This window comes from Coenobita brevimanus, chromosome 97 (assembly GCF_032717465.1).
Source record: "Coenobita brevimanus isolate Jiangsu-jjx chromosome 97, ASM3271746v2, whole genome shotgun sequence".
NCBI classification, from domain to species: domain Eukaryota; kingdom Metazoa; phylum Arthropoda; class Malacostraca; order Decapoda; family Coenobitidae; genus Coenobita; species Coenobita brevimanus.
In genome coordinates, this window is record NC_137050.1 from 8,695,947 (window position 1) to 8,768,035 (window position 72,089).

Consider the following 72,089-nt stretch of genomic DNA (forward strand, 5'->3'; position numbering starts at 1 on the left):
CACTGACTCACAATGCATGTTTGCACTGCCACCTAGAAGTGCATCGCACTAATACAACCCGTTTAGCCATTGCAATCCCAGTCCAGAAAATTTTGGATAGCACCTCATAGGCATACTCAGAATAATTTTGCCACAACTGGAGCATAACATAAATGTGTCTCCTCATCACTCTTTCAAGTGCTGCTGGAGAGGAAAGCCTTCATGTCATGGCACTGACATAACCACTCCACTTCTCCGTTACACATGCTCATTTACTCTCTCCCTGTCTCTCAAAAAAGGATGATGGACTGCTGGAAAAGACGACTCCATCCTGGATTTTCATCCAGATGATGTTGGAGCCACAGAAAAAAACTCATTCAAAGTGCTTCATTTGACTGACCCCTTCATTTTGAGACATCTCCTCGATGTCAAATTTAATAATCTGAAACAGTGGAGTACAGTAGCAAAAAGTAAATAAGAAATCATGGTGTGGACAGGGCTAATGGAAATGGACTCTCACCCATTCATTACAAGAGGTCTTCCCTATGATTAATAAAATGGGCCACTAGTGGAGGGGAAAAAACTGTACTGAAGGGGTTACTGGTAAGTCACTCACACAATACCTGAGAAGTAACATCCATATATGTGGGAAATTCATAGAAAATACACTTCTAATATTCATCTTCAATAAAATGTGACTATTTATTATACACTATGTACAATAATCCTTAAATTAAATGTCACATTTTACATATAAATTAGTGAACTAGGAGTCAGCCTTAATAAATGTATAAATGAAATGAATACTCTAACCATAAATCACTTGGGTGAAATAAAAAAGCTGGCTACTAATTTTCCCACTGATGTAAATTTTCAACAACTAAATTGTGCTGGCATATATGATGTATATCACAGAGAAACCTACTGGACAACTATAACCAAAAATTGCAACAGACACTGTAAAGTATATACAATTCTGTACTTCTCTCCCTATCATCCATGATCCAATCCTTTTTTGTTCCAACAGGATTGTACGGCCCAAAGCTTAGCTGCTAACTCTTGACATTTAAAGTGAATATCACCAGCCTTGTTTGCCTCCGAATGCCATTATGCAAGCAACAAACCCCAACCATCCCTTACATGCCCTATCCATTGGAGTGTATTAATCCATCAGACCACCAGAAATCAACATTTATGTACATTTGGCAAAAAATATATACCTTCAATACTCCCTCTGACAGTACACCTCTATTCAATAAATACTGTATGGTCATGGCATGCCTCTGAAATCAATAAACCTTCAGTATATGTGGATTAAACATTAAGATCTTACTTTATTATACAACATCTCTTTCACAAATTTCTGACTGGAAATGTACAAAAACTACCTCTAAGGGTTCAGAGTATACATGTCTTTATCTTTACCTGATCACTACATTTGCACATGAAGTGCCTGGCGGTGCTTATGCAGTGGTGAGCAGTGTTCTGTTCAGTGACTGATGCTTTGTGCAACAACTAATGGTGTACTGTATGGAATTTGGTGGTGTAATGTGCAGCTACTGATGGTTCTTATGCAGAGATGGGTGATGTCCTGTTCAGTGATGGATGGTGTACTGTGGAGTGATGGGTGATGTGCTATGCACTGCTGGGTGGTGTGTTGTGAGGTGCCCAGTCATACTTTGAGTCAAATGCAGTGACTAACATATTCTGAGACATATGTTATTTTTCCTACATACCTCCCCCTTGAGGCACAAGTACCCTAAAAACCCACATATTTTGCTTTTGCTAGTAATGGTAACACCCAGCAGTCACTTTCTGATTACCAGACCTTTTATATCACATTCTCCTCCCAGAACACATCCGAGTCTGTTCAGTAGACCCTCCACACGCATGAGCTCTGCATGCTTGGACCACAAAAAAAAGCAATACCAAAAATGTCGTATGGCAGAAAAAGTATTCTGACTGCGCAACATGCCATTCATACACTGTCTTTGATAGCTAAACCTGCTCATGCAGTTACTTTTATCCCACTTTTTTAATCCTTTAAACTTCTTTAATGTCCCTGTCCTATGCCTCTATACAGCTGGCTCTGCCCTTAGAAAGAATATCTAGAGTTTAGTTTGAATAACAGATGATTTTCAGTAGCAAATTGGGGTCATCATTTTCTTCTTTTTACTTTTTACTCCTTTTAAATCTCTTTAATGCCACTGTCTAATGTCTGCTTTATCTACACAGTATACAATAGATTGATGGCAGGTGGGGGTGCCGATCATTCACTCACATGATATAGTGCTGCCTATTTCTTCCTTCATGTCTATTATTCTTTTTTGGTGTCAGTCCTCCTCTCTTTCTATTCCCCCCATCCTTGCTGTCACTGCTTATTATTCTTCTTTCCTCTTCAGGTGTCTCTAAACTAAGTAACAAGCCAAATGATTTCTCGTAACTCAGGAAACCATTTACAACCCAGGGTGGCAACCATACAACCAAATAACGGGGCGACATTGAGCCTACTATGGTGTGTTAATTGAGTGGAGAGAACAAGTGAGACCAATTCATGGCATGGTATGGCCCTGCAGAGGCATTTGTTTGCCTTCGACTGATGTGTCTGCTCAATCAGACAGAGAACAACAACAACAACAATGGTAAACTAAAGCCTATGGAAGCACACCTGTGCTCTAGTTGGGATCAAAGGACTTTACAAGGTAAGTTTGGGTCAGACCTGAGGGTTGGTCAACATATTAGATTTTTATAATGGAATATAGATCTCTAAGTGTGTGGATTCCAGGTTAACACTTTACTTGGGAGTATGGAAGGTTGACTGTACTTTTATCACTTGAGCTTTATATGTTACATATAGGCATATACATCCTTTATCCTTACGATACAAATATTAGTTTACAGCCGCACTAATGGTTAATCTTCCATACTGTAATTCATATATTGAGCAACCAATGTCATGACATTTTCTGAAAAATAAAGTTATATAATAAGCATCATGTACAACAACAATTCCAACATGACGGTCAATGTAATTCCACCACCTTGATGGATTCACTTGTGGAAATTAAGTTCACTGCTTCAGTAACATATCACCCTTTAATTCTTTATTAATCCTGCAAATCCAGACAAGCCCATTCGATTTGGAGAGATCGTCCACAGTGAATGAGGTGTAAAAGTGTGTAACTGATTCTTTCACTATCAGAGTCCTCTCATAAACTGAATTATAAAGTCTGGTAGAAGCATGATGAAGCACCAGGGCAAAAAGGCATAGTTACATGGAACAAGTTAAATAATAACCATTTCTCTGCAGTTTATCAACTTACTTAAAGCTAAGAATATTTCAAAGATACCTAATGTTTTACTTTCTCTCTTTTTTTTTTTTTTTTCTTGCACATCCTGCTGAGTTAGTTTGCATACCTTCAGGGAATTTAATAACCCAATTTGGGAACCACTGAGCTTGAGTATTATTGCAACTTAGCTAACCATGTTATTAGTGGTTGGCGGGGGCACTCACCATCCACTCACTCGATGTAGTGCTGCACACGGGTGCCTGCCCTTTCCTCTTCTTTCTCTCCATCCTTCCTCTTCTGTCTTTCTTTCCTTCATTTTTCCCCTTCCTTCTGTCTACAGGCTACTCCACACTGAGTGAATTACCAAACAGTTTCCTGTACACCAGGAAACCATTTACAACACTGGGTGGCAACCATATAACCAAATTATGGTGCCTGGTGGGGGGCAATTAAGGCGCTCCAATCAGATTGAGCCAGTGCAGGTTTATATCCCAGGAGTGGTTGGGGTTTACTGCTCACATAATGCCACTCAGGGATGAGTGAGGCTGGTCATTCTCATAACCCGCCACGTGCCAGTGCCACTTTAACACGGTCTGACATAATTCCGCGGCCAGTGCCAGTGCCGTTTTAAAACGGTTTAAAATAAAAAATTTCACTGTGACCGCATTTTTCAAGATTCGTGGGTAAAAATTGGCAAGCATGTAAGGTAACTGTTCCTCTACCATCCCTCAGGCTGTCAAGGCCATACACTCACTTGCTCCCCCTCTCATGTTCGCTATGCCTCACCCAGTGCTGTACAGAGTGAAGGCATTATGTAAATATTTTTATGTAAATGTGAGTTGTAAATATTTTCTTTTAAGTGTAAGGACTATATAGTGAAGTCAAGTTGTAAATACCTTCTTGTAAGTGCCAGGATCATACGTAATGAAGTCAGGTTGTACTTATCTTTAAGTAAGTGTAAGATAATGCATTCACAGTGAGAAAGACACGCAAATTGTGATAGATGCTGAAGTAATAAGTAATCAGAAAAGTGTACTGAACATTGCTATACCTTCCCAGCATAAATACCTGAGTATACCTTACATAGAAAACAGCTTTCTCTCATGTACGTGGTGAGCGTGAGAGAGCGGCTATACCTGTACACGAGTATGTAGGACTCAATAAACTCATTTCCGAGCCTCGGTGAGCATTTTAATGGTGAAATTTGTTGTTTCCACATCAAAATCTATCATTTTACAAAAAAAAAAAAAAGTCGAAAAATGGCCGGCACTGGGGTGACCCATAGGGCTAAAAATAGCCGGCATGCGGTGGGTTAAATGTCAAGACCAACTTGCCTAACCCCGGGTTCCTACGCTCCTCATGGGGCAACACTGGATTAGATGATGAATAAATGAATGAGCTACCCATGTTACAACTGGCTTTGGTATACAATCATTTACCATCAAATCAGTTTTACAGGAATGCATACAGATCAAATACTAAGGAATTACAACACATAAGAAACCTGGAACTCTATAATATACTATGGTGTAACTCCTGTTTATGAATTCCAATTCTGGGGATGGTCATGGTATGGCCCATGGTGAACCAGGACACAATATACATAAGTACTTTGCTCCCCTGAGAGTCTAATTACAATTCAACATGTTTCAGCTTTCATTTTGCCAACAGCGTAATCAGAAAACACACATTAGCGTGGTAACTGGCAGAGAAACGGTCTTATAACAATGAGGCTGGCATAAGCTAATCTCTCTTGCAAAGTCAGGAAGGTGAAATATAGTCTTCCTTCCCTGGTGGAAGAGGTACAAAATTAAACTGAACCTGTCATGAACCAACCAGGGTGATGAGCACCATTTTATTAAGAATAATGCTGTGCTTGGACTGCATGCCTCAGCACAATTAAACACATCAAAGTAGTTATCTACCGTATCAATTTTTACTTAACTGCAAGCAGTTCCCATCATTTATTGATCACTGAGGTGGCAGATGGTGGTGACCATCATCCATTTATTTGATGTAGGACTGCCTACTTCTTCTTTCCCCTTTTTCATTCTGTCTCTGTGTTTGCCCTCCTTTCTCCCTACTTCTCCCTTTCCTTCCTGACCCTTTTTCTTAAACTCTTTTCACTTCAGGTAAATTCCCAAAGGAAGAACTGGCGCTTTTGAGAAACAAGGCCAGATTATTATTATTATTTATTATCACACTGAGTGACATGCCTAATGGTTTCCTATGACCTAGGAAACCATTTTCAATGCTGGGTGGCAACCATACAACCACATGGGGTAAAGTGGAACCTACTATGGTGCCCCAGTTAACTGGACGAGAGACACAAATGCAGCATCCATCCAAGAATGAAACCCCCACACTTTTCCCCATGTCTTGCTGTAGCGAGACATTCTCAACCACAAGGGGACATCGGTTCACTGCATGGGACACCTCTGCATGGGCAGTTGCTTGCCTGCCATTGATGGGTCTGCTCAGCCAAACTGGGGTTGAACAACATCAACAACTGATCACTAACATTACTGAAAAACATAATGGTATCTGCTATTTCTACAAATCATTTTACCCAATGACAGGTGGCCTGTCCTCTTTTCTTGAGCACAATATCTGTTAAGTCAGCATCATCAAAATGTCAACACTCTCATCTCCCACATACACTTGCAGTGGGAAAAGACAAAGTACTATGATAATTCTATCAACATCTTGTCTTCTGCATTATCATCATCATCATCATCCGGACCTCCTTTCTCACCCTAGGGCAGGGTGAGGAGTAGCAATTTCCAGACAGCCCAAATTTGCCCAATCCAATGGGCCATGCTTCCATTCACTCATCATTCAAGGCCCTGGAAAGCTGGCTCTATCAGATACGCCAAAAACATTCACCACATTCCGTAGCTTCACATAAACGTATTGAATAGTTAATCAGGACACTGTCACATTACAAAGGGGTGCCAAATCTTTGATCATGCATTTCTCCTCACAATATTCATCCACCCAGCTAGATCTTGTCAGTTCCCTAACCTCACCGACTTCCAAACCTCTCTTCCTCACACACTCATCAACCACATCTCTCCACCTCCTTGACCTACCTTGCCTCCTCCCTCCTTCAAATTTGCTCAGATATACCTTTTCCATCACTCTATTGTTATCCAATCTCTCCACATGACCATACCATCTCAGTACACTCTCTTCGATTCTAGTGTCCAAAGACTTCCTCATTCCACATTTTTCATGAATCACATTACAGTAGAACCTCTCTCATTCGGACTATATGGGGGGAAGGGTTGTCCGAATTAGCAGATTGTCCGGACTATCAGGGTAATCTCCAGTTCATACCAAACTCTATCTACATATGGTATGTTTGTTAATTATTAACATATGTGGCATATGTCAACCCTACGTAACTGCAAAAGATGAAAGGATACTGGTACTAAAATAACAAAACTAATCATGTAAGATAGTTTTGTATTGCATAATTTACAGGTATGGCCATGACAAGAAACTAGCCTACATTTTTAATTGTAGTAAGTGACTAAGGCCCGTGTAGGCAAAAAAATAAATTAATTAATTAACTGTAATATTTGGAATAAAAATAAAACTTATGTAGGCAAAAAATACATTGTCATCTTTGGCATATTGATAACACCCATATGGGCAAGAAGCTAATATTTGATGTACAAGTAAAGCACATTTAAGTACAAAAAATAACCTACAGTAATCACTAAACACTGCAGAATATTCTGACCCATTTTTGTGTAAGCAAACTCCTCCTTTTAATACCTTTATTCATTACAGAAGCTACACTTGCATTAAGGGGCATGGTAAGGAGGATTAACTTTTGAAATACAGTTAAAAAATATAAATGGTTGGTGAACTAGTTGATGGAATGAATGCTAGAATGTGTTTAAACAGGCGCCCATGTAGCGACCTAGCGTGCTCCGAGACTAAATGAATGACGATCGCTTTCCACGCCGATACTGAAAATGACTTTAGAATTACTTTCAACATATTTTTGGAGCTTATTATTTTTAAATTTTGTCTGGATTAACAGAAGTCCGGATTAAAGGGGTCCGGACCAAAGAGGTTCTACTGTACTTTGTATCCTATCCACTCTCTGAATTCCACATACATTCCTCAGCAGCCCCATCTCCACTGCTTTCACTCTTGACTTTTCATTTTCATGCCAGACCACAGTCTCATATCCATATGTTAAGGCTGGCACTAACACTCCTTCATGTAAGCCTCATGCAGCTGCAATACTCAAGCCTCTGTTTCTTATCAAGGCCTTCATTGCACCAGCTACTTTCCTTTCTTGTGTCACTCTACTTTCCACTTCTTTTGCACATTTTCCTCTCTTTTCTATCACTGTACCCAGGTATTTGAACTCTCTCACCAATTCCAGCCTCTGTTCATGCACTGTAACATCGCACTGGGAGTCCCAATCTTCAGCATCAAAGAATATAAAAAGTTACCCAAGCCGCAAATGATAAATGTTGGAATCAGTGCATCCCTACTCTCTCTCTAAAAGTAATCTATCTATCTATTGCTAGACACCATAATTCCATAAGGGGTGGCCGTTTGTTTTTTATGGGCAGGGGCACTAACCTTCCACCAACCTACTTGATGACACATAGGGAACACATATGGGTTGTTATATGGTTACCAGCCAGTGTTGTAAATGGTTTCTTGGCTTACAGGATATCATTAGACTTGTCACTCAATGTAACGCCACCAGGAAAAGAGAAATAAAAAGTGACAAGAAAGATGGCAGAAACAGGAAGAGAGGAAGGCTGACAAAGAAAAACAATGATAATGGTGAATGAAGAAGTAGGCAGCACTACACCAAGTGAGTGGATGATGGTTGCCACCACCTACCACCCTCTAAAAGGTACAGTAAAACCTCGATATAACGGACTTCAATAGACCAGAATTCGCTTTTATCAGAATCGAGGAGCTACCTGACTAAATTCTTATATATCGGAAAAAGTCCAATAAAGCTGAAGTAGTTCGGACTGCCAGACCACTTAGGCTAGGTTCACCACAGTAAGGTAAATAAAAGACATGTTTATCAGTGCACAGTACAGTAGTACTATACATATCATTTGATTACTGTAGTGAAAGACAGGACAGTACTGTACTGCAATGGTAGTGAGAACAGTTTAAAAACCATGGGTGCAACCTGGACTAATGTATATTGGAAAAAGTCCGGGTTAGCAGGGGGAAGCCAGGATGTTACTTCTATAGGAATTTCGTTTTTTTTGGAATGGCTTGGGCCCCAGTTAGTCCATTACAGTGAGGTTTTACTGTAATAAAATAAAAATAAATTAATAAAAATAAAAATAAAGCTGACCAACACAAACCTTGCATGTTCTCATTGCAGTATCATCATAATAATAAGGAAGACAACAACTGGGTGCAGTGAGTAAGAAATGTGAATGTCAGGGGTAGAGCTGCAAAAGGCAGACCAAAAACAACACAAGTATTATCTCACGAATAAGGGACTGAATAGGGAGGCTGCCAGAGTTCAGGTAGCATGGAAAGCCGCCATCAGGTGATGTAAGCCAATGCATGCAAGCATGTTGGAACTGAATATGAATGATATGATCCACAGTTATGTAAGAACAGATCTGATTAAGCTTCCTACCCTGAGATGCCCCATACATCTTCCACTAAGGAAAGATTCCTCTACTGTTGCAGACTTGCCTGAAGTTCTTCCCATGTTCCTCCATACCTATAATTACCATAAACTTTTTGGAAAAGCCTGTAGCAGTTTACCACTCCATTAAGTTTTGTGCAAAGGAGGAAAACTCCAGACATCTTGCGATGGAGAGAATATGACTCCTCTGGTGGGGCACACATGCGGTGGGACAACATGACTGGCACCAGGTGTTGGATGCGATGGGTTGTGTTTTGGTCACCAAAGTTGAAGGGGCGATCTTCCTGGAACGCTTCACCAAGGATCATAATAGCATCAATGTGTGCATCTTCCATCACCTGTTCCAGGAATAAAAAAAATGAATCTCTTTACTAATGAACTACACTAACTGTCCATCTATATCTTATACTGTACTTATTCTGTAATACAGTTTACATCATCACCTTCCTAAAATAGTTCCCTGGTTTACATAAGGTGGAGACTGTCTCTCTCTCTCTTGCATTTCACAGAGTCTTTATGACACTTAAAAATCCACTAGCTGGCCCTTAGATATCTTTGTGGCATTGGTCAATGCACATGAGGATAGTAAGCTGAGAGAAATCACCATCCATCCAGCCATCATTCAATCCTATGTTGCCCAAGAGAAGCATAGGAGTCTGGGGCTAGTCAAATTGGTTTTGACATTTAAGATTAGAGTGACAAGCCTCACGCATCCCTGAGTAGCATTCTGTGCGCAATAAACCCCAACCACCCCTTGGATAGACACCTGCAAAGGCTTAATTACCCACTAAACCACCAGGCGCAAAAATTTGGTTATATGGTTACCATCCAACGCAGTAAACGGTTTCCTGGTGCACAGGAAACCATTTGGCTTGTCACTCAGTGCTGAGTCAACCACAAGCAGAAGGAAGAGGAAAGAAGGACAGAAAGACAAAAGAGGGTGTGTAAAGCCACCCATAGGCAGAAGGAAGCAGAAAGAATGAAGGAAATAAAGCCAGAAGAGGAAGGAAGGAACGAAGGAAGAGAGGAAAGGCAACATCTTAAAAAAAAAAATTATCTGGAGATGAAGTCAGGGTGGCTCATGGCAAGGAAATGTGGGACGTTAATCACGTGGCACTGGCTAGTGGCAGGAGAATATAAAATCACTATTTGCCTATAACAATTACCAGATGTGACTTGCATAAAATAGCAAAGATGTGTTTTACACTGTTGTCCATAACTGTGGTGTTGCTTTAACCCTTACACCGCGGGCATGTTTCCCAATGTTTTGCGTCTCCAGCGGGGTTATTCGAGCTCTGACAGACTCTCAAAAAATATTTGCCAAAAATCAGTTATTAGTCCTAGAATATTAAAATTCCATATGTACATGGCACATACCTTCAGCTTTCTCCTGGGATGTTTGTTGAGCCTTCGTCGATTACCGTAGGACTTGTGGAGACCTCTGAAGTAGGGTAACGAAGTCTCCACTTTACACTTCCCGACAACCCGTAATATGATTACGGTACCACAGCCAGATATTAACACTATAAACACTACTCTATGATTATCAAGTAGTTTGGGATCCATACTCCAAATAAAAACCACTGTGAAAGCAATGAAAATTACGAGTGCGTATGACCTTCCCACTTGCGCTAGTTCGCTGTTGGTATTCTGTCATTTATTATTCATAAAACCCCTCACACTTTATATTTCTATTACTATGTAACACTTATATATATCTACAGTCTTTATCCATAAGTTTCCTTCAGTAGTATTAGTTTATTGTCACTGTAGGCATTCAATTTCTTTCAGTAAAATACGTAGCATTCACTTTCTCGTCCTGCATACTGGCATTGAGAGTGAATGTCCCTTTCACTTTCACTGTCATAACTCATAGTATTCAGACATGCTAGAGTGAAACTTTCACTTTCATTACTCCTAGGGTATATACTCGTATTCTTATAATACTACTCATTTACATTTCTATTTATGTTCCCTATTTTATTTACGTTATTTACATTTCTATTTTATTTACACTGTTATGCACTGTCACTTGAAGTAACTTATAAAACTATTTTCCACTGTTCACATATATTTACATTCATTACTTTCACTTGCTGTTTACACATTATTTACGGTTCCACTTGCACTGTTTTACTCAATAGAAAGATCGTAGTCACTCTTTTATCAATTGTCAGCCCTTTACCTCTTTCCACACGAGGTTTAGTAGGGGGTAAAGGTCACAGGGCCCTTTGCATGGGGGTGAAAAGTCCCTGAAGCTAGCAAGAGAAAACAGACGTACCTCCACATTGGAAGATGAGAGTGAACTGATAAGGGTGGGCCAGGGTGGTGGCCTACCTAGGGAAATGCATTACTGCCATCGTTAGCCTCTTGACAGCAGCTAATATATAGCAGGGAAATGATTGGCAGGAAATCTAGACAATACATTATAAATTAGGTAGTTCCAGGTGAATGTAAATATCACTTAGGCTTCTCCCTTCCCTCCTTATATGTATATTTATTACGAAAATAGATTATACGGCATATTTCAAAGGGAAATAAACAGCAAAAATTAGCGAACGAGTGCACGTGAGGTGTTGTCAGGTGATAATTAGCCAATTCCAGGTGTATGGCACTCTCACTTACCTTATTTCTTTCTTGTATATATTATTTGGTATAAGAATAGGGCATAGGGCTTATTTCAATGGATGAAATCAGTGAAAAATTCCAGGGAAGATTTACTTAGCGTAGCACGGCCGGGCAGGCGAGAGGATAGGGTAATGGAGGGGAGGTAGGGAGGGGAGTCAAGAACGGGGAGAAATGGCTAAATTGTCAACAATGGATGGGAGTACAGATGAGATTAGGAGTGCTGACTAGTGTTGGACACTGGCAGTATTGATAGATGATACAAGCCACCACTTGGAAGACCGGGTGAATTCAAAATAACACAGAATCACAAAACCGACACCCCGCGGTATGATCCCTTGCTCCCAAGTGTCACGAAAGTGACGCCCCGCGGTTAAGGGGTTAAGCTGATAATATAGACTCTGTTTTAAATCTTAATTCTACATTTTCTCACATTTTGTAGTTCAAGCTATTCCAATTATCATTTATGAGGATCATGTCCAGTTTGTACTGTACGTACCATACTTATGACAAACTGAAAATATTTGAACACATACCCACCACCGCTAACAACATGGACTGGCTTGGTGACACCATTACTGTGCTACTATTCACTGCACAGCTTATATCTCACAATTTTAATAACTTTATAGCCAAGTATTCAATTATCACTAATTAAGGTAATTCACAGTCCATATTTTCCATAAATTAGGGATAACTGTGGCAAGTTTTGAAGGCACGAGGTCAGAGATGGGGCATGCCCTTTACACTGTTAACACAACACCATTAACCCACCCCATGCCGACTAATTTATTACAAAACCCACCCCCAAAACCCGACAAATTTTCGACATTTATTTATCTGTTTATTTTATTATTATTATTTTTTGGGGGGAGGGGGGGGCGCAAACCTCCGCTTTCTATGAGAAACATTGAAAATTCAGAGAGAAAGCGCTCACCTGAGGTTAAAAATGCCCTAAACAGGTGAAAGACTCCTCACCTGGTACTGCTTTCTGTGAAGCCGCGCTCCATAAAAGACATTTTCTATGGGAGGGAAACTTAACCAAAACCACTCAGAATAGGCAGATATCTATTTATTTATTTGGTACGATTTATATGTAGTACAAGAGCATATTGGTTTTCACACAATAATATAGGCGATATAAGTGTTGTTCACTCACCAAACACATCAACATACTGCACCTACCTTGGCGACGTTACCTCCTCATCACTTCTGCTCATTACTAACTCTGGTGCCATGTAATCTTTGTCCTCCACATTGGGAATCACTTTCCCCTTGAATTTCGTCGTCAGAGAGACCGTGGTGCTACATGTCCTTACTGGCCAGGTCACTGCTACTGGGTAAGTTGTCGCGAAAATGGTGTGCGGGGGGGAGGAGGGGTTACACATGGTCAGGCAGTGTCACCTCCTGGCTGGGGGTAGAGGAAGGTCTCCCACATATGCCTACTAAAACTCTCCCACAAAACTTGAAAAATGTGCAAACGACGGGCCTTTCAAGTGCAAAATGTACGACACACATCACGGGGACTGAGTGTGAAAAAAAGTTGCAACATGCATCATACGTCGTGGGTACGGAGCGGATTAACACAACCATTGAATTAAGAAACATTTTGAGAATCATTGTTAATATGGGCCCTGAAGCCTCACTCCCTGTAGCCTCTGTTGTCCCTTCCTCCTGTGGATCTTCATCTGAGCCAAATCCTTCAAAATCGAAGTCATCTGGAATGCTTGCAATGTCTATGTTGTTATCAACTGGGCCAGGATCATTGAAGAAGGAAGCTTCAGCGGGTGCAATATCTTCATTCTCTCGTCAGCCCAGGTAATGAGTGATGAGCGCTTGTTGTTGTTCATTTATTTTCTTATTGTATTCCATCAAGAAGAAAGATGATATTTCATTCATTCTCTGTACCAGCTGAACACAATCACTCTCACTGGCTACAACAGCCTCTATTTCTTCTTGGAGACGGGAACAGTCACTCAATATGTGAGAGTTTCGTCATTGTCAGTTGCCTGGAAGTCTGCGTGGGTTTATCTTCTTGTTCGTTGTCGAGAAGACGAGACTTGAATTTCGCAATACAAACTAAATTTTGTTGAAATTAATTCAGATTAATAAAAAAATTGTTGAAATTACTTGGCACAAAATTACAGAATACAGTTACAGTATATTTTTATTATAAACAAGTTGCCAAATGTGAGATTTCTGTCACCAAATTAGAGTGTTGTGTGCAATCCCATCCCATCGCCAAAAGTGAATTCGCCAAATAAAAACTTGCCAAATGTGAGAGTTCACCTTACTTCTTACTATATGCAGTAAATCACTGCTTTATTTAGAATACAGAGAGATGTGTGACTGTAAATATTATGACTAAATAAAGAATATAAATAATGAGTGAGGGCAGTTTGTGTTTATTTTGACACTGTGTGTACACTATTTACATAAATATTCCCACACGACCACCATACTTACGCACCACCAGTACCTTACTCTGAACTAGCTGCTTTCAGCCTTCAATTTTTTTTTTTCTCCTTTCCCAGTCACCACTCATTATTAAGAACCGTTAATGGTTTTCCATAGCTTCAAAACAGTGTCAAGGTAAAAAAATTCACAAACAATCAGGCAAAAAGTGAACGGAATCTTCAATGGTCATTTTAATGTTTCTTCCATCCATATTCGATATCTCAATACAGGCAGTCCCCAACTTCCGAAAATAATTGGTTCTTAAAAATCTATCATAAGTCCATCTCTCATTCTTATACTCTCTCTCTCCTCTCCAACCCAACATATCTATCTATTGCCAGACACCTTAATCCCATAAGGGGTGACCACAAACAAATCACCTCCATGTCACCCTGTCCCTTGCCATTTCATTGCCCTACTCCCAGCTCACACCCTCCTCTCTCATATACCAACCCAACCCTAATCCCACAATTACTGAGGTCAAAGTTCTTTCCCTCTACCCCATCACCTTTCTACACCATACCTTCTTCTGTGCTATCCTCTCTCTCTCTCTCTCTCTCTCCTCTCCCACCCAACCCTAATCCCATAATTACCGAGGTCAAAGTTCTTTTCCTCTACCCCATCACCTTTCTACACCATACCTACTTCTGTGCTATCCTCTCTCTCTCTTTCTCTCTCTCTCTCTCCTCTCCAGCCCAACCCTAATCCCATTATCACTGAGGTCAAAGTTCTTTCCCTCTACCCCATTGCCTTTCTACACCATACCTACTTCTGTGCTATTCTCTCTCTCTCTCTCTCTTTCTCTCTCCCCCATCCCAGATTAAAGCCCATTATTGTCTCCACTCCTCCACTTATCCTCTACCCTTCCCTGAACTGCAATTATCACCTCACTTCCTTGACAGTGTCTTCACCTGACTCCATCCTTCCTTGCTATGACTGCCTCCCACCCCACCCCCCCAATTTGTTTCATATCTACGAATTTTTCGTAAGTCGATCCTTCGTAAGTAGGGGTCCGACTGTATCAACAGTAAATATAGGTAGCAATTCAGTATCAGAAAAAATGCAAAAATCAGCAATACATCGGTTTGGCGAATCGTACTGGTAACTGCACTAGAGCTCAGGCATGATACAGATTGCAGTTAACAGATCAGTTTTGATACAATGAGGTCAAGAGAGCAGGTTATGTGTTTTCTGCATACAAGGAGAGCCAGGTTAACATATTACCAGCATAAATGAGGGGATGAATGTAATGAACACTTACTGTGGAAAATTAACTGATTCTTCTCAAGGAAACTCTACCTTTGCCTCATATCCAGTTAAGAAGCCCAGTTCCTGGGAATATTTAAGAACTTTCTCCCGATCCTTCATCGCAGCTCCATGAATTAGGTGGATATACTTGTCTACAAACTCTTTACTGTAATCTCGACATGCACCAAAGTCCAACAATGCAACCTGAAAAACAGAGAAAGAGGATATTAGTAATGAGTGTTGTAGATGACTTTGTTAACAATGATTTTTTTTTTTTTCATTTTTTTTTTTAAATCTAACACTGACCACAGGGCACAAAGTCCATTCTTGAGGTCCAGTAGACAACCTATGACACACCAACAGAGGGCTAATCCCCAACACTCTACACACATCACCTGGCATTTGGGCATTACTATCCAACGTCTCTATTCTGATATACTGTATTACCTTTATGTTTGCATACGTAGACTACTGTTCATGCTAGTACGATTAGGCTTTAAACTGGATGCCAGCTCTCCATGTGACACAATCTTGAGCCACTTCCGTATTTCCTTACACAGTCCCCTATCCTGCAGATCTCTGCGCAGGACTTTGTCCCATGTGTTCCATGGTCTAACTCTGGGCAATCTTCCCTCCATATTCATACCTGTGACTCTCCCCAACCAATCACCCTTCCACTTCCTCTACTATGATACACTCATAATATCACAGGCAGACCTGGTGTTATCAGTGGGGACATCTGAAAGAGCAGTGAACAAGTGGGGCTACATGGAAAAGCAGTGAACATAGCGATATCAAATTCATATCTACAAACTTTCCTGCAACACCTCGGACTGAACCCATGACCTTTCGGTACCTAGCTCACCATTCTGGACACTGATGAAGATTATAACACACTGTAATCAAACTTCCAAAATAAACGTACAATTACTAAATTACACTTTTATTAAAAAATAACTCTGTCTTTCTTTCCTTCACTCTTTCCTCTTCCTTCTGCTTATAGGTGACTTTACACTCCCTCTTCTGTCTTTATTTCCTTTATTCGTTCCTCTTCCTTCTGCCTATGGGTGACTCTACACTAGGTGACAAGCCAAATGGTTTCCTGTACACCAGGAAACCATTTACTACACTGGGTGGTAACCATATAACTAAATCATGGTGCCTGGTGGTTTAGTGGATAGTTAGGCACTCCAATCAGATTGAGCCTCTGTAGGTTTATCTTCAAGGGGTGGTTGGGGTTTGTTGCCCACAATATGCCACTCAGGGATGAGTGAGGCTGGTCACTCTCATCTTAAATGTCAGGACCAACTTGCCTAGCCCCGGGCTCCTGCGCTCCTCAAGGGGCAACATAGGATTGGATGATGAATGGACTAGAATACACTTATTATTACATAAACCATTCCGGTACTTATATCTAATCCTGGGACTTCATACTATGACAAACAGGCTTCATCCCAAAGGATGTGGGGTGAATTAACAGACAAACCAACAGAGAGGCAATCCCACCCACCACTGAAACCACACACACACACACACACACACACACAACACTGCTTGCTGGTGCAGTGGTAACGCTCTCGCTTGCCAACTGGTGGACGGGAGTTCGCGCCTCGCTCAGGTTGCGAAAAGTTTCACTGACGAAGTGGGTGGTTACTGTCCCCCTCGAGCAAGGGGACGGGGGGTGTGCGTGTGTGAAGGTCACAGCCTTGCCCTTAGATCGGACTATATGAGCTCTCAGCTCCCTTCCGGGAGGGTAAAAAGCTGACGATCACGACCATCAAGTGATCCTGACCGACCCGGTGAATTACACACTTCACTGCTAAAGATCCTTCCTCAGCTGAATAAAATCTCTCCTGGTTGTAGCAGGAATCAACTATGATGTACTAAGGCAGAATAGGTCAAACACCATACCACAAGTGAAGCTTGGACCTTGTTGGAAGGACACAAGTCAAGAGTGAGAGCAGTGGAAATGAGTTATTTAAGAGGAGCCTGTGGAGTCACATGGATGGACAGGCTGACAAATTAGGATATAAAGGAGCACTGTGGTGTGGATGTGGATGTGATAGGAAGCATTAGGAGGAATACACTGAGGTGGTTTAGCCATGTGGAGAGGATGGAGGGTGAAAGACTGATGAAGAGGGTGTATGTGAGTGAGGTGGAGGGAGGGAGAGGGAGGGGGAGGCCAAGGATGAGATGGAGGGATGGGGTGGAGAGGTATATGAGAGAGGGGGGTGTGAGTTGGGAGCGGGGCAGTGAAATGGCGAGGGACAGGGCGACATGGAGGCAATTTGTTTGTGGCCACCCCGAATGGGATTGAGGTGTCTGGCAATAGACAGATAGATAGACAATACCACAAAAACTTACCCAGTATTATGTACCACAAAGAGTCGTATTCTCACCAGTTCAGTATATTTTCTCACACCCCTTTAATGATCTGTTATGCATATTACATCTAACTTTTCTGTTGCTTAAATTATACTGAAAATTACCTGGTTGTAATAAACATCATTCAAGAGCATATTAATGTGCCATATTAGGACCTACACTGGGAAGGGTGAGGAGACTGTTTCAAACCTGCTCATTACAAGGGGGGATTTCCTCATCTAAGCAAAATCAACTGACAGAAGCAAGATATTATCAAATGTCATCTTACCGATGTCAATGTATACCAGCATGTATACTGAAGCCAGCAATATGGAAGGAAACTGGATAAGAGTATTTCATTTTTACCATCTCCTGATTATTTTATTAAGATTGAGATTTCATTCCATGTAGTGCTACTTTAGGTGTCTGTCCTCTCCTCTCGTCCTTCCTTCCTCTTCTGTCTTTCTTTCCTTCATTCTTTCCACTTCCTTCTGCCTAAGGGTGACTTTACACTCCCTCTTCTGTCTTTCTTTCCTTCATTCTTTCTTCTTCCTTCTGCCTATGGGTGACTCTACACTGACAAGCCAAACGGTTTCCCGCACACCAAGAAACCGTTTACCATGCTGGGTGGTAACCATGCAACCAAATTATGGCACCTGGTGGCAGGGGCACACCCCAGGGGGGGGGGCACAGGACCCCCCCCTTAGCTCTCTTGGTTCTTTAAAAATTTATATATATTTATTTCAATAACAACAAAACATGAAAAATTGGCAAGTACAAACAAAGAGTAACACATAAGTCAACAGCTCTCCGACTCTAAACCTGCATATGACCTCCCAGTAATTATCGGATTACCTGACCTCACCTCACTACGGGCCCCACCCTTGGAAAATTCCTGGGTGCGCCCCTGCCTGGTGGTTTAGTGGGTATTTATGGCGCTCCAATAAGATTGAGCCTGTGTAGGTTTATATCCAAGGGGTGGTTGGGGTTTATTGTTTACTTATTGCCATTCTGGGATAGAAGAGGCTGGTCACTCTCATCTTAAATGCCAGGACCAACTTTCCTAACCCCAGGCTTCTCCGCTCCTCATAGGGCAACATAGGGTTGGATGATGGTGGTGGTAGTGGTGGTGATTTTTGAACTGGTGTTTGGTAAAAGTTTCATGAACCCTCTGACTACAGGAGACCTCCCCTAAAAGTGAATAAAAAAAAAAAATGGTATAAAAAAAAAAAAAAATCTCTACATCAAAGTGTCTAGTGAGATATGCAAAGGGATCAAGAAGACACAAAGGACAAAGGATACTGTAAATTAACTTAAAACAAGAGACAATGATAGGGTAAACACTCTTGGTCTGTTGGTAAAAACCTGCTCTGTCTCAGAATTGTAGAAGAAGTTGGACCAGTTGGGGTCAGTCTGCATGAAGCCAAACTGGAAAAGCTCCATGAGGCACAAACGAAGGATCTTCTCACACAAATAATTCCTTGAGTCTTGATCCATGTCCACACACTTGTCCACAGGGATACCATCAATCAGCTCCGTTGTGAAAATCTGAGAGAGAAGGGAAAAAAATGGCAATTGATTTCAATTTTTTTACTCCTTCAATCCAGGTACAGTACTATATATGATTTTATTCTTCCTATTTTCAGATAATTTTATTTACCATATGAACGTGCCCTAGTAATGAAGTAGTAACCGTAATGAAGGATACAGCCAACCCTTCTTGTCTGAAACGATGCTCTTAAGCTGAATAATATCATTATCATGATCAAGATCATCATCATCATCATCCCAATCACTTTTTCCCCCTATGGATGCAGTGAGGTAGGGGAAAATAAAATGAAAAGGGAAGAGTTACCAAAAGTTTGTTCAATTCAATGGGTGACATTCTCAATCACTCACCACTCCATCTGCTCAGTCCTGATTCCACCTCATAGGTACAAACATCCTTACTTCACCTTACCTAACAGTTCGTCAATCGGATGGCTACTGCTTCACAAGGAAAAACAAGGGTGCCAAATACTTGAAGGGTTTCGTGTGTCCAATTCTGGGTACAGACTTGATAGCCCACTCCCTGAGGGTCAGCCGTTTTCTTACATGTTACACACTTTCACAAGCCACCATTTCAGTGCTAATATCTTGCATTTTCAAAACATACTTGGGCTATCTTATTCAAGACTGGTGTGATGGTATTAGTGGCGTTTTTATTACATTAATTTGCCCCACCCTGCAATGTAAACTGAGTTCTTTCAGGATGCCAGCTAGTCTGGTGGTTGAGTTCTTGGGTCAGAATGGGCTGCAGCTTAAGCGCTACAGTTTCAGTCCTGGGGTGACCAGTGGTTTTTCTGTCACATAAAACACTGCCAGAGGCTAAAGTCAGCCTCCTACCTTTAAGTGTTCTGGGCTATTGTTTCCTTGTTTCAGGTCCCTGTGCTCTGAAGGGGTAAATATAGGACTGACATCTGCTGGTGAATGTTTTACCTTCCACACAGATAACTTTTCTTATCACACGGCCTGCAGCCTACAAAAAACATCAAAACAGGAGGGGGTGGGGGCATGAAATTACCGTTACTGATATTGTTACACGGTGCACTGCTAATATTCAGTCGTCGTCGTCGTCATGACCTGACACGAGGTCCAATGAAATGACTTCAGGATTAACAGACCAAACAAAGACAGCATTAGAGATCATATAGCATGGAAAGTAGCCATTAAGTGAACAAGGCTGACACATGCGAGTATGTAAAAGGCCTTTCAAGACACACTAACAATACATCTTTCTTTACAATTTTAGGTACTGATTGCCTGGTCTAAATTAACAAGGCTGACACATGCAGGCAAGTAAAAAGTCTTTCATGACAAACTAACAATACTGTAGGATTTCGTTAATAACGACTAAATGGTGCCAGAAAAACGCCGTTATTAGCGAAAGCGTGACATTAAAATACATGTATAAAGGGTTCATTGGTGCTGCCACCCCAGGACTTTTACCCATTTATCCCATTTGAAGCCTTCCTATCACTACTTTTTTTAGCTCAAATAATCTATCTATCTATCTATTGCCAGACGCCTCAATCCCGTTTGGGGTGGCCACAAACAAATCGCCTCCAAGTCGCCCTGTCCCCCGCCATTTCACTCCCCTGCTCCCAACTCACACCCCCCTCTCTCATATACCTCTCCACCCCATCTCTCCATCTCATCCTTGGCCTCCCCCTCCCTCTTTCCCCCTCCACCTCACTCACATACACTCTCTTCGTCAGTCTTTGACCCTCCATCCTCTCCACATGGCCAAACCACCTCAGTGTGTTCCTCATAACGCTTCCTATCACATCCACATCAACACCACAACGCTCCTTTATATCCTCATTCGTCAGCCTGTCTCTCCATGTGACTCCACAGGCTCCTCTTAAATAACTCATTTCCACGGCTCTCACTCTTGACTTGTGTCCTTCCAACAACGTCCAAGCTTCACTTCCGTACGTCAGAGTTGGTATCACAATACTGTCATGTAGTAACTTTTTCACTTCCATGCTCACTTCCCTGTTTCTTATCACTGCTTTCAAAGAACCAGCAACCTTTCTTCCCTGCTGTACCCTTTCAAGCACTTCACCCTCCAAACCTCCATCCTTACTCAGCACACTACCCAAGTACTTAAACGTACTCACATTTTCCAATTCCTCACCATCCAACCTCGCTGTACATTCACTGACTTCACCTCTCTCAAAGACCATCACTTTACTCTTCCCTACATTCACCTTTAGATTACGTTTCTTACACACTCTCTCAAACTCATCCACCAAGCCTTGCAGCTCCCCTTCGTCTTCACTCAACAACACGGTATCATCTGCAAACAACAGTACAGGGAGTTTCCAAACACTATCCTCTCTCACCAGGGCCACTCCAACATCCACTACCCTACCTTGTACCTCTTTTATTACCCCATCCATGTACAGATTGAACAACCATGGAGACATGACACATCCCTGTTTCAACCCAACTTTCAAAGAGAAAAATTCACTTAGTTCACCATCCACACGCACTGCAGCCTTCGCACCATCGTACATACTCTTCACAGCATTCAACAACTTCCCATCTATTCCATATATTCTTAACACTTTCCATAATCCTAGTCTATCCACCGTCATATGCTTTCTCCAAATCCATGAAAGCCGCATACAACTTCTTTCCCTTCTCTAGAAACTTTTCCACTAAAGATCTGAGAATGAATATCTGATCTATACAACCTCTTCCCTTCCTAAAGCCTCCCTGTTCTTCTCCAACTAATTTCTCCGTTCTTTCTCTAACTCTGTCAATAAGTATCCTACCATACACTTTTCCTATTATACTAAGAAGACAAATGCCCCTATGATTACCACACACATCTTTTTCCCCTTTTCCTTTGTACAAGGGAATAATTATACCTGACTTCCAATCCTCCGGGACTCTACCTTCCTCCCAGGCCAATCTGCACATCTTCCACATCCATTCTACTACTACCTCTCCCCCATGCTTCAGCATTTCACCACACACTCCATCAATTCCTGGGGCTTTCCCTGATTTAACTTTCTTCATTGCTTCCACAACTTCTATCCTACTGATTTCTTTCTGTCTTCTCACCTCCCTCCTTCTTCCAGCCATTCCCCAGCCACTTATACTCGCATTACTTCCATCCTCCACGTTCAACAATTCCTTAAAGTGTTCTCTCCATCTGCTCACTTTTTCTCCCTTCTCCACTAGTAATCTACCATTTTTATCTTTCACTCCCCTGCTAACTTCACTTCCACCCTGTCTTACTCTTTTCACCTCTTTCCAGAACATTTTCTTACAGTCCCTCCACTTTACACTCAAATTCCTTCCAAATTCCTCATCCACTCTCTTCTTACTCTCTCTTACTAATCTTTTCACCTCTCTCTTTCTTTCTACATATAACTCTCTCTTCCGCCTCTCAACTTCTTCCACGCCCCTATTTCTCATCCATTCATTGTATGCTTTCTTCTTTTGTGCCACAGCCCGTTTCACCTCTTCAGTTCACCACGCTGTTCCTTGCACCCCCCTCCGTCTTCTCTTCCTTCCACACACCACATCACATGCTGCACATATTTCTTCTGTAAATATTCTACACACACCTTCCACGTCCCCCATCTGCTCCAACTCATATTTGCCCAATCGTTCCTTCACTTCTCTCTTATACTCTGCCTTTTTCTCATCCTCTTGTAACCTTTCCACTCTCCTTGCAACTACTCCTTCCTCTCGTCTTTCCCTTCTTCTATTCCTCCATCTTACTTGAACTTTAACTCTGGCCACCACCAAGTAGTGGTCAGAAAGTCCACTCCCCCAACCTCTATAAACTCTTGCATCCAATATACATCTTCGCATCCTTTCATCCACACACACATAATCAATCATTGCCTTCCTTTCACTCAATTCACCACCCACCCTTCTCATCACTCGCCATGTATACCTGTGGATCATTTTATGCCTGAAGAGGGTATTGGCTATCACCAACCCCCTCCCAGCACAAATGTCCAATAACGCACTCCCATTCTCATCTATCTCAGCAGGCACACCCCACTCACCAACTATTCCATCCACCTTCACATTCCCAACTTTACCATTCATATCACCAATCAAAAACACTCTATCATTCTTTCCAAACTTTTCCATGCACACTTCTACATTTGTCCAGAACTCTTCTCTCAATCTTCTAGCACGATCTTGCATTGGCGCATACACACACACAATCGCCCACATTTGTATTCCAACTTTCAACTTTACCCACACAATCCTTGATCCAACTGATCTCAAATAATAAGATTAGTTATTAAATCATCATGAGTAATATAAAACTTACCTTAAAGGAGTTAATGAGGTGTTTGGTGTGATGATTGTTGTTTTTAGCAATGTTCCACTGTGTCAACTCATTTAAGTTTTCAATCATAATGGCAGAAGGGACTGCCCTAACCCAAGTGTTTAACTAAACCTAACCTAACCTAGTTTAACTGTACCTAATAACCTAACCTAATTTAACCTAACCTAACCCAGCATTCAGTTGGGAAGCAAAATCCAAAATCAGTACCCTGAGTAAAATTCTTCCATTACGCCGTCAACAAACAACCGTAGGTACGGCTTAAGGACCGTAATGATAAAAACAGTGGGAAACCTTTCATCAGGAAAGGGTAATTTACCACCCTGAAAATAGTCAGAAATATACAGAAAACGAACTGGAGGAATATAAACTGAGTTGGTAAGGTCCTTCTACTGGTTCAAGTAAAGTGTACCCTTACCTGAAACAGCACAACGTCATCAAGATGGCAGTCAACGAATTCTACCTAAGATGCGCCGGGACATTTCCCAAGAAATAACCGTTAATCGAGTGAATCCAAACATTAATATGGAACTGGGCATCTATTCTAACTTACTGTTACTGCCGAAAACGTTACTGTTGAAATCGTTATTGGCAAGGTCCTACTGTACATCTTTCTTTTACTATTTTAGTTCCTGAATACTAGTGTTACAAACTGGGGGAGGCGGTAGCTGAATCAGCAGAGAGGTGGCTTGCGATCTTTATGGACCCAGGATCGAATCCCAGCTGGGGCAGGGGACAGTTTAAGGATCTAAATTTCATAAAAGGCAGACTTTACTGATCTACCTGTACCGTAGCCATCAGTGATCATTTCCAAAAGTGTTAGAGTGTAGGGATTTTAAGAGGAGAGAATGTTCTAGCTGGTTTTGTCATGGATGGGAGGAGAAAGATACAGATGAGTCTGAGGTTTGAAAGCAGTTTTATTCTCAAGTGGAAGTTATCTTGACAAGAGCAGTACTAAGGCGAGAGCAGTTTATGCTACCTTACTCTGTGCCCTCTATTCCTGCCTTTTCCACCATGCCTCTTCTCTCTCCTATCGCATCCTAACCCCTTCTGTCCTGTTTTTCCAATTTCCCCTGTATATGACTGGTTGGGTCATGTATGAGGGCACGTGTGTGTGTGAGGAACTTTCCACACTTGTGGAGTTTTCCATCCGGCATCATATTGTGCTGTGTGAAATTCCCTAGGTAGAATCTGCATTGCTGTTTCCTCCAGCTCTCTAAGCTCATGACCTTCTTCAAACCTCTACATTACAGTATACTCTCAAATTTTGACAGAGGTCGGTTCTCCGACCACCGCATGAAATTTAAAATGCTGAAATTTAATCTGAACTAATGTAAAAAATTAGCACGGTTCTGTGGCTGGCCAACCTTGACTTTTAAAACCTCCCTTTTTCACATACAAACCCATGTTAATGCATAGTAGTAATTAAATATAGCCTAAATAAGTATTCTACACTACTTTACTCACCAAAATAGAAGGTTCTGGGTGGCTTAGGTAGATGCTGGAGAAGGAATGTGGGGTTAGGTGGGTTAGTTGGATGTGCTTGGCCTCTCCAATGAAGCCACATCCAATCCAAAACCCACAAAATCGAAGTCCTCGTCCTCTGGCATGTCCACATCAACAGTTTCACCATCTATCTTCCACATTTTCCTAAATTGTGATGTTTTCGAAAACAATGGCGAGAGGCTGTTCTGGGAGGAAAGAGTTGATAATCTTGGTCTGTTTTTGCTCGAGAATGGCTTTATTGTATGGCTGCATGAAGGTTTTCTTCACTTCCTCTAATAAATTTGGCAGAGGGCTGTCTGGAATAACTGGAGAAAGCACATGTTGCGCTGTTTACAACAAACATGGGACTGAGAGCTACATGGTGTCTGTAGAGGACTGTGCAGTCACAAAATGATCACTGCCAAGTGAAAATTGGCTTGCATCGGAGCTTTTCCTGCCTTGCAGTGCGTCAAAATCGGCGATTTTTGAGTTGAAATTGGTGACAGGGTAGTGCTAAATATGCCGTCGAAATCTGAATCATCGAAATGGAAGCCATCAAAATCTGAGATTATACTGTACATGTTAACAGCATATATGTCACTAGCTATTATGCAGTGTGTTATGATATTTTAGTGTCCTGACATCTGAAGACCTGCCAACAGGTTGTAAAAATACCCCTTCTAATACCAGTACATCAGTCCTGTATGAGACAGCCCTAGCACGTATTCAATATAGACGGTGGGTGTTAGCGCTGAACTGGTGACATGTGGAGGTGTGTACAAGGACTACTGGGCCTTGGGATACGCCCTGAAGCCTTTGCCCAGAGTCAGATATATACGAGGTACTACCCAAAAGTTCCAGTAATTTGAACAGAGGGAGCCAACCGTTTGCAGTTTTGCCTTTTGCCACTAGGAGGAGTCAGCAGCACCCCTTGTGCATCAGTGTGGCCCCTGCCATGTCTGTGAGAGGATGTGTTGTTGAGCTACACTTACTATTGTAATGTGGTGTGCAGGTGGTTTGGCGGATTTGCAATGGTGGACCTCAAGGAACAAAGAACATGCATCAAGTTCTGCTTCAAGATCAACAAGACAACTGCAGAAACTCACCAGATGCTTCAGCAACCCTTTGGTGACAATGACATATCCTAAAGCAGAACATTTTTCTGGTACAAGCGGTTCAAGGAAGGACGAACGTTCATTGAAGATGATGACCATTCTGGATGACCATCAACAACAAGAACACCAGAAAATGTCAGAAATGTTTGTCAGGCTATCCTTGCACATCGTAGACGAACTATCCATGTTGTTTGCGACACCACCGGACTGTCATAGGGGAGCATGCAATGCATATTGTCGGACGTGTTGGGCATGAGACGCATCACTGCAAAATTTGAGCCAGGACTGCTGAATGACGAGCAGAAGGCACATCGCACTGCAGTTTGCAGGGAGCTCAAGAATCAGGTCAGAGATGATGCCACCTTCATCTCCAAGGTCATAACTGGTGATAAATCATGGGTTTATGGTTATGACCCTGAGACAAAGCAGCAGTCATTGCAATGGAAGTCTCCCAATTCCCACGAGGCTGAAAAAAAACGCGTCATGTTCGCAGCAACGTCAAGTCGATGTTGATCGTTTTCTTCTATATCCATGGGACTGTTCACAAGGAATTCATCCCACCCAGTCAATCTGTCAGTGGAAAGTTTTACTGTGAAGTTTTGCGGCGTCTGAGGGAGAACATCCGCCGCAAACATCCAGAACAGTGGAAGAACAAGGACTGGGTCCTGCATCATGACAACGCCCCCGCCCACACATCAATTGTTGCCCGGCAGTTCCTGGCTTCCACTAACATGGTAGTCATTCCCAACCCACCCAATTCGCCTAACCTTGCCCCCTTCGACTTTTGCCTGTTTCCCAAGCTGAAATTATGACTGAAAGGACATCAATTTGACTCAACTGAGGAGATCAAGACAAAATCACAGGAGGTGCTCAAGACCATCACGCCCGAAGCCTTCCAGGGATGCATGGACTCATGGAAAAAACATTGGGACCACTGTATACATGCCCAAGGGACTACTTCAAAGGTGACAGTGAGAAATAGGAGGTAAGGTAACTTATTTTCCTACAGAATTCAAATTACTGGAACTGTCGGGTAGCACCTCATTTCATATATATATATATATATATATATATATATATATATTTAGGCATACCTCGGTTTAAAGATCTAATTGGTTTGGTAAAACCCCATCATTAGGTGGGGTATCGTATATCAGGTGCTTTTAACATGTATTTCAATGTGGACCATTTACCAGCCTTGGGTTTCCCCCCAAACCAAGTCCAAAACCCACCCAGATGAGCCCAAAAACAGGTTTAAGGGCAATCTAAATGGCCTAACAGCTGTCACGGAAGCTAACCTAAGCCTAACACCTGTAAATAATTCACGAAAACCAACAAATCAAATCTGAATATCGTCAAATATAAGTCTGGAAAAAATCAAGCTAAGTAATCTGTACCCCAAAATGACGATGTTCACCCCACCTATGGTTAAAACATATTAATCTAAGTCTAAAAACAGTTTATAAATTAACCTAAACACACGTAAGTCTAAAATATCATCAAAATCAGTAAGAAAAATCAAAACTTATCAATAAACCGGGGTTTGGCCATCGTTAGGCGGGGTATGATGCAATTTCTACCCTCATCATTAAGCCGGGGTATTGCATCTAGGGGTATCGTTTATCGAGGTACTGTATATGCTATTTATGTACATAAACTCACATGGCCACCACGCTTACACACCACACCATAAGTACATAGCATACCTTACTCTGAACTCACTGCTTTTGGTGTTCTTTTCTTTCTTTTTTCTTTTTTTTTTTCCCCCCTTCTTTTCCACTCAGCCACTTATTATTATGAACCTTTAACGATTCTAAATAAAATTATTAAGATGCAAAACAGTGTCAAGGTAACAACATTCTTTCACACAGAGTCAGGCAAAACAATGAATGAAATCTTCATTAAAAGTCATTTTAATGTTTGTTACGTCCATATCTGATATCCCAATACTGACAGTAAATATCAGTATTGGTTTGCTATCGCAAAAAATGCAAATATCAGCGATCTATTGGTTCGGCAAATCATATCGGTAACAGCACTACTGATTACTTGGTCATTTCACAATTTCCAAAAGTAATTTAATAGTCGTCACCCATGACTTCAATGATCTGGACTATAATACCCTAGCTTCAGGCACTCATTTGCATCAGGTCCTCCTGGATTCAAAAGGAAGAATGTGGATTGGCTGTTACCAATTCAATCAATATTAATGATTTATGGATGGACAGATCTTTCTTTATGTGCTAGTTAAAAAACATTACAAGTTATGCAGATAGTGCACACTCTATCCTCTCCGAATTTGTTTATTTGTGATTCAGTGTTACAAAAATCCTATAATGTGTTAAATTTCAGTGGTAACTGGTCAACAGCTGAAACCTACCAGAGAGTTTAGATACAATGTCTGTCACAATTTCATTGTTCCGCAACTGCCTTTTCAAAAGTGGGTTTGCTGGGGTTGGGATGTGTTCATCCATGTCAAATTTGCCTTCATCAGGATGACGAAAAAAAGAGAGACCCCCAGCACAGTTGTAATAATTATCTTCATTACTGACCGAGTGAAATGTGGGTGACTCTGACAATGTCAGTTCAGTAAAGCAATCATGCACTGTACTTACCTGTTGTGAGCAGAGCTGTGGAATGACCTCTGGTACATAGTATTCAGGGTATGGCTGAACCAGGTCACGGTATCTTTGTGTACACTCAGCTTCACGTACATAGTCACATTCCCATCCCAGTTCTCTCTTGGCCACCTCTATGATGGAGTCCACAAATAATCCTATAATGATACAACACATTAACAAGATAGAAAAAACATTAACATAAGTGTTCTTATCATCAACTCCAGGATTTTGTTATTCCAATTACTGTACTTATTTAAAATCTCATATGATCTTCCTCTTCAAACTTTCACATTTCTCTGTGTGCATTCTCTAATTCAATATGCATGTTCTGCTGGAAATTATATCCCTTTACCCTTTCCACTGCACCATAATTTATGCCTGAAACCTTTTTTCTACATAAAATTTTCCATACATATTTCAGTTACTTGCATCATCAATCATGCTAATGCCTCAGTTTCTTCTAAAGGTAACTTCTTCAGCTAGCAAATCTTAACAGTTCTCACAGTCATACTGCAGCTATTGCTGTGATCATACACTCACATGAGACTCTCAAAAGAAATACAATTTTAAGGAGTACTTTCTTCATTTCCATACTAATATCCTACACTTAATGACACTGCAAAGTTCTACAATTACGGTACTTACCTTCCATGGAAAGTTCTCTCCTAAACTTCTTCACTATGAGGTCTCCCATACTAGGAGCAAAATAATTTGGTGGTACCTCTGTTACCCTATTAAGATGCTTATGCAATGCAGGGGAGTACAGTATAGTGAAACAAAACTGCTAATGATGCCTGAAGAAACGGTACAGCAACAGTGAAGGAGGTTTGTATTCTAAAGAACATTATCATCATCATCATCATCATCATTCAGACCTCCTTTCCCACCCTAGGGCAGGGTGAGGAGTAGCAATGTCCAGACAGCCAAAGTTTGCTCAATTCAATGGGCCACGCCTCCATTCACTCATCATTCAAACCCTCGAAATCCTGGCTCCATCTGATGGGCCAAAAAAGTTTCACCACGTTCTGTAGCTTCACATATGCCTATTTGACAGAGTCAATTTGAGTGCTGTCAGGTTAAAATGGGGTGTTAAATTCCTGGTCATGCACTTCTCGATGCAAAATTCATCCAGCCAGCTCAATCTCTTGTCAGTCCCCTAGCCTCACCAACTTCCATACCTCTCTTCCTCTCACACTCATCCATCATATTCCTCCACCTTCTTCTTGGCCTACCTCGCATCCTCCCTCCTTCAAAGTTGCTCAGATATACTCTTTTCACCACTCTATTGTCATCGATTCTCTCCACATGACCATACCATCTCAGTACACTCTCTCTGATTCTGGTGTCCACATACTTCCTCACTCCTCATCTTTCTCGAATCACATTATTCTGTATCCTATCCACTCTCTGTACTCCACATACATCACTGCTCCTACTCATGACTTTTCAGTTTCATGCCACACGATAGTATTACATCTGTATGTTAAAACTGGCACTTACACTCCTTCACATATGCCTTGCGCAGTTGCAACACTCAAGCCTCTGTTTCTTATCAAGGCCATCATAGCATCAGCTATTTTCCTTTTTTGTGTCACTCTACTTTCCACTTCTTCTGCGCATTTTCCTCTCTTTTCTATCACTATGTCCAGGTATTTGATCTCTCTCACCAATTCCAGTCTCTCTCCATTCACTGTAACATCACACTGGGGGTCACCTCTCTCCATAACCATGACTTTACTCTTTTTCTACATTTACTCTCAATCCAAGACGTTCACAGGCGTCTACAAAACTCTGCACAAGTCTACCAAGCTCCTGTCCAGTATCTGCAAGTAGTACTGCATCATCAGCATAAACAAATTTGAGATATTCCATCCATCATCATTCACTACCAATGCAATCCCTCTCTCCATTACTCATGTTTCTGCTTCTCTCATCACCCCATCCATATACAGTATATACTGAACAACTACGGGGACATCACACATACTTGTCGCACACCCACAATGATCGTGAACCATTCACTTAGATGCCCATTTACCCTTACACATGCCTCACTACCATCATAAAAACTCTTGACAGCACCTAGCAGCTTACCATCTACACGGTATACATGCAAAATTTTCCACAATCCCTCACTGTTTACTTTGTTGTATGCTTTTTCCAGATCCATGCATGCCATAAACACTATAAATCTGTTCACAAGCCTTCCCCTCTATCTGTTTCATTGCAAATATTTGATCTACTGTACACATCCTCTGCCACTCCTAAAGCCACACTGTTCATCACTCACTAGGACTTTTGATATCTCTCTTACTTTCTCTATAATAATTCTTTCTTATGCCTTCCCTACAACACTCAAAAGACTTATATCATGATAATTCTTGCACTCACTTCACTCACCTTTATTTTTGTACATGGGTACAATCACTGCCTTTTTCCACTCTTTTGGTACACTTTCACTCATCCATTGCCTTCTTACATATCTCCAACATGTATTTCATTCCACTCTCTCCACTACACTTAATCACCTCACCAACCCCAGCGGCTTTCCCATTTTTCAGCCGCTTCATAGTTTTCTTCACCTCTGCAAGCGTCACATTTCCTGGCACTGCATTCCTTCTCTATACACCCCCAAAACCACTCATGTTAACAGCTGCTTTACTCTCTCCATTCCCATTCACCAGACTTTCAAATTATTCAATCCATCTGGTCCTTCCTTCACCCCCATGGGTTAATAATCGACCACTTACATCCTTCACACTTTCACATTTCTTTCCAATGTTACTTCTACATTTCTGCACCTCTTTCCAGAATAACTCCTACTTTCAGCGTAATCTGCATTCATTTTTCTTCCTAGATCATCATTTACCTCCTCCTTTTCCCTCTTCATTAGTCTCTTTATATGCTTCTTGCTCTCAATATATTCAGCTCTTATTTCAACTGAACCCCTGTCCTGTATCCACTCTAGCCACTTCTTCTTTTCCTCCACTGCTCTCTTAACTTCTTCATCCCACCATGCCGTACCTTTCTTTTTTCTTGTTACTCTTGCCACACCACACATCGCTTTAGCATTTCTAACTAAGGAATCCCTATATGCATTCCACAAGCTGTACAGATCCATTCCATTCCAATTCACTGATTCTAATTCCTCCCCTACTTTGGCCCTGTATTCATCAGCCATTTCTTTGACCATCAGCTTCTCGACTTTCAGTCTCTCTCTCCCTGCCTGCTCCTCCTTCTCTTGGTCCATCTCACTCATCTCAGCTTTATCTTGCATATTACAATTATATGATCTGAGAGACCTCCACACTGTCCTCTCACTGCCCTTGCATCAGCAACACTTCCCAGCATCGATTTCTCCATGAGCACGTAATCAATCAGGCTCCTTTCAACATGATCCCTATTCCCTCTATACCATGTATATTTATGTGCATCTTTGTGTTTGAAATAAGAGTTACAAATGCTCAACCTCCTTTCCTGACATATCCTTCAGTCACTTCCCATTACCATTCTCTCCTGGCACTCCATTATTACCCATTACATCATTCACAGGACCAGTCTCTGCTCTCCCATTCATGTTGCCCATTACGAAAACTTTATAACTCCTGGGCATTTCTCCTAGTACTTCATGCAGTTCATCCCAAAACCTATCTTTCTCTGTCTCACTCCTGTCATCACACAAACAAATAATATGAAAGCATCTAAGAACAACAACAACAACAACTAGAATTCTGAAAAAGCTGAAGCAATATTCAAAGAACTCCACATTCCAGATGAAAATACTTTTGTTATCATTGTAGACCTAACATTAGGCGACTCTTGGTGTGACTCAAATTTTGCTACTGATTTTGGTCTGTGACCTTGAGATCAATGTCAAGGTCAAGGCAATTCATACTATGCAAATCACGTTCACTCCTGACCCATTACATTTCCAATGAGTTTGGTAAAAATCGGCCAGATACATTCCGATTTACAATTTTCAGGCATGAGGTGGCCATTTTGATTTTCCTCAATATCTCAAAAAGCATTTGTTGGATCTCAGTATCACTACCCAGGTGCACTAACATATGTTCACGACTACATACTGGAAGACTTGCAAAGCATCTGATTCTGCGCAGGAGCAAAAATTGAAAAAATAACATATAGGGTACTAGTCTCTGTCTATTGCCAGATGCTTCAATCCCATAAGGGGTGGCCACAAACAAATTACCTCCACATCGTCCTGTCCCCCACCATTTCACTGCCCTGCTCTCAGCTCACACCCCCCCTCCCACATATGCCTCTCCACTCCATCCCTTCACCTCATCCTCAGCCGCCCCCTCTCTCTCCCCCTTTCCACCTCGCTCACATACACTCTCCTCATCAGTCTCTCACTCTCCATCCTCTCCACATGGCCAAACCACCTCAATGTGTATCTCCTAACGCTTCCTATCACATCCACATCCACACCACAACGCTCCTTCACTTCCTCATTTGTCAGTCTTTCTCTCCATGTGACTTCACAAGCTCCTCTCAAATAACTCATTTCCACTGCTCTAACTCTTGACTTCTGTCCCTCCAACAAAGTCCAAGCTTCACTTCCATAAGTCAGAGTTGGTATCACAATGCTGTCATGTGGTAACTTTTTCACTTCCATGCTAACTTCCCTGTTTCTTATCACTGCTTTCAAGGAACCAGCAACCTTTCTTCCTTGCTGTACTCTTTCAAGCACTTCACCCTCCAAACCTCCATCCTTACTCATCACACTACCCAAGTACTTAAATGCGCTTACATTTTCCATTTCCTCCTCATCCAACCTCACTGTACATTCACTGACTTCACCTCTCTCAAAGACCACAACTTTACTCTTCCCTACATTTACCTTTAGATTCCATTTCTTACACACTCTCCCAAACTCATCCACCAAGCCTTGCAGCTCCCCTTTGTCTTCACTTAACAACACAGTATCATCTGCAAACAACAGTACAGGGAGTTTCCAAACACTGCCCTCTCTCACTAGGGCCATTCCCACATCCACTGCCCTACCTTGTATCTCTTTTATAACCCCATTCATAGACAGACCGAACAAACATGGAGACATGGGTATTAGTGCCAGGATTTTTTTGTGCCAAAAGATGCCTGCAACCAAGACACATCACCCCTAAAAATTTCCATAGACAGACCAAACAAACATGGAGACATGGGTACTAGTGCCAGGATTTTCTTGTGCCAAAAGAAGGCTGCAACCAAGACACATCACTCCTAAAAATTCCCAGTCTCTATCTCAAATGGTCTTGGAATGCCAGCCTTCTAGATCTCCCCTACCCCCACCAAAAAAATAATGATCAATAAGACCTCCACAGAATGTAGAGTTCTTAATAAATTAAACTTCAGTTTCAAAACAACGTTGAAAATACAGCACAAAAAAAAAAAACATATCCTCTATCATACAATACCTTCAGGGATGATATTAGCAACTTTAAGGGTTGAGATAAGGTTGTTGATATCACTGTCTATGCCTTCAGCCACCCCTGGGTACTGGATCTTCATGGCAACTGAACGACCATCATGAAGTGTTGCCAGATGCACCTGCCCTATTGATGCTGCGGCAAAGGGGTGTTCATCAAAAGTAGCAACCATTGACCGCCAGTCTTCTCCCAGCTGATTCACTATGGCTCTCTGTTATGTAAATATCACAAAAAAACATTATATTGTTCTGGATACAACTGTCATCACACGGTCATATGCTTAATCCCTTCATCTGGCAACATATTTCACTGGTGTACTTCTGTTACTTCCAGACAAGTTTACTCTTTTTTAAGGAAGCACTTTTGCTGCGAAGGGGTTAATGAGGGTTCATGTAACCTTTTTAGCATGAAAAATCTCAACTAAACTGGATATAAACCTCTGAATACTGAAAGATATAATGAGAGATACAGTAAAGTTCCCCCCAAGTTTAGCAACATCTTCGTTCGCAGTTTCATGGTTAGTGGTGGCCAGCAAATATTCCCAAACACCAGGTTTCGTGTGAAAACCCCTCCGTTTGCGATGAGGAAATGTAAACAAACCACACGCACAGAAAACGATTGTCACTTGTTTGCCGCCATTGCCGCTGAAGAGATGCAGCACAGGATGAATGCATTGTGTTGTATGGAGAGGTGGAGGCAGCAGAGGCAGAGGTGGAGGCAGCAGAGGCAGAGGAGGGCGGAGGTGCCAGAGGTGGTGGGGCACAGTAGCCTCACCATCTGCCTCAGAAATTACACCCTCATCCCTTCCATTAAGCACCTCACTCCAGCATTCCGAGTAAGTTTCCTTCCTTAACATGTACTTTGTACTATCACGTACTTTGTATTAATACTAGTTTCTTTTCTGGTGTGATCAGTAAATTTTACATTGCATAAATGGATTTTATGGGGAGTTGGCACAGGACCCGGAATCAATCAGCCTATTTTCCATAGGATCAATGCCCCAACTTTAGCATTTCCATGGTTCGCAGTACTTTTCACGGAACCAATTAGGTGCAAAACCCGTGGCTTTACACTACATCAACTGTGTAATGGTATTAAGTAACCACTTCTAAAAAGAAAGTACTTTTAGCTGATAGGATTCTGCCTGTACAATAAACTCCTTTGCTAATTATGTTATTTACAATATTTGCACTATTCTTGTTACGTTCAAAATAATTTTAGTAATTTTTTAGAGAACCTTGTGTATTGGAAGGCTTTGACCCCACCTCCATTAACCCCCAAACTATGAGAAGTCTCCCAAAAGTAATTTAAAAATACTGCCTGGAGGTAGCAAGAAGACAATAATAATATTTAAAAAAAAAAAAAAAAAAAAAAATATGCTGAAGGAATTAAAGTTATACCTGCAAAACTTTGAAAACCACAAACATTTCATCCATCCATCATCATCTACTCCTGTGCTGCCCCATGAGAAGCATAGGAGCTCGGGGCTTGGCAAGTTGGTCCTGACATTTAAGATGAGAGTGACCAGCCTCATTCATCCCTGAGTGGCATTACGTGAGCAATAAACCCCAACCACCCCTTGGATAGAAACATGCATAGACTTACTCTGGTTAGAGCTCCTTCATTACCCACTAAACCACCAGATGCCATGATTTGGTTATATGGTCACTCACCCAGCATAGTAAATGGTTTCCTGGTGTACAGGAAACCATTTGGCTTGTTACTCAGTGTAGACTCGAGTCATCCACAAGCAGAAAGAAGAGGAAAGAATGAAGGAAAGAAAGACGGAAGAGGAAGTGTAATTTCATCCATAGGCAGAAGGACGAGGAAAGAATGAAGGAAATATAGACAGAAGCGGAAGGAAGAAAGGAAGACAGGAAAGGGCAGTTACCCACGAGCAGCACTACATCGAGTGAGTGGATGGTGAGCGTCCCCAACTTCAACATGGCAGAAATACTCTGATGAAAATACAGCAGGGATATGGTACTGCTGGCAAAAGTCAGACCTGTTTAGAAGCTTAAGTATGACAAAAGTACAAAAACACCAACAGTACCGGTAATACTTTATCAAGCAAGATCTACAGATCATGATGGAAGTGACTTAGAAATACTGTGATATTTTCTTAAAATAACCAATACAGCATAATCCTCCATCAAATCAACTGCTTAACAACAAAGGCCTTTGCCACTACTATTTTCATAAAAATACAGGAGATGGGACTGGAGTGTACTGGTGTTGTGATGAAGAGAGATGGGTTGAAATGGTTCAGGCACGTGGAGAGGATGGGGGTTGACAACTGAGTGTGGAAAATGAGAAGTGTGAAAGGTGGGGGTTGGGTTGTGAGAGGCAGACCAAGAAAGCTCTGGGACGAGGTCACTGAGCGTGACCTTAGGACTAAGGGACTGAATAGGGAAGCTGCCAGAGATCAGGCAGCGTAGACAGCAGCCATTATGTGACCAAGGCCAAAACATGCAAGCACACTGAAGCCTTTATAAATGATACAATACGCAAAAAAATATATATATATATATATATATATATATATATATATATATATATATATCTATATATCTATATATATCTATCTATATATATATATATATATATATATATATATATATATATAGTATATATACAGTCAAGTCGCCTAATTCACAGCAATTAGAGACTGGTACCTACCCGTGGATTATAAATTCCGCAGTTTACAAAGTTACGAACCAGTGGGAAAAAAGGAACCCCCCTACAGCATCCTACCTACACCTAACTAGCCAACAGCAAACACAAACGAACTGTTGACTCATTCAAGCCGTACTCCCTGGCCAAGTGTGCGAACTTCTCTCCTTCTCCACTTGAATAACGTCCAAACGCTGCTGAAAACTGACAGGAGCCTTCATCTTGGACCCCAGCTCGGTTGAACATCGCCTTGGAAAGTTGGGGCAGTCCATAACAAAGCCCAGGGAGAGGTAACCTTGGGGGGAGGGGGGGGGAAGCCAGGTAGCGCTCAGAACACACAGGGGAACACACGTAGTTGGCGGTTGGCAGGACGGGAGGTAAACAAAACATGGTGGCTGTAGTGTACACAATTGCCACCAGGGCCAGGCTGTGATTGGCTGCTGGGTCTAGGCTGTCTGTGATTGGCTAGCAGCTGCGGAATACATCATGGGTGCCCAGATATTATAAATCTCCTCAGAAATGAGCCACTTTGGAACCTATGAACTGTTTTTTTTTTTTTTTTAGTTTTTTCTGCAGAATAAAAAAAATAGGGACTGGCTGGGCAAAGTACTGTGGATTACATATCCGCGGCTGATAGATACATGAATTAGGCAACTTGACTGTATATAAGAGAAGGAGGAGAGATGACTTGGAGAATATTAATAATAGAAGAGGGAGAGACAGGACATGCAAAATGATTAACAAGGAGGAGTCAGTATATCTGAAATCTGTCAAGTAAAGTATACATGAGGTTCTATATAAGAAACATATGGTAAATGAGCAAAGGAAAGAGGAGGGAGAAAAATGAATAGCATATCAAGAAAACATGGAAGAGAGAAAATAAAGGTGTTGACAAGGATAATACATAAACTGGAAAATATATATAGAAGAAATAGTAATTATCCTAATCAAAAGGATTGCAAGAAAAAAAGGGTCAACTAATATGGGAAAGGGCTGAAGTGAAAGAGTATGAGAAAAAAAGAATGAAAATGCTAACCTCCAGCTGCCAATTGGGCATGAAATCTGCTGACTGTCGCACCCGCTCAAAGATCTTTTGCAGCTGGGGGTTGATAAGGGCACTATCCTGGATGCTCAACATCTGGCCCAACTTCAATGCTGCACCTGATAAAGGACTGTTTCAAGTGCACTGATACATAAAACTTCATAAATATACATACTGTAAGATGAGGCTATTTGACTCACTTTTGGCTATTTACTTTGTTGTATAGTTTTAAGGTTTGCAGCGCAATATTTAGGACACTTAAAATGCATTACTATATAGGTAATGAAACAAAAATGATCCAAATTCATATGTGAAAATAGATTCTGACATTGAAAAACACAGAAAAAACATGTTTGAAAAATAATGTTTATCAACACCTGATGAGGGGCAATTGGATTTGGTGGGCTTTCCTTCAATGAAACATTCAATGTTTTCATTCCAATCGCTCTGACCTTCAATGCCTTCTTGCCCAGTGTTGTCCTTTGGTTGTGTGCCTTCAGGAGACTTACCTCTCCGCTCCCCCTGCTTCCATTTTAATCAAACCAGCTTGAAGAAATTTGGTTATATACACCAGGCGGTGGCTCAATCGGTAGAGAGGTGGCCTGCAGTCCTAACGGACCCGGGTTCAAATCCCGCTGGGGCAGGGAACAGTTTAAGGATTTGAATTTCATAAAAATCAGACTTTACTGATCTACCAGATGACCCGCCAACATGCCGTAAAAATACCCCCGCCAAGACCAATACACCAGTCCTGTATGAGACAGCCCTAGCATGTATTCAGTATGGACGGTTGGTGTTAGCACCGAAGTGGTGACATGTAGAGGTGTGCGGTACGTAGGAGGGCTACTGGGCCTTGAAAGCAGGCTGTGAAGCCTATGCCCAGAGTCGGACATAAAAAAAAAAAAAAAAAAAAATTGGTTCTCCTTCAATCCATGACTGCTACAAGCATGTAGCCTTGTAAATAACATATGGACTAAGGTGCTTTCCATTGGCAGTGATGGAGAACACGATGGATGTTGAACTCTTCGTTGTATTCATGATACGCTCCGTATGTTTCATACCATGCCGGAATACAGTCTCTGGAGCTTTCCCTTAGGATCATCCGTGATGTTGGTTTCATCACAACTAAAGATGTTTGCAGGAGGTACTCCCCTAAGGCTGTCTTCTAGCTTTTTAAAGTAGGCCACTATGGCCTCTTCAGAGACAGCAGCCAGCTTCCTTGAAATATTTTGGCATCCTGGAGGAGAGCAGGGCTTTATGTCTCTTCAGGAAGCCATGTACCTAGTCTGTACTTGGCAGATTATCCTTGAAATCTGCAATGTAGTGTCTACAACTGTTCAGATAGTACTTGAAGTTGCAGCATATAAATTGTCCCAAGTGTCAAGTCAAATTACCCATAACTGCCCCATTAGTCTAAAATCATAATATTTTAAAAACAAATGGAGCTAACTTACTTTAGTAGATGGATAAACAATAATGACACTTAGCTTGTTATTATATATCCAAGGGACTGCAGAGGAAAATACAATTAATCTTGCCTTTCATGTTGTAAATCTCAAAAAAAAAAAAAATAAAAAAAAAAAAATAAAATAACAGAAAGAAAAATTGATCAGTTCACTTGCCTTCTGCAAGCTACCCCTAACACTTACAAAACAGTAGTTTAGTTGACTGAATTTTTATTTTTCAAATTATCTGGTGAAGACTGGCAATTTTTAGGAGCTTGTGAATGCTCATATTAACTCACCCAGTATCAGCCAGTAACAAAGTACTGTACTAAAGTGTGGCACCACTCTTGAACGGGTTTACAATTATTTCTAGCTAACAATACAGTATATGGCAATCATACAACTCTGAACTCATCACTTGGTGGACTAACCTCGCACTCTACAAAGTGTGTCGACAATCCTCTTAGCATTAGCCTCAGTGAGGAATGGTGACCCATCCAAGAGTGAGCCAGTGTTCTTGCCCTGGTTGAGACCCAATGTGCGCCGTGTTACCTCAGCCACAGTGCCCACCCCCAGACCTGCTGCCAGCCCTCCAAATGACATTAGACGGCCAATTCGTGAGTGAGGAACTTTTCTCGCCTGAGCATTTTCAGCTAACTGTTGGGGCAAACACAGTACAGTGAATCTTCTCTTTTCCGGACAAACTTGTTGGTACACCAGAAAGGTACCAATTTAGCAAAATTATCTTTGAAAGCAGTGATAAGAAACAGGGAAGTGAGCATGGAAGTGAAAAAGTTACTACATGACAGTATTGTGATACCAACTCTAATGTACGGAAGTGAAGCTTGGACGTTGTTGGAAGGACACAAGTCAAGAGTGAGAGCCGTGGAAATGAGTTATTTAAGAGGAGCCTGTGGAGTCACATGGAGAGACAGGCTGACGAATGAGGATATAAAGGAGCGTTGTGGTGTTGATGTGGATGTGATAGGAAGCGTTATGAGGAACACACTGAGGTGGTTTGGCCATGTGGAGAGGATGGAGGGTCAAAGACTGACGAAGAGAGTGTATGTGAGTGAGGTGGAGGGGGAAAGAGGGAGGGGGAGGCCGAGGATGAGATGGAGAGATGGGGTGGAGAGGTATATGAGAGAGGGGGGTGTGAGTTGGGAGCAGGGGAGTGAAATGGCAGGGGACAGGGCGACTTGGAGGTGATTTGTTTGTGGCCACCCCAAACGGGATTGAGGCATCTGGCAATAGATAGATAGATAGACAGATAGATTTTTGTATACAACCCATCTTTACACTCGGGATAAGGTCAGGATGATGATGCATGCACTATCATTTTATTTTATAACTTTGCCTTCCTCTGCACTATATGATTTTTCTTTACTGAACACCCAAACTAATCTTTATTGAAAGTTACACATATAACTAACTTAAATAAAGGCAGTACTAATGCTAAAATAGTAATACATTAGACCAATGGAGAGCTATTAAAGTTAGGGTATTACTACAATCTTTGGGCAGTCATGATTACAGAAAGTCCTATTATTTGTACAATGGATTATGGCATCTGGCGACAGACAGATAGACTGGGAGACAGATTACTTCATATGAGAAAATAAAAAATAAAACCTGATGGTGGAGGGGTATGAGAAACAAAGGAATGGAAAGGATATGTAATACAGTGCATGAAGTGAACTGGGATGCATTGGTTAGTAGGTTTAGACTACATGGAAAAAGGTCTAAATACTTTTGTTACTTCTTATTTTAACAAATTACAAGGTACTGTAAAGTATTTAATGCTTCAGTTGTGACATGGCTGTCAAAAGGGCACTTTTAGCAGCCTGTCAGGCTTTACAGAATCATCATCATCATCCGGACCTCCTTTCCCACCCTAGGACAGGGTAAGGAGTAGCAATGTCCAGACAGCCCAAAATTGCCCAATCCAATGGGCAACGCTTCCATTCACTCACCATTCAAGCCCCCGGAATCCTGCCTCTATCAGATACGCCAAAAACATTCACCACATTCTGTAGCTTCACATAATCGTATCTGACAGAGTCAATCCAGACGCTGCCACGTTAAAATGGGGTGCCAAAAATCCCTTATCATGCACTTCTCCTCACAAAATTCATCCAGCCACTTCTATCTCCTGTCAGTTCCATAGCCTCACCGACTTCCAAACCTCTCTTCCTCACACATTCATCTACCATATCTCTCCACCGTCTCCTTGGCCTACCTCGCCTCCTCCCTCCTTCGAATTCACTCAGATATACTTTCTTCACCACTCTATTGTTATCCATTCTCTCCACATGACCATACCATCTCAGTACACTCTCTTCAATTCTGGTGTCCACCGACTTCCTCACTCCGCATCTTTCATGAATCACATTATTTCGTATCCTATCCACCCTCTGTACTCCACATATATTCCTCAGCAGTCCCATCTCCACTGTTCTTACTCTTGACTTTTCATTTTCATACCACACCATAGTCTCACATCCATATGTTAAAGTTGGCACTAACACTCCTTCATGTAAGCCTTGTCCAGCTTCAGCACTCAAGCCTCTGTTTCTTATCAAGGCCTTCATTGCACCAACTACTTTTCTTCCTTTTATCACTCTACTTTCAACTTGTTTTGCACATTTTCTTCTCTTTTCTATCACTTAACCCAGGTATCTGAACTCTCTCACCAAATCCAGTCTCTCTCCATTCACTGTTACATTGCAATGGGAGTCACCTTCTTTCTCTCAATAACCATCACTTTACTCTTTTCTACATTTACTCTCAAGGAACAACGCTTATAGACATCAGCAAAACTCTGCACTAGCCTACCAAGTTCTTGTCCGGTACTTGCAAGCAGTACTATCAGCATACAACAAATTTGAGATATTCCATCCATCACCATTCATTACCAATGCCATCCCTCTCTCCATTACTCGTGTTTTTACTTCTTTCATCCTCGTCCTTCTGCCTACGGTTGACTTTACACTCCCTCTTCTGTCTTTCATTCCTTCATTCTTTCCTCTTCCTTCTGCCTGTGGGTGGCTTTACACTGAGTGACAAGCCAAATGGTTTCCTGTACACCAGGAAACCATTTATTACGCTGGGTGGTAACCATATAACCAAATTTTGGCGCCTGGTGGTTTAGTGGGTAATTATTGTGCTCCAATCGGATTGAGCCAGTGAAGGTTTATATCCAAGGGGCGGTTGGGGTTTATTGCTCACATAATGCCACTCAGGGATGAGTGAGGTTGGTCATTCTCATCTTAAATGTCAGGACCAACTGCGATTTGTGAAAAATGTGCAGAAAGAAAGTCTCCTGAAAACTGGATACTGTGTGCATATGGACAAAATTGAAGTAGATAGGGTGGTTATTGTTGCTGTCATTGTGACCCCAGGCTCAATTGAATGTGGACCCAGTGGATTGCAAAAAACTGGCCACTTCAGCAGGGCACTCAAGGTCTTTTGCTGAGGTTATGTTGAAGGACTACCTGTGAAATGAAAGTGAGCAGCATGAGGTGATTAAGTGTTTGTGGTGTGAGGAGCTCCACTGCTGTTTGTTAGCTGTATTTTGCATTGGTACTGAGGAAGGGAGGGGAGATAACCACAGCATAATTTGGCTAGGTGCCCTTGTCTCTAAACAGGGTGGTAAAAAGTGTATATGTGAATCTGAATATGGAAGAAGGTATGGTTGGTTAAAAAAGAGGAAAGATGTGGTAAATGAGTGTGAAGGTATGAAAGGTGATAAGGTTGGGAAATTGCCAGGGGATCAGGTCAGTTGGATAGAGTTATGTGGAGGAGGACATGACAAGAGTTTGGTAACTCTTTTTTAACTTGATAGTTAACTGAATTGCTTTATCTGACAGATGTATGTGAAGAACATCTGTAAAGAAACAGAATACATATATGTGCAGTTAGTTAGGTTTCTGGGGTGAAACGAGGGCTCTGGTGGTTAGAATCATGTTCTGAACGACTGGCCCACTTCACTGCATGAAGTGCTGTTGGTAGTTCTATTTTCCTACTTTCTCCTTCCTTTGATTCCTACCTTACACCATCCTTAAGAGGGAAATAATATTAAGGATGATGAGGATGAGTTTGAAGATGTCAGAAGTTACTGAAGTTATAAAGGGAACACTGTTTAAACCGTGCAGTCTTATACCATGACCAGAAGTTACATGTGTCCATTAACATTAGGATGACACTTTTGTTATACCTACATAAAAGTTCAAAATTCTAACAATCCAGCTACCTGCCTCAACACTGCACTTGAAAAGGCCAAATACAGTCTATTCATTATAACCCAAGAAAGTATCCACAACCATCATCATTATCATCATTCTTTTTCTCACTTAAGGCTGGGGTGATGCAGGATCCAAAAATAAAGAAAAAGAAAGTACAAAAATGGGAGAATCTTCATAAGTATACTATGTGAAATGGGCCTGACATTCATTCACTATCATCTGTCTATCCATTGCCAGACGCCTTAATCCCGTAACGGGTGGTCACAAACAAATCGCCTCCATGTTGCGCTGTCCCCTGCCATTTCACTGACCTGTCCCAGCTCACACACCCCTCTCTCATATATCTCTCCACTCAATCCCTCCATCTCATCCTTCAAGCCCCTAAATTCTGTCTTCATCTCAAAAGTTTGACCACCTGCACACATTTCTGTACACCCGATATATCTTTTTGGCTGCATTTTACATACACATACCATCCATCCATCGTCCAATCCAATGTCGCCCCACAGAGGAACATTGGAACCCGGGGCTAGGCAAGTTGGTCCTGACATTTAAGATGAGAGTGACCAGCCTCACTCATCCCTGAGTGGCATTACGCGAGCAATAAACCCCAATCACCCCTTGGATAGAAACCTATGCAGGCTCAATCCGACTGGAGCATCTTAATTACCCACTAAACCACCAGGCGCCATAATTTGGTTATATGGTTACCACCCAGAGTAGTAAATGGTTTCCTGGTGTACAGGAAACCATTTTGTTTGTCACTTAGTGTAGAGTCACCCATAGGCAGAAGGACATCGAAAGAATGAAGAGAAGAAAGACACAAGAGGGAGTGTAAAGTCACCCATAGGCAGAAGAAAGAAGAAAGAATGAAGGAAAGAAAAACAGAAGAGGAATGATGGAAGAAAGGAAGGGACAGACACCCAAAGCAGCACTACATCGAGTGAGTGGAGGGGGTGTGGCTCAGTGGTAGAGCATTCGACTGCATACACATATCAAATACAATAATTTTCTTGACTATTATGATTAATAAGAGGTGCTACAATACAGGGGGATTATTCAGTGTACAGCCACATATAAGTTACTGACTATCAATGAATAAAAAGTATGACTATACAGTAATATACTATTTTGTTTAAATGGGAGTAACAACAGTAAGTAACAAGGAGGAATAAAAGTACAGTACAGTATTATAATGCTTTAGCTCTAACCTGGCCTAAAACTACCCTCTCTCTATCTTTAACCCCTGAAGGTTGGTTCCCATTCTGGAACATGTGTCATGGGGATGTCGGTCCCTGTTCCGGAATGTTTAGACACTCATGTTTTCAACCACTGCTCTACAATAAATAATCACAAGACATTGGAACATCACCCAGATTAATACTGAAGAGTTGTACTTTGCTAGGTAGAAAGATTTTTATGATAAGTTTAATAGATATTATAGAAGCAATTTTTGAAAAATCACCTATTTTTTGCAAAAAATGCCTGCTCATGAAGGTTGCTTTTATAAACAATGCCTGACCCCAAGGGGTTAATGCCGAGCTGTAAAAACAGACTGACACAAAAATGCAATGCTAATCACAAGGACATGCTGTGGAAAGGAGGCAAAACCATAGTAGTCTTTTTCCTCCACTGACCTGCATGAAATAAGCTGCAGAGGGACAAAGATTTAAGCCAAGTTAAGGTAAAGTACTATATGAAGCATGGGAAGTATACAAAAAAACAGGAAACAAAGACAGTAGCTGGCAAAATTGTGTAGTCAAAAGTCAATGGATGCTAAAATCAAGACACCTTGATATTAACTGACAGATGTCTGGGACACAATGTGCATTACAGACTGGAAGACATAAGCAGAGGGAATGACATACCATGGAAAACTGATCCAGTGATGACTATGCAGTACAGAAATTGCTGTACTCACCCTAGATTTCGGCTTTTCTTTAGCCAGTGGTTTCCTTCCTAAGAGTTTTGGTTTTGGTCTTGAGGAAGACATATCAGTATTGGTCTCTACACTCTTAATTAATGTATCATCTGGACTTTTAAAGGACTTTTTTTCCACAGCAGCAGCAGCTGCCACCGTAGCAGCAGATGCAGTGGATATACCAGACTCAGCATTATCTAAGTGTGCAGAAGCATGTGTGTGATCAGTCCTGTCAGGCTCTGGTATTGGAGACATCACATTTGAGCCAACTGCTTGTTCAGCTCTGGTTGTTGGAGATTTGATGCCAGCAGCAGCAGAAACTGTGACTGTTGGTGGAGTTGATGCTTCTGCTGTAGCCTTCACCTCAGCTTGCAATAAATCTGATGGGGTAACTTGTGATAATTCCACCTTCACTTCTGACAGTGCTGGTGATGGTGTCACGTCAGTTGTAAATTCAGTTCCTTCTGGTACACCTATATCAGTAGATAATCTAGTATTCAAGGGTGTACTTCCACCTAACGAAATATTTGTATCTTCTACTGGTGCTCGATTTTGTTCAACTTCCGACTTAACTGGAACATGTACCTCAACATGGACAGCAGAAGTGTCCAACTCTTCTACAATGACTGGTCTGGCCACCTGGGATAGGGAAATATTTAACTCTTTATCTGCATCTGTAATTTCAGTACCTGAGGAAGACTGACCCACTGCTGATGATAAATGTTTCTCAAAATTCCTTATGTCTCTCACTTCAGCAATATTCTGTCCATCAGCAGCTAGGGTGGAGTCAGCAATTTTCACAGTTTCTTCCTTAGCAATACACTGCTCTGTAACATCTCTCAAAACTTCTTCCACAGGTTTTGAATGTTCAACTTCTTTGAATATTGCCAAGTTATGCCCAAAAGCCACATCTTGCAACTCAGATAACTTGTCACTGAGTGCTTCTAGGTGTTCTTCTGTGATTTCTTTCTCTTCTATTTTTGATACATCCAGGAGAGGTTCAAACTCTTTCAGTTTTCTGGTAATAGTGTCCTCTGTTTCACTGACACTCTCGGTCATCACATCAGCAGCTTGTTGGACACCACTTAATATATCTGCTATGGTCCGGTCTGCAGAGAAGGCAATGCTTTCACTTACCATTCTGTCTTTATGCCCACTTGCAGCCTCCTCCATGATCATCATCTCTGTACTCATCTCTGGCACAGTTTGACTGGATGCTGTAGTATCTTTATTTTTACCAACTTCAGCACCATCAAATTCTAATCTCCCAGTCTCATGTGATGTAGATACAGGTACCTGTGATCTGACTCTGCCCAGATTTCTCTCCTGACTTTCAGTATCTTTGGTTTCCTCTATGGTCTCATGGTGTCTTATCCTCCCCACTATATCCATTTGGTGTCCATAGGCAACACTTTCCAGTTCACTCAGCTTCTCATCAATAGCACTAAGGTGCTCATCAGTTATCTCCCTCTCCTCAGTTTTTGTTATATCTAGAAGAGGCTCAAATTCACTCAGTCTTCTGGTGACTTCCTCCCTAGTTCCCCTGGTTCCCTCTGCTATGGTGTCGGCTACAAACTGTGCCCCGGTGAAAGCATCAGTATATTGGCCTTCTCTGTAGCCCTGGTGGTCATTGTGGCCACTCACAGCATCCTGCATCATCATATCTTCAATGGTTAGCTCTTGAACACTGGGGTCATACGGTGGGTCATATTCTGCTGATGGCTCCTGAGAAGTTTCTGGAAATAAGCATGTACTGACCTGAGTATCAGTCATTCTAACTGCTTGTCAAAATACAAAACAAAGTATATTTTCAAAAGTTTTGAAAAACCATCAGTAATCAGGTCTGCAGAAGGTTGAAAGCTGTAAAAGTTTAACATATTACAGTACACAGATATCTGGAACAAAGAAGTATGCCTGGCTTGTAACAATTTCAGTATCTAGATATTGTTGATGTTGCTGCTCAACCCCGACCCATCTGACTGAGCAGACCCATCAACCGCAGGGATGTAACTGCCCCTATGTGGTCACCCCACTGGTTCCCTACACTGTTGATGTGTCTTAGTGTGGCATGAGCTGTGCAATGTTCCATTTGTGTCATTTATAAAGGCTCCAACATGCTTGCATATGTTGGCCTTGGTCACCTAATGGTGGCTCTTCATGCTGCTCAATCTCTGGCAGACTCCCTATTCAGTCCTTTATCCCTGAGGCCACACTCTGTGACCTTGTCCCAGGTCTTTTTCAGTCTGCTTCTTGCAACCCTACTCCCAGCACTCACACTTCTCACTTTCTGCACCCAACTGTCATCTTGCATCCTTTCCACATGCCCAAACCATCTCAATCTACCCCTCCTCATCACAACACCAATACACTCTAGTCCCATCCTTCCTCTCAACTCTTTAATCCTAAATCTAGCCCCCCCACACCTCGCATCCAAGAATGCACTACACATCCATCTAATCACTGTCATTTCTGTTCCATATCATCATATTCCATTATATGCGTTATGTGGGCCAAATCTACAAGCTGGGTATGTGTTATCTGTGATTCCACCCAATCCAAGTCTAAGCTGGTAGCTGAGGAGGGCTGGGTGATGTCCTGCTCTAAGTATATCTAAAACTTCATCATCTCTATTTAAGGACACCTCTGATGGGTGGTTGTCAGGACGGAGGCCTTATAGCATGATGTTGTGATCAAGGTGTTGTATTGCCCTGTGCATGAAGTAAGTATGTAGGTGCTTTTTCATTTAAAACAACTTTTCACATTGTACACTATATTCCAACCTATGAATGAATGTACTGTTGCAGCTGGTTTGCCCATGAGTGACTCTGGCAGCCAGCTTAACTTTACATGGTCAAGCTGTATTTTACAGGTCCTGAAGGTCAACTGGTCCATAGAATCAAGGAACACCACTGTTGCTATTTATGTGACCTATGGTTCTGAGGGATGTAAATCTGGTGGACTGCAGGATCCAGCTGCCCTTCTGCATCCACTATCTCCCCATTTGGGGGACAGGGAGGGAAACCAAGAATATGCATATAACTGGGAAGTAAAGTACCCAGATATATCAGTGCCACAGTATGAAAGCATCCCTCTCTAGCACAAACACCACTGTGACTCACATAATTCAGAGCTACTTCCGAGAAATCCATCCATCATCCAATCCTATGTCACCCCATGAGAAGTGTAGAATCCCATGCTATGCAAGTTGGTCCTGACATTTAAGATGAGGGTGACCAGCCACCCCTTGGATATAAACCTACACAGGCTCAATCCAACTGGAGTGCCTTAATTACCCAGTATACCACCAGGTGGCATAATTTGGCTATATGGTTACCACCCAGCAAATTCACACTACATCACAAAGTTTATTCAAGGTGAATAAGTCATTAAAACCTAAGTTGAAGCAGGCAAGTGACACCACCATCCTTTACTATAATAAAGCCACATATTTACTCTCAAATCAACCCCCCTGAGAGGCCAAGACTTTGCCATAATAGTGTAGAACAAATAAAGAATTTAAGATAGGTGACTGGTCTACACCAATGAACAACATTACTGTACTGAATTTAATCAAAAACCTCCAGCTGCCTCATGAGGATAATTCAAACGAATGAGTAGCACATGACCCATCAACCCAACAGGCAGCCATAGATCATGAGACAACAAGGCATCTTGGTACAATGGACAGTACCAATATGTGTTATCCTTACCTGAAGCAGCAGAAGGTGTGGCAGTGGCCCAGTATGCCTTCATGCCTTCTGTCACCATAGAGATGCGTGCCACTGCCTCACTTGTTGCTTTTGACACCTCATGCTGTCACGGTATATAGGCACAGTCAGCAGAAAAAGGTTTTGCACAGGAGGGGTCCAATGATATCCTAAATGTTGATTATTGCTCATACTGTTCTGAGGTGATTAATTTACTATTATTTAAAAACCCATGTACAGTTGATAAAAGTATTGATGCACACTTTTTGTGAAACAGTCTGACCCCAGGGGTGATGGCTATTGCAGAATCTCTGATGATTTCCCCTTCTATAATAAAATTTGTTTTGTGAGGATGCACTATATATGCTTACTTGACATTTCATAGTCATTACAGTACTGTTATCCTGTGCACATTTAGATCTATCTATCTATCTATTGCAGGATGCCATCATCCCGTAAGGGATGGCCATTTGACTTTGAGTTATTTGTTTTACAGGGAGTGGCACTAACCCTCCACCAACCCACTTGTTGATATGTAAGGAGCACGTATGGTTTGGTTATATGGTTACCACCCAGCATTGTAAATGGTTTCTTGGCTTACAGGAAACCATTTGGCTTGTCACTCAATGTAAAGCCACCTGTAAAGGAAGGGAAAGCAATAAGAAGTGACAGGAAAGATGTGAGAAATAGGAAGAAAGGAGGGCAGGCACAGAAAAAGAATGATAAAGACTGAGGAAAAAGTAGGAAGTGAGTGGATGATGTGCTGCCTTCTTCTTCCTTAGCCTTTATCATTCTTTTTCTGTGTCTGCCCTCCTTTCTTCCTATTTCTCTCATCTTTCCTGTCACTTCTTATTGCTTTTCCTTCCTTTACAGGTGGCTTTACATTGAGTGACGAGCCAAATGGTTTCCTGTAAGCCATGAAACCATTTACATCGCTGGGTGGTAACCATATAACCAAACCATACATGCTCCCTACATGTCAACAAGTGGGTTGGTGGAGGGTTAATGCCCCTCCCTGTAAAACAAATAACTCAAAGTCAAATGGCCACCCCTTACGGGATTATGGCATCTGGCAATAGATAGATAGATAGATCTGAATGTGCACAGGATAACAGTACTGACTATGAAATGTCAAGTAAGCATATATAGTGCATCCTCACAAAACAAATTTTATTACAGAAGGGGAAATCATCAAAGATTCTGCAATAGCCATCACCTCTAAGGTCAGACTGTTTCACAAAAAGTGTGCATTAATACTTTTATCAACTGTACATGGGATAAAAAAAAAAAAGAAGTTCTGGTAATGTACATCATAGTCCATCAGAATTAGAACGTTATTAGAGAACTTTTCTAATAAACTATATAAACTGTTGTAATGTGCACAATACAGTATGTATGAAAAAAAAAAAAAAAAAAGTTTCACAAAAGTATGCCGTTTAGCACTCTCCTTAAAGCAGATACCCTGGGAAGGGTTCTTCCAAAGTTACTACAGTCCTCCCTCCTATACCATGGCTAATATTGGCTGACAACAAGCCGTGGTATACTTTTCCGTGCTATACATTCCATATGTTTCCATTATAAGGGGCTAACCTAGATTGGACACTTTCCAAAGTCACCATTTTCACCCCAAATCCCACACAAACCCTCCAAAAAACACCCTACTGACATTCACTCTGGTACTCATACACAACAAGTTATTAAAAATACACAAAAAACGTTCCTAGACATTACAGTAACCCCTCCAAATTAGTGAAGGTTACGTTCCAAACCCTCTTGCTAATTCCTGAAATTTGCAAATTCTTGAACCCTTCCTGAAAATGACATTTACTGGTAATTGCACTGCCTATGAACCACTGATACTGTAATGCATTACCCATAAATAAACGTTTCTTGTTAAATCTGTTTCCAGGTTGTTTTGAGCTGTTCGGCTGTGACAACTCTTGTTTGATATGCCAAAGTAATGGCGGAAGGGATTATTCTACGTGTTTAACTAAACCTAACCTACTGTAACTTAGTTTAACTGTACCTAATAATTTAACCAAACCTGACGTAACCAACAGCTGGGATATTGGAGAACGAAATCCATCTTTGAGTACGCAGAATAAGTTTCTTCCATTGCACCAGAAACAAACAAATTGTAGGTATAGCTTAACGGCTTAAGCTCTCAATGGCTGTGGGTTCAGAAATTTGCGTGCACCCCTGGCCAGCCCCAGAACAATTTTTTAAGAGTTCTAAAATCAATTTATTATTATTAATGATGTAAAGAGAATTGCCTGGTGCACCTAGATATGTGTTTTTAGCTTCCTAAACCCATCCTGTGATTCATGGAAGAATTAATAAAATTACAGTGCATGTGCAATATGGGTGAAAACAGTGGTTTCCCACCTGTGGGGCATGTCTCCCTAGGGGGGCATGAAGGGCTGATGGGGGGGCCACGAAGGCTTGATAAAGAGGGTAATTATATTTGAAAACCATGAATTATGATGGAATTCAGTAATTTCTAAATATGGAGAAAATATTTCAGATATGAATAAGAAATCTGATTTTCTGAATATATAAACAATTTCAAAGATTAACCCCTTAACCACGGGGCGTCACTTTTGTGATGCTTGGGAGCAAGAGATCATACCGCGGGGCATCACTTTTGTGATTCTGTGTTATTTTGAATTCGCCCGGGCTTTCAAGTGGTGGCTTGTATCATCTATCAGTACTGACAATGTCCAACACTAGTCAGCACTCCTAATCTCATCTGTACTCCCATCCATTGTTGACAATTTAGCTATTTCTCCCTGTTCTTGACTCCCCTCCCTACCTCCCCTCCATTACCCTCTCCTCTCACCTGCCTGGCCATGCTACGCTAAGTAAATCTTCCCTGGAATTTTCCACTGATTTCATCCATTGAAATATGCCCTATGCCCTATTCTTATACCAAATAATATATACAAAAAAGAAATAAGGTAAGTGATAGTGCCATACACCTAGAATTGGCTAATTATCACCTGACAACACCTCACATGCACTCGTTCGCTAATTTTCGCTGTTTATTTCCCCTTGAAATATGCCGTATAATTTTTCATTCATTGCCAGACGCCATGTAACCCAAGCGGGGTGGCCAAGGGCTCAGAGTTAATTGCTTTACAGGGAGGGGCACTAATCCTCCACCAACCCCAATTGACACGTATAAGAAAGGAAGGGAGAGGCCTAAGTGATATTTACATTCACCTAGAACTACCTAATTTATTATGTATTGTCTAGATTTCCTGCCAATCATTTCATAGTGTATATGTTAGCAGCTGTCACCAGGCTGAGATTGGCAGCACTGCACTTCCCCTAGGCCGGCCACCACACACTGTATTCAGTTTACTGTCGTCTCTCAAGGTACAATGCTCTGTATCATGGAAGTAGCTACCTCAGACACAGGCATGAGGCAGGACACCACCAAAAAACAATGGAGGACACCTCCAGCGGCCAATGGGGGTACATAGGGATGTGATGTCATGCGATCAATCACACTGAACCGCTTGCCTGACGTCATCACGCATGACATTTGACTTTCAACAAGTCATCTGAGCTCCGACACCCAGCAACTCGCCACGGTATATCTGTCTGTGACTGTGGTACATATTTTTTGCCACACTGTAGGTGACTGCGAAAGTACAAATCCATGTTACACGATACCGCATTATAGAAGGGAGGACTGTACTGTACATATTTTTTATTCTTATTTCCATAAAGTGGATACATATCCCATCTCCTGCCCCCCCCCCCTTTTTTTTTCTTTCTTGTACATTTATACACACATTGAAATTGTGACAAGAGAAGAAACATCATACTGTATTAACAAAAAATAAAAATAAAAAACACTGATAACAGCTGCAGTAAAAAAAAAAAAAAAATGTAACTAAAATATACTTAAGAAGTACCGTAGCTATTAACCCCTAAAAGACGGGTGTCCGCATATACTGTCCATGGGTACTAGGGCCAAAAAGACGGGTGTCTGCACATGCCATCACGCCCCTCCACCCCCTTACCACAACACCCACACACCACACACCACCCACCCCCACCCTGACCCCTACCCTCCCCCCAACACCCCCCTCTACCCCACCCCCAAACCCCCACTACCCCTCAACTCCTCCCACAGTCCCCCTAATACCATCCACACTCCCCTACCATCCCTAACCCCCACCCTCTACCCTCCTCCATGCCACCCCCAATCCCCAATCCCCCAACTGCTTCCCACCACCCACTACTCCCCCCACCATCCCCTCACCACCCACCACAATCCCCCCACCACCCAACACCCCCTATCCCCCACCCGCTAATGCTCTCTCCCTACCCCCACCACCCCAAACCCCCTACTCTCCTCCACCCCCACCCCATGCCTAGGCATGAAACAAGTTAAAGTATTATAAAAAAAAAAAAAAAAAAAAAAAAAAAAAAAAAAAAGTCATGCAAGATAATTATATATTCAGCCTGTCTACGATCATCAGTATTTAGGAGTTAAAGGGTATGAATTTCCTTACTTAACCTTGTCTGGCCTACCCTAACTTTATGTAATGCAATAAGCCTAGTACTGTACTGTACTAACCTGCAACACCTGTGGCTGCTGGAATGAGGTACTGACTGCCTCCTGAACTCTAGCCCCTCCCTCCAAAAGAATGGGTCGCAGGGAGGATGTGGCCCATGCTCTGGTGACCTCCTGTGACCTTATCTCCAGTGCTGCTGATCCAACACGGCCCAGTCCACGCAGCACTGTCAGCAAGTCACTCCCTCGTGGTGCCCGGGCCATTGCACCTACAGAGTTGATGGCAACTGTGATCATGCTGACCAGCCCATACTGAACTACCTAATGGTGAAATGATATGAGCTGAAATGGTACTGCTCTGGGATGAAGTAGCTGGATGGGACTGCAATGGACTGGATTAGCTCAGAATGACAAGGGAAGACTAAATACAGTATAGTTGATAAGCATAAACCTGATTAGGTCAAAGAAAATTATGGAGCTGTATTCTCATAAAGTTTAGGATAAAGGTAGGATGGAGAAACTGGAAGGGATTTGTCAGGAGTGTTATATGACTGAAAAATCAGTGCAAGGCCTGCAATGATATGCGGTTCAGAAACTTGGCCCATAAAGAAGCCTCAAGAGAGAAAGCTGGAGGTGGCAGAGATGCGGATGCTGAGATGGATGAGCGGGGTCACATGTATGGATAAGATCAGGAACGAGAGAATCAGGGGAACAATTAAGGTTGTGGAAATCTCAAAGAATGTGCAGAAGAGGCAACTACAATGGTACGGACATGTAACGAGAAGGAATGACGACTATGTGGGTAGAAGAGTGATAGGCATGAAAGTGGAGGGTAGACAGAAAAGGGATCAGCCAAGGAGACGGTGGATGGACTTGTACAGCAAGGTATGAGGGGGAAGAACATAGCAGGGGATGTATTTGGACATAGAGGAGAATGGACACGACTAGTCAGAAACAGCGACCCCCATATAATCATGGGCAAAGCTGTGGAAGAAGAAGACGAAGAATTCTCATAAAGTTTGGCATAGAGACTGGTAGTTATTTAAGATTAAACTATGACAAGCACAGTTCAACTGATTACACTCAGTCATGAGACACAAAATTCAGATGTCTGTATGAACTAGCTTGTACTAAACATATTGATAGTCTGGAACAAGTCAGTAACATATTATTTGTCTAAGGCTTTCTTTAAACCAATCATGATCCAATCAACAACGCATTTCACATAGAGATACATTAGGCACGGACAAATTATTTAAAATGAAAAAAGGGGAGGGGGGCGAACTTATGCGTAGCTAGCTAGGCTTCGATACATTGTCAAGGTAAGACTGACAGGTAACCGTAGATAAAATAAAGATTTAATAAGACAAAGCTTTGTGTGGAAGTATGAGATACCGGTACTGATAACTGCAAATGAGATGTGAGGTGCTTAACTATGGGGTGTGCTGAGGGGTAGACTGTGATGTGCTAAGAGTTGGGTGTGGAGTACAAAGGGAAGTGTGGTGTGTTGGAGTATGGTGCTGGAGTATGAGGTGATGAAGTGTGCAGTACAATGGGAAGTGTGAGGTGTTGAGGACTAGAGTGTTAAAGGGTAGAGTGATGATACATGTGGCATTGAAGAATGGGGCATTAAAATATGTGGTGTGGAAGTGTGGGGTACTGAACTGTGGACTATTAAAATATGTGGTGTGGGAGTGTGGGGTGCTAGTGTTGAAGTGTGGGATGTTGGTATTCTAAAGTGCAGGATGCTGATGCTGAAATGCTTAAGTATGGGGTTCTGGCACTGAAGCACTGAAGTGTGGGGGTGTTGGTGTTTTGAAGTGTGGGGTGTTGCTGCCAAAATGTGGGATGGTGATGTAATGAAGTGTGGGGTGCTGAAGTGCTGAAGCATGGGGTATGAGGCACTGAAATGAGGTGAGACATTGAAGTGTGGGGTGTGAGGCACTGAAGCATGGATGTGAGGCACTCGTGTGGGATATGGGACACTGAAGTGGGAAGTTGGAACCACTGAAGTGTTGGATGTGGGACACTGAAGTGTAGGGTGTAAGGTACTAAAGTGTGGGATGTGGGGTACTGAAGTGTGTGGTGTGGGGCACTGAAGTGTGGGATGTGGGGTACTAAGTGTTGGATATGGGACACTGAAATGTAAGGTGAAGGTACTAAAGTGTGCGATGTGGAGCACTGAAGAGTGGGATGTGGGGTACTGAAGTGTGGGATGTGGGGTACTGAAGTGTGGGAAGTGGGGTACTGAAGTGTGGGAAGTGGGGTACTAAAGTATGGGATGTAGGACACTGAAGTGTGGGATATGGGGTACTGAAGTGTGGGATGTGGGGCACTAAAATGTGGGATATGGGATAGGTACCGAAGTGTGGGATGTGGGGTCCTGAAGTGTGGGATGTGGGGCAACAAAGTGTGGGAAGTGGGGTACTGAAGTGTGGGATGTGGGACACTGAAGTGTGGGATATGGGGCAACAAAGTGTGGGAAGTGGGGTACTAAAGTGTGGGATGTGGGACACTGAAGTGTGGGATATGGGGTACTGAAGTGTGGGATGTGGGGCACTGAAATGTGGGATATGGGATATGGTACTGAAGTGTGGGATGTGGGGTCCTGAAGTGTGGGAAGTGGGGTACTGAAGTGTGGGATGTGGGGCAACAAAGTGTGGGAAGTGGGGTACTGAAGTGTGGGATGTGGGGCAACAAAGTGTGGGAAGTGGGGTACTGAAGTGTGGGATGTGGGGCAACAAAGTGTGGGATGTGGGGAAACAAAGTGTGGGAAGTGGGGTACTGAAGTGTGGGATGTGGGGAAACAAAGTGTGGGAAGTGGGGTACTGAAGTGTGGGATGTGGGGCACTGAAATGTGGGATATAGGATACAGTACTGATGTGTGGGATGTGGGGCACTGAAGTGTGGGATATGGTGTACTGAAGCTTGGGACGTGGGGCACTAAAGTGTGGGATGTGGGGCATTGAAGTGTGGGTAGCAGGGCACTGAAGTGTTGGATGTGGGATAATGAAGTGTGGGATGTGGGATAATGATGTGTGGGATGTGGGGCACTGAAGTGTGGGGTGTGGGGCAATGAAGTATGGAGTAAGGAGTGCTGAAGTATGGTGTGACACACTGAAGTGTGGAATATGAGGCATTTAAGAATAAGGTATGCCACTGAAGTGTGGAGAGTGAGGCACTGGATATAGAGGATGTAGGACACAATCTGGGATTTGGGGAACTGATGTAGGAAATGTGACACTGGCATGTGGGGTGGGGAAATGAAGTGTGGGGAGAGAGACTGAAGTTCAAGTGTGGGATGTGGTGTGTTTAAGTAAGAAGTGGGGCACTGACGTGTGGGATATGGGGAACTGAAGACGGTTGTGCGAAGCACTAAAGTGAAACAATATAGCGTGGGATATGATGCACTGAAGTCATGTGAAACGATTAAGTGTGGGATGTGGGGCTGAATTGTGAGATGTGAAACTCGCCAATGTGACCTGGCTTGATTATGGCTTGTACAGGCATCACCAAATTATTTTAGTTTGCTTAGGACGTTGGGAAGTGTCAATGGACGCCGACAAAAACATTTAGCGTAACCTGGCCTTCCCTATGGTGGTAACTAAAATGCGTGACTTACAAAGCAGTGCCCCCGAAACGGAAACAGAAGAACACCGTAGTGCCCCCGAAATGGAAACAGAAGAATACCATAGTGCCCCTGACAACAGGGCAAGTGAGATACAGCCCAGTATGCCCGGGAACGTGCCGACACCCCCACACGGACCCCACGGGGTAGCCGCCACCAGTCGGAGCAACCCCCAGCAACAACACCATATGTCAGCCCGGGCCATGCGCCCCTATGTCACGCAGCCACCACGCCGTCGCTGTCGTAGGAGAAGGACACTACCTTCACGGAGTGGGATTGTTGAACCAGCTAGGGATGGAGCTGTTCTAGACACTCCAGACAGCGCCCCTCAGGAGACAGCCTATTGTCGCTCCTGCCCTCGTGAGATGGCCTATTGTCACTCCAAAGGTACCCTGGTCGAGACGGCCTATTGTCGCTCCCGCCCTCATGAGACGGCCTATTGTCACTCCGAAAGTGTCCTGGTAGAGACAGCCTATTGTCGCTCCCCTCCTTGTGAGACAGCCTATTGTCGCTCCCGCCCTCGTGAGACGGCCTATTGTCGGTCCGAAGGTGCCCTGGTAGAGATGGCCTATTGTCGCTCCCCTCCTCGTGAGACAGCCTATTGTCGCTCCGAAGGTGCCCCGGTAGAGACGGCCTATTGTCGCTCCCGCCCTCGTGAGACGGCCTATTGTCGCTCCGAAGATGCCCTGGTAGAGACGGCCTATTGTCGCTCCCGCCCTCGTGAGACGGCCTATTGTCGCTCCCGCCCTCGTGAGACGGCCTATTGTCGCTCTGAAGGTGCCCTGGTAGAGACGGCCTATTGTCACTCCGAAGGTACCCTGGTAGAGACGGCCTATTGTCGCTTCCTTCCTCGTGAGACGGCCTATTGTCGCTCCAAAGGTGCCCTGGTAGAGACGGCCTATTGTCGCTCCCGCCCTCGTGAGACGGCCCACTGTCGCTCCGAAGGTGCACGGAAGGAGGCAAGGAGCGAGACGTCACCCCGGCAGGAGACGAGAGCCCAGGCCTCCCATTCCAGAGCAGCCCAGACAGGCCTCACATCCTCCCCTGGCCTCCGCTCCCTACGCCTGGCTCTGGAACAGACGCACCTGACGGGCCCCAGTGTAAGCCGATGCTGCAGCCCTCCCCTGTCGGCGCCCCTAGATGCTGGAGACCGCAGTCCGCAGCCTCTCCCGACCCTCCCCAGGACGCCCGGGCGCAATCTCCATACGCCCCCACAACGACGTAAGGCCCCCACCTCCGGCCGAGACTTACACCAGAGGTTCCTGGAGCTCTTCAGCCCCAGTCCCAAGGGCCATACCCCTGAGCCCAACCAGGAGGCCACAAGTAGCCCAGGACGCGAGAGGACGCCCCTACGAGTTGTCCCGTGTCCTCTTGGCACGCCTCCCCTTGGCGATGCCCCTAGCCCGGCAGGATTGCCGACGGCGTGTTCCCGCCCCTGTCCCCACGATGAATACGTGTGATGCTGCCCAGGAACAGTGCAAGTGATTTAGGTTAAGTGTGACAGTGCCGAACCTAGTGTAATATCGTGCAGTGACTTAATATAGTGAATATCGGGGCAAGTAAGATCACAATGAGAGAATAAAGGACGAGTGCGCGAACCAAGATCTGATGAACTATATTTATGAGTGACGTCCCTTATATACAATTAGTAAGACTGTGCCGCCTGGAAATTCCTCCGTGGTAATACACCTCCACTGCTGTAAGCTCTAAAGAAATAATACGAGAAAGTGTAAATGATATTCCCCCACTCACGCTACCCGTAAATCCTGTACGACACTCCCTCGTCCCAGTATCTAGTGTAAGTGTAAACCAAGAATAGAATCAATTACCAAAGTCCCTTTGCTATTGGAAAACGTGTAAACCCCCATTGTTAATACTTGCCTCTCTCCATTATTACCATAACTCCCTCCTAGCCGTCACGTCACTCCCCGCACCCCCCGTCCCCCCCCCCCGCTTGTGAGACTCACTCCCCGTGCCTCACGTGTGCGCCTATATTCACTGTACCCCGAATACACTTGGCTTCATTGTGTTGGCATTAAAATCAGATAAGCAAGTATCCTGCGATATACACGTGTCCTAGATAAGGTTTTTCTTTTGCTATGTATTATGTTGTAATATCTGCTGATTTGTCCTGTGTCTGATTGTGGTAATATACGTGTAAAGGTTATTGCCTGAAGTTTTTTGTAATGCTGTGTTTTTAAGGCGACTTCTCGTCGTAAAAACACGAGCACTGGAACGGGGTCCTTTTACTAGACCGGATGTAATGCACTAACAAAGGAACAGGGCATAAAAAGAGACAGTATACCGTATCACATCTATTGCTTAAGTTCTACTCATTACAGTGTACATACAACGATATTTAGTACATAGGAGAACAGAGAGATACAATATTACACTCGTTTACATAGACTGATCCAATATATATTAACACGTGGCACAGGGCAGTCGTGGATATTCTTTTACTGTTACTTGAATGGAATATTACCTTACTGTGATTGTTAGTTTGAATTAATTATTAGGTTACTTGTAGATAACAATAAATGGGGGAGTTTCACTCTGGATCACTGCGACTGGGAGTCTGTGTCGGAGATATTACAGTAATCACTCTAATATCCGGACGCCCAATAACCGAACATCCCCACTAACCGAACCTTATCGTCCTGGGATCAAACATTCCCAAAATGGTCCGAAAATCCAAAAAAATTGGAAAAAAAAACCGATTTTTTGCCGTCCGTAATTTGAACTTGCCGCGCGCGCCGCGTGAGAGCATTGTTTTGGTTCGTCATTCCTCCGACGTCCGATAGAGCGCCGCTGCATCCTCCCCACTTCCCGCCTGTCTCTCACCGCGACTGGACCTGCGCTCTTCGTAATGGCTGCCCACGTGCTCGCTTTTGTGGTGGTGCCGTACTTGCTGCAAGGCCTCCTGCTGCTCTCTGCCCTACTCTTAGTGTGTGTGATGATGGCCCCGCCTCCTGAGAAAAGGAAGAGAGTGGTGTTGACTCTGGAGAAGAAACGGGAGATATTGGAGAAGGTTGATGCGGGTTGGTCTTCCTCTCGCATTCTCCGCGAGTTCAACCTGGCCCGGTCGACTTTGTTTGATATCAAGCGTTCCCGAGACAAGCTCATGCAGTACACGGCTGACTTCTCGTCGAGAAGCAAACGCAACGTGGAGAGGAAGGTTATGTTTACTCCCAAGTATGCAGAGAGATCGACTGCTCCACGTTGATTTGGTATCGACAGCAACGTGCAGCTGGTGTGATGGTACGTGGAACGGAGCTGAAGGCTGCTGCTGAGAAGTTTGCAAGGCTTCACGACGCCCTAGACTTCAAGGCATCCGAGGGTTGGCTCTTCGCGTTCAAGTTGCGACATGGCCTTACTAACCGTAAAGCACATGGCGAAGCATTGGACGCTAACGAGGATGGAGTGGACGAGTTTCGGCACAAGGTGAAAGGCTTGATCGACAGGGAGGGCCTCACTCTCGGTCAAGTCTATAACGCTGACGAAACTGGCCTATTCTATCGCTCGGTGCCAACGAACACTCTCGCCGATGAGACGGAGAAGCGTGTACCTGGCCGCAAGCTTTCTAAGGAACGGATATCTGCTTTGTGTTGTGCCAATGCTAACGGCATGCACCGGCTTAAGCCCGTTATTGTTGGCCGTGCAAAGCAGCCTCGGTGCCTTCGTGGGGTGATGGATGTCCTTCCTGTCGTATGGTACCATTCTTTGAAAGCATGGTTCACAGCTGTGATTTTCAAAGACTGGTTTCACCATCACTTCGTCAAGGAGGTCATACATTACCAGACGAAGACACTGGGAATTCCTCGCGACCAGGTAAAGGCTCTCCTTCTCCTCGACAATGCACCTGCCCACCCGTGCGACAAGGACTTGGTTGCTGAGAATGGCCGTATTAGGTGCATGTTTCTGCCACCTAATATGACTGCTCTCATTCAACCAATGGACCAAGGAGTGATCGTGGCAACAAAGCGCCTGTACCGTCGGGAAGTTCCTGGACGAGGTGATGGTGGTTCTCGAGGACGAGGACGAGCGCAGGGAAGGACGTGACACTCGAGGCAAGCGGACTTTGGAAAACCTTCGCCGCTACAACATCAAGTCTGCGCTGTACAACTGGGCTAGTGCATGGAAGGAAGTCCCTGTGAAAACTCTTGAAAATGGTTGGTCTCGTCTGCTTCTCGGAACAGATGTGGAGTACGATTTCCTAGGGTTTGACGTGGATGACTTCCATGCACGGCTACGTACGCACGGCGACGATGTTGATGTGGACGATGTTCGTGAGTGGTTGGACGACGACGCAGGGCGATCCTGGGTATCAGACGTTGTCTGATATCGAGATCGCGTCTTCGGTTGCTGGTGTCAGTCCCGAACTTGAAGATTCCGGCAGCGAAGGCGATGATGATGCAGACTCCGCCCGCAGGACACTACTCCAGCCATCCCCAAGCTGAGCGCACTCCGGGAACATCTAGAGTTCGTCCTAGACTACCTGGAACACCCGGACTGCGACAGGGAGATGGGGCCCTTGGGACTCGTGGAGGAAGTGCGTGCTTTCCGGCAGCGCATCATCAATCCCCAGAATCGTCGGTCCTTGCGTCAGTCAACGATTGACAGTTTTTTCAGGCCCGTGACCCCCGCTGTGCCAAGCCCTGGTTCCACTCCGTTGCCTCCCCAAGACAGGCCCTCATGCTCCGAGCCACAGCCCAGCACATCAGCTACAGTGGAGTCACCGCTCGACGTGAGTTTGCGGCTGTCTTCAGAGTCTTCTGTAGTCGGTACGCCATCACCACTACCCACCGATGCACCCCTTGGACGCCTGCCAGTGATACTCTCGGGCTCTGACAGTGAATAAACAGCAAGAACTTCTCCACTAGACCACACGGGAATTTTGAGTGTTGTGCAGTGAAAAAAACGGTGTGTTGTGTTAAGGTTTTCAAGTTGGGAGAAAAGACTAAGTAGAAAAGAAATTTAACATAACTAACCTTCTTTGTTTTGGCTTTGGAAACTTAAAAAAACTTGGGAAAAGTTAATGTGCAACACTTAAATTTAATGGAACATTATTTGGACTAAAGTGAACACTGTGAAAAGAACGGACTTCTGTGTGTTAGTGACTAAGTTCAGTGCAAGACTTCAGGAAGAGTGTAGTGCAAGTGCTTCAGGAAATCGTTCTTACTGTCAGAGTCCGAGAGGAGGCGGTTATTCATCGAGGTGGCCAGGGACTTGCTGTAAGTAGCCAAAATGTTTCATGTTGTACTATTTTCCATACTATATTTACCAGAATGTTTCATATTGTATTTTTTCCCATACTATACTTACCAGAAAGTGTCATACTGTACTTCTTTCCATACTAAACTTACCTCATGCATGTGCAGTAGGAATGTGTTTTTCAGAGTTCGGTTAGGTTCGGTTAGGTTAGGTTCGGTTAGAGTCCATAAGTACCAGAATGTTTATTAATGTATGAACATACTTCTAAACCCACATTTTATGTGTCTATTGCATTTATTTCAGTCATTTATGTGCCTTATTGGTGTGATTTGGGTGTTAAATAGGTGCTATGCATGTCCGGAGGGAGTTGTATAGGTGTTTCTCTGTGTTAGGGTCCGTAAGTACAAGTCCATAAGCTGGGGCCCAATATCCGGACAAAACCAATATCCGAACCTACCGATGGCTCTATTGATCCGGATATTGGAGTGATTACTGTACTATAATAGAGGTAGGGTGCGGATGGCGACACTCGACACTGTCACCAAGTCGCGGAGGCACATCACTTGCCTTTACCGGGCTAATAGATGGCCCGGCCTGCACTAAAGGTGCAGAAAACTTTAAACGAACGAACGAACTTGCCTTTCGGCTCACTCGCGCACCTACCTCTAGTTCCACAGAAGACTCCCTGGTTCCTCGATGCAGGGGGGGACTGAGTTATTTAACACTTTACACTTCGTACCTTGGTTACACGAATTTCTGTTATGCCACTGTTTAATGTATCTTTTATAAAACACTGTCACTGTACTTTGGATCACTGTCACTGTATTCTGGGTCACTGTCACTGTCACTGTATTACCCTTGTTTCCTGGGTTATTAAATCACTGGTACTTACTGTCAGGGAGGCTCCCTTGTCTGGGGCCTCGACCTGAGGGGCGGCTTCTTCCTAGGGCCGCGCTGGTGGGGTGCAGGGAGGCCCTGTGGTCTGGGGGCCTCAACCTGATCGGGGGCCCTCAGGGCTAGGGCCGAACAGCCGGAGTAGTCGGGCCTGCTTCCTCTGCTTCCGGGGAGTGAGGGAGCCTAGATCTCCGTCGTTGTAGACTGCGGTGGAGGGCCTGGGCGTCCTAGGACTGCGGGTGCTCAAGGGGAGAGGCGCCGTCAGGGCTGGGCTGCGGCAGCGTCTCCTGTAGGGCTCCGACAGGGCTAAAGATCTCCCGGGTGTGGGCGGTAAGTCCGTTATCGGGCCTTGCCACCACTCTAGTGCCTCCTCCTGGCCTAGAAGCCTGGATGGCGACGAAGGGCTCCCCGAAGGGATAGAGGCTAAAGGGGGACTCACGCTCTTCGTGGTTCCCTGAGTGTGTCCATAGGTCTGAGTCGGGGCTCTACTTCCCCTATTGTGCACTTTGGCTGAAGCCGTGAACTTGCCCGGCGTGCGGGGGACACCTATAGGGTGATCGAGGTCGCCCTTTCGCCGTGGCAAGGTACCGCCGACGTGGTGTTCCTCTCGCAGTAGGAGACAAGCCGGAGTGAGGGGCTCAGGAGCCGCACTCTCTCCAATACGGACAGATCCTACCGTCAGGGAATTCTCCACCCTGGTACGTGCCCCAGCCGAAACTGAGTGTCTGCCCGTACGGAAAGCGACTAACGGATGAACAGGTTCACCCGTCCGTTCCGGCAGGAGGCCGACCCCAGGACGCCGCTTCCGTAATTGGGTAGCGCTACACGTACGGTAGCAGGGTCTCTCTACCCTGGACCGTATTCTGGCCGTAGCCAAAGAACAACTGGAGAGGGATGCACACAGGCAACTCTCTCTCCTCAGCGTGTTAAGGCCGGAGCCTGGGGTCACCTTCCCCTTTACACACTCTGTCAGGCCGTAGCCTGTGTCTATCTCTCTTTCTCTCTTTTGGCCGTAGCCTTGGGCCTCTTCCTGCCCTAGAGGGTGTAACAAGACCGTCAATACGGTGTTACCTGGGACTGACCTCTTTTCAGTCCAACCCCTGGTCTGACGATCACTACCCCACCCGCACAGTAGTTCAGTTTCCCTGAACGCCTGGGGTTGGGGCACTTGCGGGGAATAGGGGCTCAGGGCCGGGATGCCCCGATGACCCTCTTGCCCGGGGTCACTAACCTCACCGGTGTGTTCTCCCGGGGTGGTGGTGGGGTGGCGGCTCGGTGGTGGTGTGGGGGGTGGTGAGGTGGGAGGTCCTGCGGCGGGCACGGCGGGCATTTTATTTTTGAGTCCTGCCTTTCTTTATTGCACTAAGCTCCGGTCTCGAAGAGGACCCCGCTCCACGTTAGGTGTTTTAGGAACGAGAAGTCGAGCCTATTTACACCTAGCATTACGGTAACCTACAGAAACACATGACGTGGCGCTAAGATGACGTCACAGTCCCACAAGACTTTCCTCATTACATTTCCTTAACCCATCCAACATGAGAGCGCCATTATTTTATCCAACATATGATTTTATTCTGATTTCAAAAACGCCCTAGTATAGTGATAGGGTAAATACAGGCTTTCAACCACTGAAGTTCGAAAACTACTCAGCTGTAAAAATTACACATGAAAGACGGTACTGTAGTGCTTAACACATCTAACTGCAGGTAATTGTTACATAACATTTCATTTTATCACTACAGCGAAACACACATGTCTATTCAAGGATGAGGTTGCAGGGACCGAGGGATATAACTCCAGGCAATACATAGGTGATTATAACACTTCAACAGGCTTCAACAGAAAAACAAAACTGACGACCTTTCATTCCCATGTTTCTTCAGCTCACTTTATAGAGAACGTTAAGGAGTATATAAAAAAAAAATGAAACTAAATACCAATACTACACTGTAACTTGATCAATGCAAAAACCAAACTAAACGAAAGGTAAAGAATGATCGCAACCATTGATCTATCTATCTATTGCCAGACGCCTCAATCCCGTTTGGGGTGGCCACAAAAAAATCGCCTCCAAGTCGCCCTGTTCCCAGCCATTTCACTGCCCTGCTCCCAACTCACACCCCCCTCTCTCATATACCTCTCCACCCCATCTCTCCATCTCAGCCTCGGCCTCCCCCTCCCTCTTCCCTCCTCCACCTCACTCACATACACTCTCTTCGTCACTTAACATTTCACATATATGACCGTATACCTGTTACTGGTTCATAGTTTTTTTTTATAACATTTCATCCCCGACAAGAGCTTTATTTTTCACTTTACACATGTTACCAGGGTCGGATCCAACACCTTGGAAAAGGGGAAGGTAAGTGATTCCCAGCAAAACGACCACCTATATCATGCATTTAAGTATGCACGTTTATTTTATTCGTTAATCATTAGGGCACAATAATACAGGCAACAGCAAGACCAGTGAGATATTTATTGCATATATTCTGGCAAGTCACATCGACTTTCTACAGTAAGTAATCACTGGCCTGCCGAAAATACGGGGGAACTACATTCCCTCTTCTTTACTGATCCGTGCCTGTGACGCAAACTGTCGATAATATAGTGGCTGGGATAACTCAAGCATTTTAATCTAGCTAACGCCAGGCGATTAGCGCTGAGTGTTTAAAAAATACGCCATATGAAAGAATATTAGTGTGATAAGTAAAATACATCGCTACTGGTGTTATAAATCAACGTCAACGAGAATACACAACGACCCACCACCTCGCAGGGTAACTGTTAGACAGGGACTGACTTACGACAATGGCATAGGAAAGAATATTAATACCGTATGCACTACGTAAAATACAGGGTGGCCATAAAAACGCTTTACTACTACTTCGACGGACAATATCTCGTGTTGTGTGGACTGCCCACTCGGTGTTATATCCGTAACTATCCAGCATCATTTATTAATTTCCTTCTCTCACTGCCACAACCACACCCACACTAGCTGACTGAGCCGTCCTTGCAACACAAAATACTGACATGTGTGTTTCTAGTGGCGTGCTATTTTCAGGGGGCCAACCCGTGCTGGCTAAGGAAGAGATGCTAAGAAATCTACGCTACGCCTACAAGATTACGTATCGGTTTCCTGTAATGTATGTCTCGATAATTTGATGGTAACAACATAAGAGAGAATATTAAGATGTAATAAACAAAGTAAACCGCTAAGATGGAGATGCCACGAAATCTAAGTCAACGACAAGAAGTTCCAGTAAATTAGGTGGCAATTTCCAATTACTGTCTCGATAGCTTTCACAAGAAAATGTTGAAGATTAATAAGCAAAAATAAATCGCTAAGGAAGATGCGTTATGCCAATTAGAATACGGCCCAGCATGAGTTGGTTTCCTGTTACTGTGGGAGGGTAACTGTGAACGAGGGGGTGATTTACAATGATGACGCCACGCACCACCTCGCCTCCCAGCCCACCAAGTCATCATGGAGTAACGGTTTGTAGCTCCTCCCCAGCCTACTCTCTTTTACACCCAAAGGATCATCATATTCGTCTTGATACATCATCATCATGACAATTTTTCCCATCCAAGAAAAACAACAACAACAATAATAATAATAATAATAACAATAATAATAATAATAATAATAATAATACATTAACTATCATTTTCAACGCAACATATATCGCTGTCAAAATTAGGTTATAATTTATGTAAACATAAATAAATAGGAATTAAGAGAGAGAGAAAAAAGTAAAAAGTCCTGTGATTTTAAATTGGGGCTTGTAAAGACAAGGAACCGGGAATTAAGAGAGAAAAAGTAACAAAAATCCCTGTAAATTATATCAGGACTAGTAAACGTAAGGAAAAGTAATTACGAGAGAATAAATAAAATGAAGTCATGTGAATTAAATCAGAACTTGTAACTGGAAAAGTAATCACGAGACAATAAATAAAATGAAGTTACGTGAATTTAAATTAGGATTTGTAAACATAGGAATAAGAGATAGAGAGAGAGAAGATGGTGAAAACTAGTGTGAAGAAAATGACTTCTAAAACAGTACAAATGGAAAGGAAGACTAAAAATATTAATACGCAGAATCAACTTAACCCCTTTCAGACGACCTGTTGTATTTTTTTTCTTCTTGCTACTTTCAGACGATTTTATTCAAATTAGGACATGCCTCTGTATTCAAGAGGTTTCTGAAGGCTACAGACTGTCTAACCCCTGCAGTTCGAAAGTCTCCCAAGATCAGCATAATTTCGGATGAGGACGGCAAGAATACAATATAAAATCACGTTATCATAATGATGGGGTTAACTAGAGATGGGGAGAGGGACTGTGCCCCCGGTCTCAACTGTTCCATCTTTAACAGCCAGTCATTCAATGACGTCACAACAGTAAGTGCCAATTATGAATTACAACAACCAGCCACCTAAAAATCGATTCACATAATAATTTATGAAGTATTAATATTTCTTGCATGGTGACCCCCCTCAATACTGTGCATTCTTCTGGCGACGCTCCTAAGGCAAGAAAATAGATCTACTACGGTAACGTTGCGGTCTCACACACACACACACACACACACACACACACACACACACACACACACACACACACACACACACACACACAAAACATGTGTGCAGCTGTCATGTGTACAGTACCACACTAAAAAGTAATACAATGACTTAGCAAATGAGGGAAGGTAGGCATGTAAGTAAAATGATAAAAACATCTGCCGACGATCCCTCCGAACAACAATTTGAGGTAATTAACACTCCTAACGGGAAACTGACGTGGAGAGAGAGAGAGAGAGAGAGAGAGAGAGAGAGAGAGAGAGAGAGAAACAAGGAGCGGAGGGAGAAAGCAGGAAGAGGGAGAGACGAAGGAAGTGGAGAGGGAGGGAGGAAAGGGGAGGGGAGGGAGTGCCTTTTTCCTCCTACCTCCATTGACCTATAATACCGGTTGGTACAGTAATTCAAGAGATAAACACAATACCCTACTTTACCCAAGAAAATATACAGTAATCCAACCTGAAAAAACATTAAATCACCACCACCAATAATATAATAATAATAATAATAATAATAATACCATAACTCAGCATCATTATTTCAGGAGTTCGCAGGATATACAAAGAGAAAGGGCTAAGAGATAATAATAATAATAACAGTAATAATAATAATAATAATAATAATAATAATAATTTCACCATAAATCTGCATCATTATTTCAGTTCACAAGCTCTAGAAATAGGAAGGGTTGAATGATGATGATGATGATGATAATAATATTAATAATAATAATAATCGTCATCATCATAATTCATCATCACAGTATTTCAGGAGTTCGCAGGTGCTAGAAAGAGGAGAGGTTGAAAGATGATTATGATGATGATGATGATGATAACCCAGCATCACATAATTTCAGCGGAGTACGCACAATAAATATATATATATATATATATATATATATATATATATATATATATATATATATATATATATATATATATATATAAAGAAAAGCGATGACTGAATTGTTCGAATCAACCCTCAAACCAGGAGAGCTTTTCCAATGGCAAGTAAAATCAAGTGCTAGCCGGGAAGTCGTACCCTACAGTTTAAGTCGTGAAAAATAAATTGCTGATGAAATACTGTAATACAGTATTAAGAAATCCACTTTATCTGTACTGTTCCATGGGCTTATTACACAGACTGCATCTTTTACTGGCTATAATATTTATTTCTCCCATACAAATATCATGCACGTCATCTCAGACTTGCAAACTTTACTTAGCTGCTGAGAGAATGGTGATGCCAATCCCTCTTTACTCTGGATAGAGATACGGGCAACACTTCCAAAATAGTCCTGAATCAGTCCAAGCGTTAGAGATCATTGTCGTTAATTTGTACAGCCAGCAAATCACTGTTTTTATCTGAGGTATTTGTTCGTTATACATGCTGCTGTATGAAGTATTGTGTTTGACAGAACTTTGTAACATTAACAGACAGTAATTCGTTGTTCGTCAGTTTCTGCTTTAAATACTAGGTTAAAGAAAAATGTCTATTACCATTCCTACTTTTAAAGTTTACTTGCTAGTTTCCCACAACTTGCAGTACTAACTGTAAGGAAAAGGTTGTGATATTTTAGAACATATCATTACAAAGGGGGGTGCCTTGACTATTTTGTTGGGGCGCCCACCATCCACTCATTTGATGAACACTACACTGAGTGAGAAGCCATGTGGTTTCTTGTAGGCTAGGGAACAATGTACTAAACTGCATGGTAACCATATAACTAAATTAGACGTCTGGTGGTGTAATGGATTAAGGTGCTCCAATAGGATGTGACCCACAAGTGTTTACATATGAGGGTTGGTTGAGGCTTACAGCTCACATAACGTCATTCAAGGGTCGGCGACAGGTCACTCTCAACTTAAAAATCTGAACGAATTAGTCTAGTCCACGGTCCCTGCTCTCTTGATAGGTTGGATGGCGTATATAATTTTTGTTTGTATCAGCGCTTATTAGTTTTTTACTTCTATTATCTGTGCCATACTTCATCCCTGCCGCTGTCCTCTTGTTAACCTTTTCAGTCTAAGGACATCTTTCTAATTCTAGTCTTGGTACCCCAGACGATTTATTCAGCTTACGAGAACCCCTCGCAGTAATGGGGTTATCATCTTCCTGGATGTTACCGATGCAAACTACATGGCATTAATTTTAACTTGGCATAGATTTTCGTCCTTCTGTAGCTTTTTCCCGTAGCTGTATGGCAGAATAGGACAATACTCAGGCAATAATTGGGCTCACCATCTTTTCCATAGCACTTCCTCGTGACTAGCACCATATTTTTTTATCTCGTCACAGCGCAGCACTTGAAAACGGAGATGGCCGTTTCACGCCTGTTTTAAGTCAACTGAGTATAATCTGATATTAAACAAATATATATAACAGAGAAGATGACTAACGAGTAACCTGCAATTTAATCCACACTGGCAGATGCAACGAAGTCACCTACGCCAATTGAAATACTGCTTAATCCCTTCAGGATGATAACGCCCTTTTATTCTATTGCTGTTATCTCCAGACGATTTCAATCAACTTAGAGAGACTTTTCGAAGTGGAAGGATTACAGACAGCCTTCATTAACCCTTCCACTTCACGGCTGTTTTCTTGAAATGAATACAATCGTCTAGAGATACAATGTAATGAATAACAGGACAAGGGACTGAAGGAATTACCAGTCTCAATCCAATTCTGACTAACTTTATTCTTGCTACCCTCCAACCGATTTCATTCAATTTAGGAAGGACAACTTGTACAAAGTGAAGGCTGACTCCTCCAATCGAAATCTCCCTCCAAAGATGAATAAAATCGTCTCGCAATACAAAGAATTCATTACAGAAGACGACAGCGTACTGAAACCGGTTACATGTAAATGACGTATTTATTTTAAAAGACGGGGTTTTCATGACAATTTTATACAACGCATGATAGATTTTCGAACTGGATGGGTCGGATATAGCCTTCATCAATTTCTTCTCATCTGGGGGGGCTCTTCTTAACTGAATATAATCAAGTAGCAGCGAGACTGAATACAAAAATACTGCCACGGAATAATACAGAATACCAGGTGAGGGTGGAGATTGCTGGAGGAGGGTGGGAGGTGGTACCAGGCAGCGAAGGCACCGTGAAACTGGTTGAGTGAACACTGTGTTGGTGGCAGCTGAGGTGGTGGCGTTGGTACTGTGTGGTGGAGGTGGAATTAGTGCTCCGTGGAGGTAGTGTCAGTTCTGTGTAGTGGTGGTGTTAGTAATGTGTGGTGGTGGTGGTTGTGCTGCGCGGTGGAGGGTGTTAGTATTGTGTGGGTGGTGGTAGTTGTGTGTGGTGTTGTTACTAATGTATGATAGTGTTGTTAGTACTACGCGGTCGTGGAAATGTAAGCGGTAACACACATGCAGTTAGAACATAAACATCATTCATTCCTCGACTGTTACCTTATTCGAACTCCATCATCATCATCATCATCATCATCATAAACATCATGTATTCGTCTATTCTAAACTCATCCCAATTCGATTACAACTACTTCTTCCAAGGAGGTTATGTTTTGGTGTTTGTCTCTGTCTAAATAACTGTTAGCGACATATAGGAAAAATTACTGGAGAGAACTGCACCAGATTCTGATTAATGAGTGAGGACCACCCGATGATCAAGTGGTTACATTTTGGGCGATCTGAGTATCTGCACAACTACACAATACTCAGCCTTAGACATTTTTTTTCTTTTTTATTCTCAAGTCATAAACACACTGATTTACATGAAAAGAAATTTCATTGCACATCTGACTAGAAAGTACTCAAAGATCGCATACCTCCGTTAACACAAATAAATCTGTGATTTACAGTAGCAATTTCTCTTTCCAGTCAGACGAATACTTTTACGGTCTCACAGCCAATTATTTGTCTTAGTCTGCCCTGTTAACAGTCTCACAGAGCGCATACTTCCACCAACATCAATCAGATTTATGTATTCCTGTATCCGGATCCACATCCACTGCTCACCTATCCACAATATTTACCTGAAATCCGATAACTTTTTTAGATATCCTGTTCAGTAACA

At 42.9% G+C, this 72,089-nt stretch overlaps 1 protein-coding gene across 1 annotated transcript; it reads right to left on the reverse strand.

Annotated features, from left to right (window-relative positions):
• Positions 1 to 6,750: 6,750 nt before the first annotated feature.
• Coq8 (ubiquinone biosynthesis protein COQ8, mitochondrial) lies at positions 6,751 to 53,977 on the reverse strand. The gene is made up of 10 exons (XM_080283474.1): positions 53,777 to 53,977; positions 49,189 to 49,291; positions 45,479 to 47,214; positions 39,745 to 39,970; positions 37,863 to 37,987; positions 34,142 to 34,364; positions 28,701 to 28,861; positions 18,988 to 19,170; positions 15,310 to 15,462; positions 6,751 to 9,266 (listed from the first exon to the last, which is right to left on the reverse strand). The coding sequence occupies exons 1-10, from the start codon at positions 53,975 to 53,977 to the stop codon at positions 8,958 to 8,960; spliced, it is 3,420 nt and encodes a 1,139-aa protein (XP_080139600.1). The 3' UTR covers positions 6,751 to 8,957.
• Between the last annotated feature and the right edge of the window lie 18,112 nt (positions 53,978 to 72,089).

Bases quoted from the DNA above. Each gene is read 5' to 3' on its own strand.
- Coq8 (XM_080283474.1), bottom strand. From the start codon at position 53,977: ATGGCCCGGGCACCACGAGGGAGTGACTTGCTGACAGTGCTGCGTGGA. The intron at 47,215-49,188 runs GTAAGGATAACA...GCTTATTTCCAG, and splicing joins CACACCTTCTGCTGCTTCAG to AAACTTCTCAGGAGCCATCA. The intron at 9,267-15,309 runs GTAGAGTTTCCT...TTCCTGGAACAG, and splicing joins TAACTGGATATGAGGCAAAG to GTGATGGAAGATGCACACAT.